Genomic DNA, 72,089 nt, shown 5'->3' with positions numbered 1-72,089 from the left:
GGGAAATATCCTGCTAGCCGACTGCCCTGAGGATGTCCCCTGGATGAACCGGAGGAGAAGGAGAACGTCGCCACCCCGGAGGAGGACATCGCCAACCCGGAGGAGGACAACGCCGCCCCCAGGAAGGACTAACAACCAGAGCCATCCTCACCAAGAGTTCGTCTGCCACCGCTGCCAGAAGGCAGGTCACACAGTGCACCAGTGTCCTTTAAACAAGCAAACCCTGGGTCCGAGGGCCAACACCCAGGAATAGACTCAGCAGGCCCCTCAGACTGGCACCACAGGTTCGTGGGAGGAAGTCCTTTCCTATCCATCATACTGGACGGCATTGCGATACCTGCCCTGCTGGACACCTGATCCCAGATAACAATCATACCTGATATCCTCTATAGCAAATACTGGTCCATGGACAGTCTCCAACTCCCAAACCCAGACTTTTCAGTATATGCCTCTAACGGCCTCCCTCTTGGCCTACTTGGGGTTAAGAATGTAGCAGTAAAAGTGGGGAGAATGGAGTTAAAGGACCAGGGGCTCATTGTAGAGAAGACTGTCAATGAGGAAAATGGACTGAATGTAGTACTAGGCACTAACATTGTGGGTAACTGTTTGGAGGAGGTTGTGTTTTTACTCCAACAGCTTGCTGACACCGCCAGACCGGGGCAGCGGAGAGCACTCCACAGGGAGATTCGAGCCCTGATGTACCAGCAGCAAGTAAAGCTAATCGGTGGTGCGGGTAACAGACCCCGTACCCATTGTGATTCCCCCAATGAGTGAAATGCTTATCTGGTGTAGAGCAGCAATAGGTCTCAAAGGACATAGCTACCAGGCGATAGTAGAACCCCTTAGCTCAGAACACAGACCTACACTCTTAACTGCCAGGGGTGTAGTAGATGTACGCAATGGGAGGGTGCCAGTCCGTCTTCTCAACTATGGGGAAGACGAGGTCAGATTAACACGTTATGCCACTGTTGCCAAACTTTACACTGTAAATAATAACTCTATTCACACGGCGGAGTCCTTAACCTCCCCAGACCAAGTGGAGGATAATGATCCTACAACACAGGTTGAGGATTGGTGTCAACAGCTCCACGTTGGGACAGACACCACTCCTGCCCACCAGAAACAGAGAGTACACCGGGTGGTTCAGGAATACGCGCAGGTATTCAGCAAACACCCACTTGACTTTGGGAGGATTAAGGGGGTACAACATCACATCCCCACAGGCAACCATCCCCCCATCAAGGAACGGTACAGGCCTATACCTCCAGCACACTACCAGAAAGCCAAGGAGATGTTGCATGACATGAAGAAGGCAGGGGTAGTAAGGGATAGTTGTAGTCCCTGAGCAGCTCCCCTAGTTCTAGTCAGGAAGAAGGATGGAAGCATGAGAATGTGTGTAGATTACAGACAAGTAAATCGCATTACACATAAAGATGCATACCCTTTACCCCGTATTGAGGAATCCCTGGCTGCCTTAAAGTCTGCAAATTACTTTTCCACCCTTGACCTTACTAGTGGGTACTGGCAAGTAGCTGTGGCTGAGGAGGATCGGGAGAAGATGGCCTTCACCACCCCAATGGGACTCTGCGAGTTCAACAGTATGCCATTTGGACTCTGCAATGCCCCTGGAACGTTCCAGAGATTGATGGAGAGCTGCCTGGGACACCGCAACTTCGAGACTGTGTTGCTATACCTGGATGACGTGATAGTGTACTCCAAGACGTATGAAGACCACTTGAAGCACCTGGCAGAGGTATTTGAGTCACTGTCCCAGTATGGGATGAAGTTGAAACCCTCAAAGTGCCACCTGCTCAAGAGAAAGGTACAATAACTGGGGCACATTGTCAGCCCAGAAGGGGTAGCACCAGACCCGGAGAAGGTCACTGCCATACAGAAATGTCCGGAGCCAAAGAACCTCAAAGAGGTGCGTCAGTTCTTGGGACTGATAGGATGCTACCGGAGGTTTGTACAAGACTACACTAAGAAAGCAGCGCCTCTGCAAGACCTCCTGTTAGCACAGTCCCCCAAGGGCAGAAATCCCCCATTCCACTGGAGTAAAGAACAGGCTGAATCATTTCAAGAAATGAAGGAGATCCTGACAGGTGATGAGATCCTAGCCTACCCTGACTACAGCCAACCGTTCCTGCTGTATACTGATGCCAGCAATGAAGGATTGGGAGCTGTCCTAAGTCAGAAGCAGAATGGCCAGGAGAAAGTCATCGCATATGCAAGCAGGAAGCACCTCTCGACTGAGAGGAACCCAGAGAACTATAGCAGCTTTAAGTTAGAGTTCCTGGCCTTGGTCTGGGCCATCACAGAAAGGTTCAAGCACTACTTAGCCTCCAGCAAGTTCACTGCCTACACTGACAATAACCCCTTAACTCATCTTGAAACAGCCAAGCTGGTAGCCATGGAAGAACGATGAATGGCTCGGCTGTCAAACTACCAATTCACAATAAAGTACTGGGCGGGCCGCAAGAACGCCAACGCCGATGCCTTGTCCAGGATGCCTCACCAGTCAGACACAGAAGAACTGGATGACCTGGAAGAGATTGAGCTACCTGCCTTTCATCGGAATGGGACGATCCACGAGCAACGAGCCTCCAGGAGGCAGCGTGGTAAGACGTTAAACTCTTTGCCTCACCACAGCTGGAAAGAGACCCAGGACAGTGACCCGGTTGTCAGCCGTATCAAAGAGCTGATAACCCAAGAAGGTTCCTCCCTGGAGAAGGATGCGTCTCTCCAAGCAAAACAGCTGTGGAATGAGAGAAGCCGGCTGTTTATCTACCGTGAGAAGCTGTGCCGGAGGTACGTCAATCCAAAAACCCATGAGATGGTATGGCAGATAGTGGTCCCAAAGACGGACATCCAGATGGTGTTGGAGGCCTACCATGATCAGGCGGGGCACTTTGGCTGGAAGAAGCTAGAGACACTGTTGAAGTGTCGATTCTACTGGGTGGGAATGCGCAGCTCCATTGAGAGGTGGTGCAGAGACTGTGGACCCTGTAGCCTCAGAAGAAAAGACTACAGCAGCCAGAAGGCACCCCTGCAGCCCATCAAGACGACTCGACCCCTGGAGATCGTGGCCCTGGACCATGTCAAGTTGTCACCCAGCCGGTCAGGATATGCCTATGCCCTTACTATGGTGTATCACTACTCCAGGTTCCTGGTGGTCGCCCCTGACAGCAGAGACAGCAGCGAAGACGTTCCAAGCGTACTTCTGCAGACCCCATGGATACCCTGAGCAGGTACTGATTGACCAAGGCCCGGCCTTTGAGGCTGAATTGTTCAAAGAGTTCTGCCATCTGTACGGGTGTAAAAAGATCAGGACTACACCGTACTACCCCCAAACTAACGGTCTCTTTGAAAAGATGAATAACATCATCATCGATCTACTGAAGACTATACCACTAGAAGACAGAAACCAGTGGCCAGACCTACTACCTGACCTAGTGGATCTGTATAATCCCATACCAGTAAGTTCCACCAATTGCACTCAGGCATATCTCATGCGGGCAAGACCAGGAAAGCTGCCCATGGACCTGGAGCTTGGTGTTGTAGAACCAGAAGCAGATGTGACCACTGAAGACTGGGACACGACCAGACAGGAGCAGTACAGAAGAGTACAAGCATGTGTCGAAGACAGTCTCACTCGGGTGAGGGATAAACAAGAAGCACAATACAACAGAAATGCACCAGCAGAACCATTCACACCAGGAGAAGTGGTATTGAAAAGGAAGCGGAGGAACCACAAGCTTGATGACCAGTGGGAGAGAGAACCCTACACTGTATTGAATTCAAGGTTTGACAACAAGAAGACATGTCTGATCAGCAAAGATGGAGGAAGAACAACTGCAACAGTATCTAGGGACCACCTGAAGTTGTGTCCAGATCTGCTAAAACCCCAAGAAGAAGTGCCTCTCATTTTCCCAGAGGAACCTGATGAAGCAGTAATACATACTGATTTAGGAGACTTCCCGGCAGATTGGCCTCAAATCGGAGGAGCAGTCATAATTCCAGTACTCCAATTCTTCCAACAGCCAGAAGACCCTCCACAGCAAGCTGAACCTGTAAGTGCTGCAGAAGAGCCTAGTGCCACAGAAAAGCCTGCTCAGGAAGAATCCCCGGAAGAAGGATCCCCAGCAGAAACAGAGCAAGAAGGCCCAGCCAATGGTGAACTTGCCAGCCCATTAGCGAGGTTAAGGCAGTTTTTCAATACCATCACTAGTAGAACAAACAGGGTAGCTGAGAGAAACACTGACACTACACAGATCACCGCACTATGCAGATCTACACGTAGCATGAAAGGTCAACTCCCTGTCAGGTACACTAAGTCACTAAGTAAAATAGTTAAACCCCGACAGATGTAGATAGTTATCCCTGGGGTATGATATTGCATTGTATAATACTGTATATTATTGCATTATCCTGTGTATGTATTGCTATGTATATATTGCCTTTTACAGGCCTTTAACTTATATTTTGCCCCTCTAATGGACAATCCAAGTGAAACGGACACTTTACTTATTTGCTTCCCATTACCCGCTTGGGTATCTAAGAACTCTGTGGCTGAGGACTATGTGCAGCCCAAAGACTTTATTTGTACATATTTGCACTCCCTGAGTGCCCCTTTGCGCAACCTCTCCGGAAGTGACTTGGACTTTCTGGTTGCTCATTGCCTACTGTTTATTGAACTGTATATGTATATTTATCCATGTTCTGGTTATGCAACGTTCAAGTGTCCTAACCTCCCATAAAGGGAAGCTTGTTATTGTTGTTGTTACAAAATGTGCTTCAGCCCGGGAGTGCTGAGTTCAACTAGGGGGGAATGTGACGCCCTGCTGTGCATGGAGCCACAGATCCTGGAGGGGTGTATTAACCCCTTCGCAACCTTCGGTTTTGTCGTTTTTGCTTTTTCGTTTTTTGCTCCCCTTGTTCCCAGAGCCATAGCGTCTTTATTTTTTGGACAATATGGCCGTGTGAGGGCTTATTTTTTGCGGGACAAGTTGTATTTTTCAACGCCATTACTAGTTTTACCATATCGTGTACGGGAAAACGGGAAAAAAATTCCAAGTGCGGTAAAATTGCAAAAAAAGTGCAATACCACAGTTGTTTTTTATTTTTTTTTTTTACCACGTTCACTGAATGCTAAAACTGACTTACTATTTTTATTCTCCAGGTCATTATGAGTTCGTAGACACCAAACATGTATAGGTTATTTTATATTTAAGTGGTGAAAAAAAATTCCAAAATTTGGTAAAAAAAAATAAAAAAAAATAGCGTCATTTTCCGAGACCTGTAGCGTCTCCATTTTTCGGGACCTGGGGCTGGGTGAGGGCTTATTTTTTGCGCGCCGGGCTGCCGTTTTTATTGATACCATTTTGGGGTAGATCCGATGTTTTGGTCGCCCGTTATTGCATTTTATTGCAATTTTGTAGCGACCAAAAAACGTAATTATGGCGTTTAGAATTTTTTTCTCGTTACACCGTTTACCGATCGGATTAATTCTTTTTTTATATTGATAGATGAGGCGATTCTGAACGCGGCGATACCAAATATGTGTATGTGGGTTTTTCTTTTTATATTTTATTTTGAATTGGGCGAAAGGGGGGTGATTTAAACTTTTAGATTTTTTTTATTTTTTTAATATTTTTAAAAACATTTTTTTTTCACTTACTGCATGCTTCAATAGTCTCCATAGGAGACTAGAAGCAGCAGTTGTCTGATCGTCTCTGCTACATACAGGGGACGAGCAGATCCCCTGCATATAGCAGAAATGGTCCTGTGCTATGAGCGCCGACCACTAGGTGGCGCTCATAGCGACGAGATCATGACAACCACAGGCGTCTGCTGCAGATCCTGGGTTGTCATGCACGCCCATCGGTGACCCGCGATCACGTGACGGGGTCGCCGGTGGGCGGGGCTTATGACGCGCAACCCGGAAGAGCGCGTTAAATGTCGCTGTCGGAGATTGAAAGCGGCATTTAACATGTTAACAGCCGCGGGTGGATCGCGATTCCACCCGCGGCTGTTGCGGGCACATGTCAGCTGTAAGAATCAGCTGACATGTGCTCGGTTCAGTGAGGGCTCAGCGCAGCAGCCCTCACTGAACGGGGGTACGCAAATGTGCGTACTAATACGGCATGGGCTCTAAAGGGGTTAAAGGATTTCTCCACAAGAGGCCCATGGAGGATACACACACCTCCACCCTACCTCAGTCCACCAGAGGGAGTCCGGATAGGGATATAAATACGGAGGGTGGAGCTAGGCAGAGGCGGTCTGTGAGTTAGTTCTCCTCAGGAAGTGAGTGGAGACAGAATAGTCTGGAGTCCACAGCCAGTTCCTGCAGAGTGAGACACAGAGAAACAGGTCAGTCTGCAGTGGAGCTCAGTCAGACTCAAGCAGCTCGAGTTAAGTGAGCTAGGAGCGTTGCTGACACTCAGAGAGCAGTAGAAGAGGCAGCCAGCTAACTGCCAGTGTGTATAGCCTAGTGAGGGCCCTAGTAGGCCGAAGGCTAGAGGAGCGAGTAGCATTGGGGGCAGAGGGGCTTTACCAGCTCACCCCAGAAACCATATACCGGACAACGGGTCCGAGTCTGCAGGGATTCTTTACACCCAGCAGAGGACAACCAGAACCCCTGGTGAACTACATGTCTCAGGAATACCAAACGCTGACTGTTATACCAGGGTCAGGAGTTACCGAGGCCCCATATACCAGGGGGTGTGTACTCTAACAGAAGGCCCTACCACAGGATCAGCCGATGCAGGACAGAAAATAAGTTAGGCCTAGCGCCAGGCAGGTCAGAAACTTACTACAGAGAGGCAAGAAACAGGAGGCCGTACACCCGCTCACTGGGGAGAATCCGGACGTGCACCCCTCACCCTACAGCGCTCCGGAGTGTTCCTGAACTATTTCTAGTAAAGGTACAGAAGTGACTTTTGTGTGTGCTTCCCCTTCTTGCTCTGACCTGGCTGGGTCCCCTCTGTCCTGCATCCCCAACTCCTACGCTGCCCTGAAGCCCCGATCCGCCTGTGGGAAGTGATTCCATCTAAGCTGCCACAACACCGGCCTCAGTGGACGGTCGCAGCGCTGGTGATCCTCACCAGACACCATAGGTGGCGTCACGAACTTTGACATTTCATTTTCCCCTTTTTAAGAGAGACCTCAGTGTACGGGCCCGGGAGCCGACCACCGCACATCCCCCAAGAACAGGCATTAAGGCCCGGGCGCCGAGTAGTCCCCATCCCCTGGGCGCCACAGGGTTCAGCACACTCCAAGTACTTCAGGTGCACTTGACAGGACCCCAAGCTCTAGTGTGTTCCTCTCTTCTCTTACTTCTCCTTCTCCCTCCTTGTGTTCCCCACTGAGTTCCATACGGGTACTGCGATGCCCTTTACGGGTGGCGTGTAGCCCCCGGACCGACTGGGTGCCCTTATTGGTGACTGGTGGTGAGAACTTGGTGTAAGGCTGGGTCCCTCTGGATAAACGCAGATTAGAGGATACAGGTGGCGACTCCGCTCCGTCTGTATCCCCGTCGGATCCACATAAGCCTCCGGACTTTTCTGACAGAGACGTGAAGTGCAAGGTCAGATAATCGGGGATCAGTACCCCCTCTTGCCGCAGGGTCTCTCTGACTAAGCCAGAATGAGGCATGCAGGTGGCGACTCCGCTCCGTCTGCACCCCCTGAGATCCTTTCGCCTGTGGAGCCTATCTCCTCTGCTCCCCTCTTTTGCCTTCTTGTATGGACTTAGACCAGGAACAGAGCTGGCTATAACTCAACTCTGCCCCAATCCCCAGTCTCGAGGCCTGAGACCGGGAATCACAGAATCCTAGAACAGCTGCAGCTTGTACTGACTAACCACTCCAGGGAACTGCGACCAAAGACCCGGTACTAAAGATGGCCTCTGTTTATATGATTCTATTAAGGTGTGTTATAAAGTGCTTCCTCCACCCTCACTCACTACTTGGTTCCCCCTTACTTTGGTTCCCCCCAACTCCTCCAATCAGACCCAGGGCTGCACTATGGTGCTTTAGATCCCCGTCCTGAACTGGAGTGGTGTAGTGTTGAGTCCGTGGCAGGGGTCCTGTGTAGTACTCCATCCTTACCTTGGAGAGGAGATACCACACCTCGGTCTGAGGTGCAGTACCCCTGTGGCGACTGAACCCTCAGGGGCGCTACATTATACTGTATGGAGCACTGTGTGGGGCCAATTATACTGTATGGAGCACTGTGTGGGGCCCATTATACTGTATGGAGGATTATGTGGGGCCATTATACTGAAGGAGCACTATGTGGGGCCAGTATACTGTATGGAGTACTATGTGGGGCCCATTATACTGTATGGAGCACTATGTGGGGCCCACTCTACTGTGTGGAACACTATGTGGGGCCCATTATACTGTATGGAGAACTATGTGGGACCCATTATTCTGATATGGAGGGCTATGTGGGGCCCATTATTCAGTATGGAGGACTATGTGGGGCCATTATTCTGTATGGAGGACTATGTGGGGCCATTATACTGTATGGAGGACTATGTGGGGCCATTATTCTGCATGGAGGCCTATGTGGGGCCATTATTCTGCATGGAGGACTATGTGGGACCCATTATACTGTATGGAGTACTATGTGGGCCATTATTCTGCATGGAGGTCTATGTGGGACACATTATACTGTATGGAGGACTATGTGGGGCCATTATACTGTATGGAGGACTATGTAGGGCCATTATACTGTATGGATGACTCTGTGGGCCATTATTCTGCATGGAGGACTATGCAGGGCCATTATACTGTATGAAGGACTATGCGGGGCCATTATACTGTATGGAGGACTATTCAATGTTATATTTGATAAGGGAAAACTTCCTCAATTGTAGACATTTTTTAAATAAATATCACGGTTGTCTTGCGACTTTGTCCAAGCTTTTCATTTTGGCCCTCCGGGTATTTGAGGTTGACAAAATATAAAGGGATGTCTGGGCATACAGTATTGCCATATCGCACTGCGTCATAATTCAGCTGTCACAGAGAGAGACTGCAGACTTTTCTTTTGAAAGCAGAAAACCCTATAAGATATAAAGGGATGTCCGGGCATACAGTATTGATGACCTATCTACATCTACAGGATAGGTCATCAATAGCAGATCAGTGGGGGTCCGACACCTGGCGCCCCCAAGAGCAGCTGTTTGCTCAGGCGGCATTACTGAGCGGCTGCTGCTGGTTCTGCAGCTCAGCTCCTGTTCATTTGAATAGTAGTGACTACAGTACCAGCAGCGACTGGCAGAGGCCACTACACTCTGGATAGAGCTGCGCTTGCTCCGGAGCTTGTAACAGCTGACCGATGGGGGCACAAGCTGTCAGACCCCGCCTATCTGCTTTTCATCACCTATCCTGTATATGTAGAGAGGTCATCAATCCCATATGCCCGGAAATATCCTTTACTCTCTTATAGTTGTTTTCTGGTCACAAGAGAAAAGTCTGCAGTTACTCTGACTGCAGACAGCTGAATTATCACACTGTCACGATTTGCGCACACTGTCTCGATTTTCCTGTATTTTAATGCGGGAGGGCTGTCACTTGACCTCATGTATGCAATTTACATACTTGCAGTCACATGCCGACTAGTCTCATCCAGATTCTTTCAATTCTCTTATATTGAGTGGAGCAAGATGAGTCTCGTCCGCACATGACTGCAAGTATGTAAATAACATACATTTAAAGGAAAATTCCTTTAAAGAGAATTTCCAACCTTCTTGAAAATTTTACAGGGGACAGGGTTTGTTTTAAGAAAAAGAAAAACAACCTTAAAGGGGTTGTCCAGCTTTAGGCTACAAGCCTGCAATTTCTCTGTGCGCACTGTGACGATTCTCATGTACGTGTCTGCGTTACGTGTGGCATCCGTTTTTTTCATGGATACCACACGTGCCCATTATAACCTACTAGCTATTCAACCCGTTCTACGCCCGGGTGGCAAGCATTTTTATTGGTATATGGTCTCCCATGCTGGTATGTGCTGCTCCCCTCCTGGTATTTGTGCTGCCCCCATCCTGTCCCCACCATCCCATCCTGGTATGCATGGCACCTCTCACCCCCAATCTTGGTATGCAAGGCTCCCCTCACCCCCAATCCTGGTATGCATGGCACCCCTCATCCCCAATCCTGGTATGCATGGCACCCCTCACCCCCAATCCTGATATGCATGGCACCCCTCACCCCCAATCTTGGTATGCATGACACCCCTCACCCCCAATCCTGGTATGTGTGGTCCCCCATCCCTCATCTCTATCCTGGTATGTATGGTATCCCAGATCCTGGTATGCATGGGCCGCTCACCCTCATCCTGGTATGCATGGCACCCCTCATCCCCATCCTGGTATGCTTGGCACTCCTCATCCCTATCCTGGTATGCATGGGCCCCTCATCCCCAATCCTGGTATACATAGTACCCCTCATCCCCAATCCTGGCATACATGGTACCCCTCATCCCTATCATGGTATGTATGGTACCCCTCTTCCTGGTATGCATGGTACCCCGCATTCCTATCCTGGTATGTATGGTACCCCTCATCCCTATTCTGGTATGCATGGCACCCCTCACATCCCTATTCTGTTATACATGGCACCCCCTCACACCCCAATCCTGGTATGCATGGTCCCCTCACCCCCCAATCCTGGTATGCATGGTCCCCTCACCCCCCAAACCTGGTATGCATGGTCCCCTCACCCCCCAATCCTGGTATGCATGGTCCCCTCACCCCCCAATCCTGGTATGCACGGTCCCCTCACCCCCCAATCCTAGTATGCATGGTCCCCTCACCCCTTAACCCTGGCATGCATGGTCCCCTCACCCCCCAATCCTGGTATGCATGGTCCCCTCACCCTCAGTCCTGGTATGCATGGTCTCCTCATCCCCCCAATCCTGGTATACATGGTCCCCTCAACCCCCAATCCTGGTATGCGTGGTCCACTCACCCCCCAATAATAGTATGTGTGGTGCCCCTCATCCTGGTATGTATGGTCCCCTCACCCCCAATCCTGGTATGCATGGTCCCCTCACCCCCCAATCCTGGCATGTGTGGTACCCCTCACCCCCCAATCCTGGTATGCATGGTCCCCTCACGCCCCAATCCTGGTATGCGTGGTACCCCTCATCCTGGTATGCTTGATCCCCTCACCCCACAATCCTGGTATGCATGGTCCCCTCACCCCACAATTCTGGTATGTGTGGCCCCCTCATCATCACACTGTACACACATACAAAAAAATAAACAGTTATACTCACCTTTCTTCTCTGTGCTCCAGCGCTGCTGCGTCCTGTTCTGCCGGAGGCGGGGGAGGAGTGTGGCGACGGAGCACCGCGCTGTCCGGCGCCATTTTGCTGAAGACACACTGCAAATGTGTCTTCAGTAAAATGGCGCAAGATAGCGCTATGTGCATGCGCCGATCCGGCGCCCCACTCCTGCCCCGGTCTCCAGCGAAGAGAGGCGCTGCGGCAACGCTCCTCCCGGTCAGGTAAGTATGTAAGTATGGCGTCGGAGATCGCGGTATGCGTTCAGTGCCTACACATACCACGATCTCCGGTGCCATACACTCCTCTTACCTGTAATGGCTGGATGGGTGATTCTGTCTGGAGCCAGACTGCGCGTCGCGCGTGCGCAGTCTATCGAGGCTTCAGACAGAGACACGCTTGCAGTGTTATATTATAGATGGTGTTTTTCCGGTAACGGTTTTATATGAATTTATGAAGGTGCCTAAGGCTTTTAATTAATGCTGGATCCTACCTGCCCTTTATATTTTTACGCTTATAGCCCGGGAGAGGCATGACTGATAAATATTAGGATTAGGATCCCATCAAAGAAAAGTCACCTTGTCACGGCTAGTGGGCTCTCCTGAATTTGCCAATTTATGTGCTAAATACTGTAATTTTTATAAGTAAATTCTATATAGCAGTAATGCGGTTCAAATGTCATATATTCAATGTTTGCAGCACTTACAGGGGCGGCTGTATTCTCCTGTATCTATCTATACTGAGGAGAGGGTGGACATGCCTTGGTGTTTGGGACCTGATCTTTTAAGACCCTAACAACGCCCCCGCTGCTATCCGTCATTGGTGACACTGTTTACCTCTTGGTATCACTTTGCAGCAGCCAACAGAATGTCTCCGCACTGTGACCCTAAACTACATTCTCACTTATCTTTTTGCAAAGGACCAGAAAAAGAGGGGAGGAGACATCACACCATGTGAGCACATCCCGCCCACTTTTACTGCAGTCTTAATGCAATCTAACACTACACCAGATTCATGGGAAATGTCTGCAGCTGCTCCCCCTAGTGTTTAAAAGTTGAAAATATCAAAACTTTTACAATTTTTATATTTTTTTACCATTAAAAGATTTTTGTTTTTTAAATTAAAACTTTAGTGCTTTACATTTTTTCAATTGTTGCTGCGAGACCTCTGAAGATGATGAGTATTATACTATCCATTTCTGAGCTTTACGTTGCTTTATTCCCTACTTCACAGTACACTGACGTTGAGTATGGTCTCATCCATATGGGGTCACAAAGGTTCAGCTAATGTTATCGCCTTTTGCAGGGCGTTTCATACTGGATACATCACCGTCCATCATATGAAAGTCCAACCATAAACAATATTCCATGGACCCTCAAGGTAAATCCCAAACTTCTCCCTGATCTTCTCTATGGGATATTCATGAAGCTGCTTTATATTTTATCCATGACTGTATAATAACAAGGGCTCTCTGGTTGATTAGATTATGTATAAGAGAATTTCTAAATGTTTTTTTTTTTATTACAGGATGACCCACTACGTGTGGTTCCCTGGAAAAATTCCTCTGAAGATTCCATCAAGCTTCCTCTTTGGATCTTCCGTGCCACAGTTTTTGTTGCGCTGATGACACTTGTGACAATACTAGAGAACTTGGCTTTAAAGCGCACCTGTCAGCAGGATTGTGCTTAGTAAACCACATACACTGACCGGTGGGCGCCATTACACTGAGTAAAATGATAGCTTTGTTGATGAAATCCGTCCAGAGGTTCTTTTATAATCTTTAGTTTCAGTTTTGCCATAATGAGATACTCGTGCTCTGGGGCGGGACTTTAGGGAGGTGCTGTAGCTGGTGCTCTCATTATGTATGCCTATCTCTGACAGGTTACTGTGCTTTCAGTCGCTGGCCTAATATTTTAAATATTGCCTTTGTAATTTCTCTGCCAATTTGAAATTTACATCCCCAAAATGGCCGCAAAGGCCCGCGCATGCGCAGTAGCATCTTTCGGTTGCCGAAAGATGCTACTGCACACGCGCGGTCGCCATTTTGCTAAAGGAAAAAGAAACTTGCCTGCAGCAATACGGCACCCAGCAACCGAAAGATGCTACTGCGCATGCGCGGGCCCCGGCGGCCATTTTGGGAGATGTAAATTTCAAATTGACAGAGAAATTACAAAGGCAATATTTAAAATAGAAGCAGAAGCACAGTGACCTGTCAGAGGTCAGAGATAGGAATACATAATGAGAGCACCACTTACAGCCCCTCCCTAAAGTCCCACCCCAGAGCAAGAGCATATCATTATGGCAGAACTGAAAATAAAGATTACAAAAAAACCTCTGGACGGATTTCATCAACAAAGGTATCATTTTACTCAGTGTAATGGCGCCCACCGGTCAGTGTATGTAGTTTACTAAGCACAGTCCTGCTCACATGTGCGCTTTAAGGCTTGTCCTGAGCAAGAAGGCAAAGTCTAAACCTGATGAAACAACTATAAAACCCACTCCTAAGAACAAAAACATTCTGGAAGAACAAAGTACTTGTAAGGAACCAATTTGTATCCCTCAGATTCAGGAACAAGTTTCCAGGAGAATAACTGTTCTGCCAAATGGCAAATGTTCTGGTCCATCCATGGCTCCTGCACCATAGGATGCGAATAAAGTTCCTAGACGCAACTATAAAGAGGGTTTCAGTGATATTGTCTGGGTCCATACTGTACCATATTACAGCAGAAGAAGAGCTCGAAGTTCTACAGAGCAAAAAGAGGTTTCTGATCTTTGAATGAAACCAATAACCAATAACCTAGAATTTCAGAGCCGAGAACGCCAGAGTTGAGCACACCAGTACCAAGAATACCAGAGCCTAGAGATTAGAGATGAGCGTTGTTCTACTCGAACTGTTCGCCAATCTCAAATTCGAGCTGTTTTGGGCGGTGTTCGAGCCGTTCGGCGAACACGAACAATTTGAGAAAAATTTGGCTGTTCGAGGTTATGTTCGATAACTGTTCGTGCACCAAAATCATAACTGGATTTTTTCTCAGTAATGATGAAAATTAATGTTAATACGCAGTTTGAGTGTACAGCGGGGTGGGGGGAGGGGCAGGGGATGGATCTCTGCAGGAACAATGAAGATCTCCATTTTTTTTTCTCTTTCCCGCATTTACAGTGGGGAGGTGCAATCTGTCAGCCTATCAGCAGCGCACACACGGAGCGAAGTGCTTTTTTTTCACACAAGCAAGGGCATGTGTCATTGGCAGTGTATGTCACATGTCCTTGCCCTATAAGACCAAGCCATTTTCCCCGTCGCCACCATTTTCTCACTGCTGCAGCTGCGTGTTAGACGGCACCGCTGTTGCTGTGTGCGCTATACCTTGTTAATTTCAAGCCAATTTTCGCACAAATCTACAGATAGCTTGGGAGTAGGGAATAGTTGTGATTGCAGTCCTTTTAAGGACTAGGTTACAGCATTTCCTAAGACTTTTATCAGGCAGGTCTGTGCTCTTAAATAGTTAGGTTGTGGGAGTAAAGACTAATTGTAATTGCAGTCCTTTTCAGGACTAGGTTACATCAGTTCCTATCAGTTTTTGCCAGGCAGGTCTGTGCCAGTGCTGTGCAAGTTTTTTTCACAGCATTTGGCTGAATCTAGCAAAGCTAATCCTTTTTGGCCTATTGCAGAGTGTGTTAGTCAGTGGAGTAGCCTATCTGTGTTGCAAGATATACCACCTGTGTATAGAATACCAATTTTTTTACTGCACCTAGTGAAGTAAAATCTTTTGGGCATAGCATCATTCTATTAGTCCATCTATACTGACCTCCATCAGGTTGCAAACTGAATCTAATTTTTTTCTGCATCTAGCTCTGAAAAAATATTGGGCTTCTAGCTGTGTGTGGGTCTTGTTCTATTAATCCATCTATACTGACCTCCATCAGGTTGCAAACTGAATATAATTTTTTTCTGCATCTAGCTCTGAAAAAATATTTGGCCTTCTAGCAGTGTGTGGGACTTGTTCTATTAGTCCACCTATACTGACCTCCATCAGGTTGCAAACTGAATATATTTTTTTCTGCATCTACCTCTGAAAAAATATTGGGCTTCTAGCTGTGTGTGGGTCTTGTTCTATTAATCCATCTATACTGACCTCCATCAGGTTGCAAACTGAATATAATTTTTTTCTGCATCTAGCTCTGAAAAAATATTGGGCTTCTAGCTGTGTGTGGGTCTTGTTCTATTAATCCATCTATACTGACCTCCATCAGGTTGCAAACTGAATATAATTTTTTTCTGCATCTAGCTCTGAAAAAATATTTGGCCTTCTAGCAGTGTGTGGGACTTGTTCTATTAGTCCACCTATACTGACCTCCATCAGGTTGCAAACTGAATATATTTTTTTCTGCATCTACCTCTGAAAAAATATTGGGCTTCTAGCTGTGTGTGGGACTTGTTGTATTAGTCCATCTATACTGACCTCCATCAGGTTGCAAACTGAATATATTTTTTTCTGCATCTACCTCTGAAAAAATATTGGGCTTCTAGCTGTGTGTGGGTCTTGTTCTATTAATCCATCTATACTGACCTCCATCAGGTTGCAAACTGAATATAATTTTTTTCTGCATCTAGCTCTGAAAAAATATTGGGCTTCTAGCTGTGTGTGGGTCTTGTTCTATTAATCCATCTATACTGACCTCCATGAGGTTGCAAACTGAATATAATTTTTTTCTGCATCTAGCTCTGAAAAAATATTGGGCTTCTAGCTGTGTGTGGGACTTGTTGTATTAGTCCATCTATACTGACCTCCATCAGGTTGCAAACTGAATATAATTTTTTTCTGCATCTAGCTCTGAAAAAATATTGGGCTTCTAGCTGTGTGTGGGTCTTGTTCTATTAATCCATCTATACTGACCTCCATCAGGTTGCAAACTGAATATAATTTTTTCTGCATCTAGCTCTGAAAAAATATTTGGCCTTCTAGCAGTGTGTGGGACTTGTTCTATTAGTCCACCTATACTGACCTCCATCAGGTTGCAAACTGAATATATTTTTTTCTGCATCTACCTCTGAAAAAATATTGGGCTTCTAGCTGTGTGTGGGACTTGTTGTATTAGTCCATCTATACTGACCTCCATCAGGTTGCAAATTGAATATAATTTTTTTCTGCATCTAACCCAGCCAATAGTTTTGGCCTAATACCACAGTTTGGCCACTCAGCTCTGCTCGGTTACCATCCATTGTTTTTTTGTGCAAACAACTCCAGAGTTGTGAATTAGTTAACCACCAAAATGAGTGGAAAAAGGCCTGCTGCTGGTGGAAAGGGGAATAGGCGTGTTGGGAAGGGGAAAAAAGGTTGTGTCCGTGGGGTAGGTGTTAAAGCAACAGTAACATCTGCAGAAGAAAGACCATCTTCCAGCCAAACTAAAATGTCTACTTCTTTTAGCGGACAATGTGATAAGATCCCTTTCTTACGGCCACGCCAATCGCTACAAATTCCAGATGAGGCACAAAAACAGCAGGTGCTTCAACGGATATCAAGTGCTCCTTTAAGTGGGCTCTCCTCCACATCAACTTCAACATCACAAATACTCCAGTCCTCAAAGGTGTCACCCAAATCGCACTTGCTTCCTCACAGCTCCCAAATCTCCAGCTGCCCGTCTGAGTATGAGGTAGAACAGATGGTTGAGTCTGCAGAGCTGTTTACTCATACTATAGCCTGGGAATCAGAGGTCGACTCCAGTGCTTCTGTGAATCCAGACGAGGAAATGATCTGCACTGATGCCCAGAATCTTTATGAGTCGGATCCAGGACCAGACGCAGAAGGTTCTGACCATAATGTAGACCCTCATTCCCAAACTGTAACTCCTGTTGGTGGAGACAATGAGGAAGACGATGATAAGACTCAAATACCTGATTGGAGCGACAACTTTAGTTTTTTGTCAGGGCAGGAACAGGTTGGCTCTGAGGACGACGGGTGTGATAACACACAGGGTGATTCAGATATAAGACCCTGCATCAGTTCATTTCCAAGAGACAAATCCATTCTCCACAAAGAGGAGAATGTGGACGAGAAGCAGGGGTATTGGTATACATTAGGATGACCGGCTCTCCAAAGAGCAATTAACCCCTTAATCCCCGAGGGTGGTTTGTGACTCGCCCCCTGGGCCGTGGGGCACTCGGATCCGGGCAATTAGGGAAACGGTGGGAGTAGTAGTGGCAACCCGGTTCCGTGGCTCAGGGTGGTCAGGCCAGTGGTAGTCCGTTATGTGCTATTGATTATGTCCGACTACGCCACCCGTGGATTTGCGGTCATTAGGTACCGCCGCTGCAAGGCAGACCGCTGGGGCTGATGAGGTGTGCAGCTGGGATGGAGCGACTCCCCACGGGAAGAGTGCGGCCCCAGGGCAGTGTAGTGGATGGTGGGAGTGATGGTGGTGAGAGTCCCAGTACCGGTAGTGCTGGAGGCGCGAAGGAGCACACAGACAATAGGTTGCGGTCCAGGGTCTTTACTGAAACAGGTAAACTGACCCATAAACAATCCCAGCTAGGAGGGGACCTGGATGTCTGAGAGCAACGGGGAAATTGGCCCTGGTCAGGGTGAGGGTGTAGGCCTACCGTGCTTCCTGCGCTCCTTCTGGCTATCTCCTCGTTATAGGGTAACAGCCCACGTTTCCGAGCTTTCCGTGTATTCTCGCCTGTATGGCCTGCGACGTGGGTTCCTTTCTGCTCCCAGCCTTGTACGGCTTTACTGGTCCCTTCGGTTGTGGCAGGGCCTCCAGGCTTCTTAGGCCAAGGAATATACAGTCCCTTGTGGACTGGTTCTCTGCTGGGGGATGTGGAATCCTTCCAGCCTCAGACACCAAAGTCTGGTAAATTAAGTCCGTGATCTGCCAAGACAGGCTCTCTTCGCCTCTTGTCTCTGGCTTGTGGCTCTCCTCCTGCCACACTTCCTCTTAGGTGCAATACAACTTTCTGTCCCTGCTCTGCTCTGGGACACGTCTCAGTCCTGAGACAGGCCTTCAAGTTCTCTCTAACCCTGCCCCCAGCACCAGTTTTATAGGAGCAGCCTGCTCCCCCTACTGGCCCGAGACAGGAGGTACTGCATGCTAATGTTCCCCTGACTAGAGAACCTCCCCCTTGCTCTCAGACACAGCTTTATTACATTTTGTGGCATCCAGGCCAGGGTGACACATTCCCCCCTAGTAAACTTTAGTACTCCGGGACTAAACAATAAACAGAGACAATATGCATGACCATAAAACATTATCAGGAAAGTGACGCACAAATTGAGTTCTTAAGGTCACAGTGTGGTCTGTGACCGGGTGTCCATATCACCAATATAACGGGGAGCCTTAACCAGGTGGGGGTCTGTCCTACCCCAAGTCCTTCACAGTCTTAGTTCATTCCTTGGTCAGGCTCCGAACGCAGTCCATACAAGGTCCCGGTTATAAAAAGTCCATAACCTGTGAGTCCTTACGGTAGCTGCAAGAAACTGAAACACAGAATTACCAAACAGGCATGTAACTTGGCAAACAATTCAACATTTGGCAACTGGGTTATTTACAATTTTAGCGCGCTCTTATATTTTCCAGCGAGCGGGTATCTGCCCCTTTGTGCTCCTGGTTGACCTACGTAGCCCACTGTCTGGTGGTGGACCAACCTGGCTATCCCCAGTAGCGTTAGGGGTACAGCTACCAGCTGGGTGTACAGGTAGGGCAGGCAGCTGTCTGCGGGTCCTTTGGCTTACCGCAGGCATGGCAGGCTCACGGTCAGCAGAGGGTTGACTCTCCTGGGCTGCTGGTACAGGCTCTTCTGCCTCTGGAACTGCTTGCTCCTCTTCACCTTCCGGCTCTGGTGTTGGTTGTTGCTGTGCCGGTTGCAGGAAATGCAGGACGGGTACCACTATGGCATCATTTATGCGAGTCCAGGACTGAGGGAACTCTCCGAGAACGGTGCTGATCATTTCTTCCTTGTCCTCTGCGGGTTCAAGGTCACTCTTATCCTCTTCTGCACTACGGAGTTGCTCGGGGCATCTTTTGAGGTGGTCTCTGGAGACTGTGCTAGTGGTTTCTCCTCCGTCCTTGGTGATCACGCACACCTTCGGGTTGTCGTGATCAGACTGCAGTACGGTGTAGGGTTCCCTTTCCCACTGGTCGTCCAACTTATGTAGCCTTCTTTTTCGCTTTAGGACTTGCTCACCAGGTTCTAGGGGACCAGCAGGGGCGTGTTGGTTGAAGAGTTTTTCTTGCCTCTCTTTCACCTGGGCCAGGCTCTTCTCCACACTCTCCTGTACCTTCTTGTACTGCAGTTGCCTTTCCGTATCCCAGTCTGCATCCGGAGAGGTGTCCTCAGGTGTTAGGACTCCCATTTCCAGGTCTACGGGCAGCTTACCTGGTCTGGCTCGCATCAGGTAAGCCGGGGTGCAGTTGGTAGCGTTCACCGGGATATGATTGTATAAGTCTATCAGGTCCGGCAGTTTTTCTGGCCACAGGCTGCGTTCCTCCAGGGGCAACGTCTTCAGGAGATCAATGACTATATTGTTCATCTTCTCGCACATCCCGTTGGTTTGTGGATGGTAAGGCGTTGTCCGAATCTTCTTACAGCCATAGAGGTTGCAGAACTCTTGGAAGATTTCAGCCTCGAACGCTGGACCCTGGTCTGTCAGGACCTGTTCCGGATACCCGTGTGGACGGCAGAAGTATTGCTGGAAGGCTCTGGCCGCTGTTTGGGCTGTCAAGTCCTTTACCGGGACCACCACTAGATAACGGGAATAGGGGTCCACGATTGTCAGGGCATAGATGTATCCTGACCGGCTGGGAGCCAATTTGACATGGTCCAGAGCTACCAGCTCAAGAGGCTGCGTGGTGACGATGGGCCTCAAGGGTGTCTTCTGGCTGGCACGGTCCTTCCTCCTTAGGTGACAAGGGCCACAGTCTCTGCACCATTTTTCTACAGCTCCTCTCATGCCGACCCAAAAGAACCTTCCTCTTAGCAGGAACTCCAGTTTCTTCCAACCGAAGTGTCCCGCTCTGTCATGGTAAGCCCCCAGGACCATAGCTGCATCCTGCCTTGGGACCACGACTTGCCAGGTCAGCTCGTGTGTCCAGTGGTTGACAATCCTTCTGCACAACTTGCCTTCGTAGAGGAACAGCTTGCTCTTCTCCTTCCATAGCTGTCTAGCTTCCTCTGGAGCATCCGGATCCATGCGGGCGTCTTCCTGGGTCAGCAGGTCTTTCACCAGGCGGATGGCCGGGTCACTATCTTGGGTCTCGGCCCAGCTGTGGTGAGGTAGGGGATTGATCATCACGGTTGTTAGATCCTCCTCCTTCACGCGGTGGGAGTATTGAGCGGCTCCATACCGGTGAAACGCGGGGAGTTCTACCTCCTCCAGCTCTTCTGGGTCTTCGTCACCTTCAGGTAAGTGAGGCATCCTCGATAGGGCGTCAGCGTTGGCATTGGTTTTGCCGGCCCGGTACTTGATCACGAAGTCATAGTTGGAGAGACGGGCCATCCACCGCTGTTCTAGGGCACCCAGTCTTGCATTGTCCAGGTGTGTCAACGGGTTGTTGTCCGTGTACACGGTGAACTTTGCGGAGGCCAGGTAATGCTTGAAGCGTTCCGTCACGGCCCACACCACCGCCAAGAATTCTAGCTTGAAGGAGCTGTAATTCTCCGGGTTCCTCTCTGTGGGCCTCAGCTTCCGGCTGGAGTATGCGATCACCTTTTCTCTGCCCTGTTGGTTTTGGGACAGTACGGCTCCCAGTCCCACATTACTTGCGTCTGTGTGGAGGATAAAAGGCAGGCCATAGTCAGGGTAGGCCAGGATCTCATCCCCCGTGAGGGCCATCTTTAACTGGCGGAAGGACTCCTCTTCCGGTTTATCCCACTTGAAGGGCGGCTTTTGGCTCCTGGACTTAGACTGTCCGATTAGGAGGTCCTGCATAGGAGCTGCCATCTTAGTGAACCCGGGGATGAACCTTCGGTAGTAGCCTACCAACCTGAGGAACTGTCTCACCTCTTTGATGTTCGAGGGGCTTGGCCAGCTCTTGATTGCCGTGACCTTGTCAGGGTCGGGGGCCACTCCTTCCGCGCTTACCACGTGCCCTAGGTACTGGACCTTTGGTTTCAACAGGTGACACTTCGATGGTTTCACCTTCAGGCCATAAGCCTGCCAGGGCTTCGAACACCTCGGCCAGGTGCTTTAGATGGTCCTCGTAGGTCTTCGAATAGACGATCACGTCGTCCAGGTAAAGGAGGACTGTCTCGAAGTTTCGGTGCCCTAGACAGCATTCCATCAGCCTCTGGAAGGTCCCTGATGCGTTGCAGAGCCCGAAGGGCATAAAGTTGAACTCACTCAGTCCCATCGGGGTGGTGAAGGCGGTCTTCTCCTTGTCAGCCTCTGCCACAGGAACCTGCCAGTACCCGCTAGTAAGGTCCAAAGTAGAAAAGAAGTTAGTTGATTTTAGTGCGGCTAAAGACTCCTCTATTCTAGGCAGCGGGTCTGCGTCTTTGTGGGTGATACGGTTGATTTGTCTATAGTCTACGCACATTCTCATGGTGCCGTCTTTCTTTTTGACCAGAACCAAGGGGGCTGCCCAGGGGCTACAGCTGTCTCTAATGACCCCAGCTTCTTTCATCTCTCTTAGCATGCCCTTTGCATTCTGATAATGTGCGGGGGGTACAGGTCTGTGTCTCTCTTTTATTGGTGGGTGGCTCCCTGTGGGGATGTGGTGTTCTATCCCTTTTACTCTGCCGAAGTCTAGCGGGTGCTTACTAAAGACTCTCTCGTACTCCTGTACCACCCGGTAGACTCCTTGTTTTTGGTGCAGGGGAGTGGAGTCAGCACCCACATGGAGTTTCTGGCACCAGTCCTCCTTTTGTTTCTGGGAGCCATTACCCTCCGCCTGTGGAGATGGAGGCAAGGGTTCCACGGCCCTGATAGCTTTGTGTTCGACAACAAACAGTTTGGCGAGTGTAGCGTACCTGGGTAAGTGTACTTCCCTCTCCCCAATGTTGAGGATGCGGACGGGCACCCTCCCATGACGGACATCAACCACCCCCCGGGCTGTCAAAATGGTGGGCCTGCTGTCTCAGTACACGGGTTCTACCATGGCTTGGTAGTCTCTACCTCTCAACCCGATTGCAGTCCGACACCAGATCATCATTTCACTTTTGGGAGGCATGGAAATGGAGAATGGGTCACTCAGTCTTACGCTACCGATCTCACCACCAGACAGTTCTACCTGCTGCCGTCTCATCAGGGCTTTTATCTCCTTGTTGAGGACTCTCTGTTGGCTGGAACTAGCATTCACCGCCACCTGTTGTAGAACCACAATTACCTCTGAAAGACAATTTTCGATCACGTTAGTACCCACAGTTATCTTAGGGTGACTTTCACGTCGGTCAATGTCCACATTAATCACTCCCTGTGCCGGTAGTTCAACTTTACCAATTTTAATGGTCATCTCCTTGAACCCCATCTGCGGCACGGGTAAGCCATTACTGGCGATGATGCTCAAGTTACTGTCTGGATACCGTGTGATATCAGCATCAGTCCAATACTGCTTAAAAAGTACATAAGGGATAGTGGTTACTTGCGACCCAGTATCCAGCAAGGCGCTCATGGGGATACCGTCCAGCACCACGGGTAAAACCGGGCGCCCCCCAACGTACTTATCATGCCAATTATAAGGGCCTGGTGATCTTATGCCTGGGGGTTGGCCCTCTGCCCCAGGTTGGACCCGTTTAAATTACAGTACCTGGAAATGTGTCCGGGCTGGTTGCATCGACAGCAAATGGGCTGTCCATCCTCTGCGTAGCGGTCTGTGGCCCTCCCTCGAAACGACTGGATCCTCCTCTGTCGACGCCACGGGACATCCTCCGGACTTGAAGTCAGCTCGATGGGTCTTGACGGGTCCACTTGCAACGCCTGGACGGTCCTGGTCAACGCCGCGACGCTCCTGGTCAGCTCCTGGACTTGGTGGTGCAGGTCTTTCGACGGGGCTTGGTTCAGGGCCTGTGCATCAGCCCCCACGGGGTCCATAGAGGAGGGCGCCGCCTCCTGGTGGTAGGTGAGAGCAGGGCGCCGGGGGTTTATAGCGCCACTGGTTGCAGATTCACGGAGCACCCTTATGGCCCTGTCCTTAAATTGGGCAAAGGTCAGGTCGGGGTTCTGAAAGAACATGAGGCGCAGTTGGGCCCTGTGGGCACTAGACAGCAGACCTTCTATGAATTGTTCTGTTAGTAGTCTATCCGTTTCCTGCACACTGCCAGGGTCAGTTTGTTGAATAGCCTTCAAGGCTTCCTGCAGATTTAGGGCATAGTCTCTGATGCTGTCCTGTGCCCGCTGCTTACATCCATAGAACCTCATTTTAATCTCAGCGGAGGTACGTGTGTCAAAGGTACCCCGCAGCCGGGCCAGAATACCCTTCACAGTCCTTTTCTCCTCAGTGGGCCATGATTTTACCTCCCTTTGGGCTGCGCCAGTTAACTGCCCTGCTAGTATGCTGACCTTCTGTTCCTCTGTCAGGGGATAAACCTGTACAGCCTTTCTTTAAAGTCAGTTAGGGCATGGGGCTCCCCTGAGTACTTGGGCAGCCAGGCCGCTCCAGGGATGTAGGGCAGGGAAAAGGGCATCACCGCTGTTGCAGCTGCGTTGGTGGTAGTGGGCGCCTCTGTGTCCGACATCTTCCTCCCCCCTAGTTAAACGTGGCCTACCTTCCGACGATCCTCTTCTGTAGGCCGCGGCTCCGCTGCTGCTGCACTGGACGAGGACCTTGTGTCGCGTCCTGATGACGTCAACGTCGCTCTCTCTCCCTTCCAGGACCTTGCGCAGCGTCGGTGCGTGGGGCGGAGCTTCGGGTCTCGCGCGCTTTCGGCGTCCACGCCCCTCTTCTTCCCGCGCGGCGTCCTGAAGATGGCGTCCGACGGCGGGAATACGACTTCGGATGGCGGGAAAACAGCTGAAGATGGCGGGAACCGACTGAAGATGGCGGGAAACGGCTCCGGATGGTGGGAACCTTCACCACGGCAGGTATGACAGTCTTTTGAAGGCACGCAGTACCCGGTGGTTGCGGGCACGAAATCCTGCCGACTACGCCAAAGCTGACTCGCCCCCTGGGCCGTGGGGCACTCGGATCCGGGCAATTAGGGAAACGGTGGGAGTAGTAGTGGCAACCCGGTTCCGTGGTTCAGGGTGGTCAGGCCAGTGGTAGTCCGTTATGTGCTATTGATTATGTCCGACTACGCCACCCGTGGATTTGCGGTCATTAGGTACCGCCGCTGCAAGGCAGACCGCTGGGGCTGATGAGGTGTGCAGCTGGGATGGTGTGACTCCCCACGGGAAGAGTGCGGCCCCAGGGCAGTGTAGTGGATGGTGGGAGTGATGGTGGTGAGAGTCCCAGTACCGGTAGTGCTGGAGGCGCGAAGGAGCACACAGACAATAGGTTGCGGTCCAGGGTCTTTACTGAAACAGGTAAACTGACCCATAAACAATCCCAGCTAGGAGGGGACCTGGATGTCTGAGAGCAACGGGGAAATTGGCCCTGGTCAGGGTGAGTGTGTAGGCCTACCGTGCTTCCTGCGCTCCTTCTGGCTATCTCCTCGTTATAGGGTAACAGCCCACGTTTCCGAGCTTTCCGTGTATTCTCGCCTGTATGGCCTGCGACGTGGGTTCCTTTCTGCTCCCAGCCTTGTACGGCTTTACTGGTCCCTTCGGTTGTGGCAGGGCCTCCAGGCTTCTTAGGCCAAGGAATATACAGTCCCTTGTGGACTGGTTCTCTGCTGGGGGATGTGGAATCCTTCCAGCCTCAGACACCAAAGTCTGGTAAATTAAGTCCGTGATCTGCCAAGACAGGCTCTCTTCGCCTCTTGTCTCTGGCTTGTGGCTCTCCTCCTGCCACACTTCCTCTTAGGTGCAATACAACTTTCTGTCCCTGCTCTGCTCTGGGACACGTCTCAGTCCTGAGACAGGCCTTCAAGTTCTCTCTAACCCTGCCCCCAGCACCAGCTTTTATAGGGGCAGCCTGCTCCCCCTACTGGCCCGAGACAGGAGGTACTGCATGCTAATGTTCCCCTGACTAGAGAACCTCCCCCTTGCTCTCAGACACAGCTTTATTACATTTTGTGGCATCCAGGCCAGGGTGACACATTTGCACATTAATGACCAGGCCAATTTTTACAATTCTGACCACTGTCACTTTATGAGGTAATTACTCTGGAACGCTTCAACGGATCCCCCTGATTCTGAGAATGTTTTTTCGTGACATATTGTACTTCATGATTGTGGTAAAATTTCTTCGATATCACTTGCGTTTATTTGTGAAAAAAATGGAAATTTGGCGAAAATTTTGAAAATTTTGCAATTTTCAAAATTTGAATTTTTATGCCCTTAAATCAGAGCACCTGGGGGTTCCAAGTACTCACTATGCATCTATATAGGTGCCTTGGGGGGTCTAGTTTCCAAAATGGGGTCACTTGTGGGGGAGCTCCAATGTTTGGGCACACAGGGACTCTCCAAATGCAACATGGTATCCGCTAACAAATTGTCGGCTCAAATTGTTAGCGGACACCATGTTGCGTTTGGAGAGCACCTGTGTGCCCAAACATTGGAGCTCCCCCACAAGTGACCCTATTGTGGAAACTAGACTCCCCAAGGCACCTATCTAGATGCATAGTGAGCACTTGGAACCTCCAGGTGCTTCACAAATTGATTCATAAAAATTAAAAAGTGAAAAAAAAACACTCCAAACGCAACATGGCGTCCGCTAACAATTTGAGCCGATTTTCCATTCAATTTGTTAGCGGACACCATGTCGCGTTTGGAGAGCCCGTGATGTGCCTAAACAGTGGAGCTCCCCCACAAGTGACCCCATTTTGGAAACTATACCCCTCAAGGATTTTGTTAAGGTGTATAGTGAACATTTTGAACCCAGAGGTACGACACAGAATTTGTTTACACTAGGTCATCATATTGAATAAGTTGTCATTAGTCTTGAGAGCAAGTGCTCGCTACTTGAGTTTGCATTGGGTACTCAGGTATGCACCATGTACAGCGTGTGCTCGAGTGACATGCTCGAGTCCCTGCTCCGCATGTTTCACGGTTATTAGACACCCAAAAAAAAACATGCGGGAATCGCTCGTGCATGGCAGGCAATCCCCGTAAAGTTTTTTTGGCCGCGAAGCATATGGGGCAGAGACTCGAGCATGTCACTCAAATACCCACGATACTCAATGCATACCAGAGCACCCGATGCAAACTCAAGTAGCGAGCACTTGCGCTCAACACTAGTCGCCATATCGTCATCTTTTTTTCTTACTTTTGAAAAAAATCCCAACCCCATCACAACCCTAACCCCAACCCTAACCCCAACCCTAACCCCAACCCCAGCCCTAACGGTAGCACAACCCTAACGGTAGCACAACCCTAACCCTAGCACAACCCTAACCCTAGCACAACCCCAACCCCAAACCCAGCCCTAACCCTAGCCCAATCCTAACCCAAGAGTTTATTTTTGACGCCGTTCCTCGTGCGGTATAAGTGATTAGACGACTTTATTCTTCGGGTCGGTGTGATTACAGCAATACTAGAATCATATGGGGTTTTTATGACTGACAGCTGTCACACACTAAAAGACACATTTTTTGTAAAATCTAGTTTTTGCATCGCCATATTTTGAGAACTATAATTTTTCCAGATTTTGGCAGACAGTCATGTGACGGCTCGTTTTTTGCGGGATGAGTTGACGTTGTTATTGGTGCCATTTTCAGGCACGTGACATTTTTTGATCGCTTTTTATTCCGATTTTTGGGAGGCAGAATAAACAAAAACCAACAATTCAGGAATTGTTTTTTTTTTTTTTTTTTTTATTCTACTCCGCGTGTGGTAAAATTGATAAGGCAGCTTTATTCTTCGGGTCAGTACGTTTACAGCGGTACCACATTTATATCGTTTTTCTATGTTTTGCACTTTTACATAATAAAAGCAATTTTATAGAAAAAAATATTTTTTAGCATAGCTTTATTCTGAGAGCTATAACTTTTTTATTTTTCGGCTGATGGAGCTGTATGGCGGCTTGTTTTTTGCGGGACGAGATGACGTTTTCAGCGGTACCATTTTTATTTATATTTGTCTTTTTGATCGCGTGTTATTCCATTTTTTGTTTGGCGGTATGGTGATAAAGCATTGTTTTTTGCTTCGTTTTTTTTTTACCGTGTTCACTGAAGGGGTTAACTAGTGGGACAGTTTTATAGGTCAGGTTGTTCCGGACGAGGCGATACCAAATATGTGTACTTCTATTGTTTGTTTGTTTTTTTTTTTTTAATAATATTTATTGATGGGTACATTATATTTTTATTTTTGGTGGATTATTTTTTTTATTTTTTTTTTAATATTTTTGCAATTTTTTTTTTTTTTTCCACTTTCTGAAAGTTTATATACTTTTTTACTTTGTCCCACTGTGGGACTTTCACTTTTTTTATTCTGATCGCCTGCATGGCACAGGAATGCAGCACCATCCCTGTGCCATGCAGGCTGTCAGCGCTGGAAAGGGAGAAGATTGTTTGGAGATGCACTGCGCATGTCCAAACAATCTTCCTGCTGTCTGGTGACCCGGATGTTGTCATGACGACATCGGGTCGTCATGGCAACACCCGGGAAGCCTTTGCAGACAGCGCTGGAAGCCGGAAGAGGAGGTGAGTATCTGCGATCACCTCCCCTTGCCCCCGCAATGCTGCGATCGACTTAGATCAACTTCGATCGCAGCATCGCGGGGGTTAATGTGCTGGGAGCGGTGCAGGACCGCTCCCTGCACATTGTCACAGCTGACACCCGATACTATCAGCTGACATCCGGCGGTGATCGCGCCCGCACAGCCTGTGTGCTCGCGCGATCGCCATGATGTACTAATACGGGTCTGGCTCTTAAGTCCCAGGGCACAGACGCGTATTAGTACGTCAGATGTTGTTAAGGGGTTAAAGATGTCTCCTTAAAGGGGTGGTGCCACCTTAGAACTTATAGATAATCCTGTAGACATCATGTAAAGAAATGCTTTTGTAAATTAAACCTAATACAAATGATGCCCCATTTAATACATATGTACCTCTGATGGTCAGTATGGCGCCCCCTAGTGATAGCATTACTGGTATCTGTCCGTCCTTTTAGCCCTCTCTAGAGCCCGGGCATGCGCGGTTCCCTCTCCAATGCAGGTTGGATCCCTCCGCCCGTCAGCCTGCCGGATCTCATCCAGTTGACTAACAGCCGCTGTAAAATGTGAAGTCCCTGCGCCTCTGCTGTCATCACTCCCATCAGGTGTTTTCTATCGATGGCGGTGGCTGGAAAACAGCTGAGTGTCTGCTCTCATTCTGATAATATATGGAGGAATGCACAGACCTCAGACATTGTCCTCCCACAGATATACAGCCCAGATCTCCAGCAATTCTGGCTCCAGCATAAGGATGTCTCAGCACTTCCCTGCAGTCAATGAGTGACGGGAATATTCATAAGCCACATGTAAAGCCAGGGCCGGGCAAAGTGCAGAATGTGAACACAGGCAGAGGACAGCACCTCTCTCAGGGACACAGATAACAATAGGAAACAACTTTACATCCTCATAGGTCCCCTAACCTGGCTCATCCAGTAATAGTGACTGCGGACACTGGATTACAATATCTTTGAGTGCATTACAAAGGACCAGTATACGAGGAGTCCTATACACCATTTATGATGAAGGAATCCATATCACCTGATAATCATATAGTGAGTTTTACTCCAATAACATTTACTGTCATTTGCCTGTGGATAAAGAAAGCGATAATTCTGAAGACACTTCCTCAGATTCTGATAAGAAAATAAAGGATGAAATCCTTGGATTTGTATAAAAAAAGTCCCGGTGAATACACCGATGTCTCATCTTATGCAAAAGACGTACGAGATAACCAGACAGAAAAAATAACTGGACTACTGGCAGGAAATATATGTCAATACAATGTAAGGAAGATTAATGTCAGTCACACATTAATTAAATTGCCCAGACCATCAATGGCTGACCATTCGGAAAGATGCAAAATACCAAAAGAGAAAAAGCCGAATAAATTGGTCGTAAAAAAGGGGGGACAGAGACAATAAATCTCAAAAATAGAAAACCTTTATTTATACGCAAACAGTGGTTCTAAATGGCTCGGCACTGAAGGGTGCACACACACAATTCAACCAAAATTGATATCTCATGTAGCATTATTTAAACACAACCGGACCAGGCCCATCACACATATAAAGAAGGATCCATGATTATAATGTAGAATAAGGGTATGTGCACACGATGCAGAAATGCTCAGGATTTTTTCCCGAGCGTTTCTGCATCTCTCTGGCAGGAAAAAACGCATGCGGATTGTACATGCGGTTTCCTGCCAGGGACATGCGGATATGAAGCGGTCTTCACTTTCATTTCCGCATGCGGGTTGACAAGCGCTTCCCAAGCGATTTTAGCATCACTTGGAAAGTGCTTGTCAACTTCACACTATATAAATCCATGCAGCCGGCATGGATTTATATAGTGTGTGAATGTCAAAAAATAAAAAATAAATATATACTTTCCCCTCTGATGGCCCTCGGTGTCCTGCTTCGCTCGGTCCCGGCTGCCGGCAGTGAAGACTTTAGGACCTTCCGACGTCAGCGTCACGTGACCCGTCACATGACTCTGACGTCAGCGAAGGTCCTTCTTCATTCAAACCCGAAGTGCCGGGAACCAAGCAGGAGCGCTGCGCGGGCCGTCAGAAGGTGAGAATATATATATTTTTTATTTTATTCTTTTTTTTTTTAATGGTACCTGGGTCTGGATGAGAGTCCTCTCATCCACACCCGGGTACCATCCGCACATTGGACCGCGTGAAAAGCGCATTAACATATACAGTGATGCGGATTCCATGCGGTCTAATGCAAGTCAATGGCGGCAAAAGAGCAGCGTTTCCGCAAAATTAATTGACATGCTGCGGATTTTTGACCGCAGCGTTTACGCTGCGGAAAAATCCGCATCATGGGCACAGCACATGCGGATTTCAATTGGGGAACATTGCTGCCCTTCTACCATGCGTTTTTACTGCGTTTCCGCGGCGTTTACGCAACTGCAAAAACGCAGCGGAAACGCATTAAAAACGCATCGTGTGAACTCAGCCTAAAGTTGTCTGAATATACAATGATGTAAACAGAGTGTAACTAATTCTACATGACCAAAATAATACACATTGTTCTTTTATAAATATGATATTTTGCCTCAGAAATAAAGCTGTTAATTAGTAAATAGCACCCATAAGGGTTGTTAAATAGGAAACAATAGGATCATATCACCATAAATATAAAATATAGATAATTAATTAGGTATGTTTATAGGTAGAAAAGGGTTTCCTATCGTGCACTAATACATCAATAAGATAAATCATTAGACATGTTTATGGGTCTCCTATATTGCACTAATATATAATAAGCTAAAGATCACATGGAGATAAGCAGGTGAACAAGAATACAATTTATGTCCCCTATTCATGTACCATAGGGAATTCTGTGGTCAGTTGTAAAGGGAGGATATATTACCTGGCCATCTGGAAGCCTGTGCGTTGCACGCCAAAACCCCCATTCCTTTTGGATGCTGCTCCTTCGTCAGGTGTTTATTTTATTTGGGCAGGGGACCAAGATTCATTGAAATTATTTTTAATAATTTAAATAAAAATATGATTTTAATCTACATTTTACATCGACTATTAGTAAAGAGTCAATTATTTTTTGGATATCACAATATTTACAGAGAATAATCAATTAATAACAAAAACGTACAACAAACCCACAGATAGCAAAGGATATATTCAGGTAGATAGCTGTCACCTGCCCATATGGCTTAAAAACATCCCAAAAGGACAATTTACACGTATCAGAAGAAACTGTACAAAAAAAGGACTACCAAACAGAAACTGAGAATGGTGGAGATATTTGAGAAAAAAGGATATAATAAAAATAAATTGAAGGAGATAAAAAAAAGAAAATAGCGAATATACGTAGAGAATCTCTATTAATTACCAATATAAAAAAATCTGTAAAATGCGCCATTTGATGTACCAATTATTACACAATACAGCCATGACCATAGGAAAATAAAACGGATTGTGGAAAAACACTGGCCACTTTTACATGGTGACAAAATAATAGGTGATTTGATTCCATCCAAACCGAGCTTTATATACAGAAAAGCTCCTAATTTAGAAAGTAAAATAGCTCCTACAATTGTAAGAAATCAACACAGGACCAATGGTACAAACAGAGAAAAAGGTTTTTTTCCATGGAAAAATTGTGTCATGTGCAGAATGATAAAAAAACGAACCAATACAAAAAGGCTTCTCCCCTGTGTGACTTCTCTGATGTTTATTAAGAGTTGCTTTCCGTGTAAAATATTTCCCACATTCTGAACATGAAAAAGGCTTCTCCTCTGTATGAGTTCTCTGGTGTATAACAAGACCGTATTTCTGTTTAAAATGTTTACCACATTCTGAACATGAAAAAGGCTTCTCCCCTGTGTGAGTTCTCTGGTGAATAACTAAATCTGATTTCTGGTAAAAACATTTCTCACATTCTGAACATGAAAAAGGCTTCTCCCCTGTGTGAGTTCCCTGGTGTCTAACAAGATCTGATTTCTTGTTAAAATATTTCCCACACTTGGAACAAGAAAATCTATTCTCGGCTGTGTGAATTTTTTGATGTTTAGGAAGAGATTTTTCGAGAGGAAAACTATTTCCATATTCTAAAAATGTCTTCTTTGCTTTAGGAGCAATTTGTTTTTTAATGCTTAATTTGTGACTATGATTTTCCTTAGTAGTTGTTAATGAATCAGAAGACAGGACCTGTTTCAAAGGATCAGGTGACAGATCTTTGCTGTGAAGGGATGATGGTATATCTGGAGTAATGGCATTCACTTCAATTGTATCCTGTGGGATCTCAAGATCATCTGATTTAAAAATTGAAGAGGTCAGCTGTCCCTCTGATCTCCAGGTACAGTCATCTGCAAAGATAAAAATCTATTATTTTTCAATAAAATATCCTTGGATTTTATATTTTTTTAAATTTCTACTTAAACTGTCTATAATAATGGCAAGTTATGTAAATATATTGAATTAATTATTCACCAAGACGCTGACATTTCACAATCTAATAGAAAACCTCATAGAATGAAGCAGTAGAGCGTGGTGTCCAACTGTTTGTTCATTCTGCCTCCCAAATATGGAATAAAAAGCCACCAAGTTATGAAGGCAACAATAATACCAATAAAAACTTCTACTCATGTCACAAACAACAAGCGCCACTCAGGTCCATCGTCTGTAAATGGAAAAAATCATAGTTACCGGTAACAGGATTTTACAGAGCCCATGACAGCACCACCTGAGAGATGGTATCCGCCCACCCAGGACAGGAAACCTGCTGAATAAAAAAGGCGGTACCTCTCCTCCGCATCAGTTTTGTTTTAGAGCACGAGAGGACCTCCAGACAGTATGTTAGTACACAACTACCACAAATAAAACATTTCTCACTATGCACCTATATATAGAGAACATATAGAGTTACTGGTAGGTAACTATGATTTTTTTCCCCTTCTCCTACAATAGCACCACCTGAGAGATTTATATAGAACAGACACCTTAGGGATGGATCACCGCTTGCAACACCTTTCTCCCAAAGGATAGATCAGCAGATGAAGAAAGATCAAGCCGGTAATGGTTATAGAAGGTAGAAGGAGATTACCATGTTGCTACCTTACATATGTTATCAATGGACACTTCCGCCTTCTCAGCCCAGGAGGCTGCACCAGCTCTGTGGAATGGCCCTTCAGGTTCTCTGAAACTGGCACATTACTAGGGGAATATGCTAAGCTAACGGCGTCCCTGAGCCATCTAGCTATAGTTCCCCTTGTAACTTTAAGTCCCTTACTAGCTCCCTGGAAGGAGACAAATAAGGCATTACTTCCCCTCCAAGGCCTTGTTACCTCCAAATACTGAACCAAAACCAGTCTAATCTAGAGTATGAAGCCTCTGTTCCTCTAAATCTTTTGGGTTAGTATACAATGAGGGGAGAATGATCTCCTGTGTTCTGTGGAATTTGGAGGCCACCTTTGGAAAATAGGCCGGGTCTGGTCTTAACTAGTGATGAGCGAACGCGCTCGCCACTACTCGGTACTCGCCCGAGCATCATGGTGCTCGACAAGCTCGGCGAGTAACTCGGGTCCCCTCCCTGCATGTTTGGCGCTCTTTAGAGAGCCAATGAACAAGCAGGGATTGCCTGCCATGCAGTGTACTGCCGTAGCCATGTTGGTTGTGGGCATTACAGTGATTGGCTGGCTGCACAGCGTCATCAGGTGTATATCAGACCTGGCGCCGCTGTGCTCATCACAGTCACTCCGGATCAGACAGTATAGGGAGAGCTGCTGCTGTGTGAGGGAGAGATTTGCTTGTGTATTAGGTGGTGTAGGGAGAAAAACGGTACATTACACATATCCATCTTAACAAACAGTTCTTTTGAGGACTAACTAATCCATCTGCAGAGATATCAGGCAGGCACTGTATATAGGCAGGCAGTGTAAATAGCAGACTGCAGTGCATATAGCACAAGAGGCTCCATTACAGCTCTGTCTCCTGCTGCTGCTGTTAGATATTTCTGGAAATAGGCCCAGGTCTCTGGGGCCAGGAATAATTTTTTTGCATCTTAATCCTCATTATTTGCTTAAAAAGCAACCCAGAGAACACCGTTTTTCTGCGCCATTTGCTTGTTGGCTCTGCAGAATACAGCGAGGTCCTTTCCATACTACAGCGCTAAAAATCCATCTATTTAAAACTGTGTTTTCTCCGTCACACGGATCACATATACGTTGTCAGAAAATACTGCCATTTCTGGCCTCCATTAAAATTTTTTTTTCAGTGTGTCAGCAAAGTTTTTGACACTGGTTTGCTGTTCAAAACAGTTACCTACAGGCCAGGTATTTAAAACTGTGTTTTCTCCGTCACACGTATCACATATACATTGTCAGAAAATACTGCCATTTCTGGCCTCCATTAAAAATTTCTTTCAGTGTGTCAGTGAAGCAATTCACAGCAGTTTGCTGGTCAAACTACTTACCTACAAGCAAGGTATTGAAAACTCTGTTTTCTCCTTCACACGGATCACATATAAATTCGCTCCAAATTCAGTCATTTGTAGTGAGCGTTGAAGATACTGTCCTCCATTTAAAATGGGCAAGGCACGTGGCAAGGGACAGGGAACTGGACGTGATGTTAATGGTGCATGCAGAGGCCAAGGACAAGGCCGTGGGCAAGCTGAAATTGTGCCACAACAAACACCCACATCTTCTCGCCTGACCTTCCTGTCCCAATTTCTAGGGGACCGCAGCACACCACTATTGAACCCAGAGCAGTGTCAAAAGGTTGTTGGTTGGATAGCGGATAATGCTTCCAGTCACTTAGCCACCACCATCGCCACCCTGTCTTCCACACGGTCAAGTCTCAGTAGCCGTGAGTCTGGACCGCATATTCCTCACCCTGATCCTCCTTCCTCCCACCATGCCGAGTACCCAGAGACAACTGATCCCACACTTGGACACTCTGAAGAGCTGTTCACTTTTCCATTTATAGATTCGGGCCTCTCGCCCGGTCCACTTGAAGCGGGGCAAGAGGAGATCACGTCTAGCGATGCCCAAATATTTGAGCAGCCACGGTCACACGAAGGTGACGGTGGGAAAGTGTCACAAGAGGTGGACGATGATGAGACACAATTGCCAGAAAGTCAGGAGGAGGACCAGGGTGCGGAAGTGGAAGACGAGGTGGTGGATGACATAGTAACTGACCCAACCTGGCAGGAGGACATGCAGAGCAAGGACAGCAGCACACAGGGGGAGAGAGGCAGAGCACCCCAACAGGCAGGAAGAAGCAGTGTGGTGGCCGCAGACAGAAGGCAGGGAACCGTTCCCCGTAACACCAACACGGAGGAAGTTGCCAGTACAACTGTTAGGTCTTCCCGAGTCTGGTTGTTTTTTAATGACTCTGCCGATAACCCCAAAAAGGCCATTTGCAACACCTGCCAGGCTAGCATCAGCAGGGGTGGCAAAACGACCAGCCTGACCACCACCAGCATGATCAGGCACATGGCAGCAAAGCACCCGACTTTGTGGGCCGAACCCCAGGGTCCAGGAACAGTGTCTGCGGGTGGCACCACTGCTTCTTCCGCTGTTGTGCATGCAAGCCAATCCCCTGTCCATGGTGCATGCGAAGATGCCTCCTGCCCTGCACCTGTCGTTGCACACTCTCAAGTAGCAGCATCAGTAAGCACGTCCAAGTCCTTGTCCCAGTGCAGCGTTCAGTTGCCCATACCCTAGTCCTTGGAATGCAAGCACAAATATGCAGCCACAGGCCACACTACTAAATTCCCACATTACACGACTGCTTGCGCTCGAAATGTTGCCTTTTATGCTCGTGGAGACGGAAGAATTCCACAACCTGATGGTGGCGGCCGTCCCTCGGTACTCGGTGCCCAGCCGCCACTATTTCTCCCGGTGTGCTGTCCCCGCATTACACAAGCACGTGTCCCAAAACATTAGCCGTGCTCTCAACAATGCCGTTACCGGTAAAGTCCACCTAACCACGGACACGTGGACAAGTGCTTGTGGGCAGGGACGGTACATCTTGCTGACGGCACACCGGGTTAATATAGTGGAAGCCGGAACTCAGTCGGACCTTGGGACGGAACACGTCCTCCCGACGCCAAGGATTGCGGGCCCTTGGTCAATCAGGGTAGCCCACACAGTCTACAGCTCCTGCACCTCATCCTCCTCCTCCTCTTCAGCCTCCATCTCCGAAATGACCACATCAGTCACAAGCTGGAAGCACTGCAGCACTGCCTCGGCCAAGCGGCAACAGGCTGTGCTGAAGCTAATATGCTTAGGTGAAAAAACACACAATGCTGAAGAGTTGTGGACAGCTCTGAAAGATCACACAGATCTGTGGCTCACACCGCTGAACCTACAGCCAGGCATGGTCGTGTGTGACAATGGCCGGAACCTGGTGGCGGCTCTGAGGCAAGGCGAGCTCACACACGTACCATGCCTGGCCCATGTGCTTAACCTCGTGGTTCAGCGGTTTCTTAAATCCTACCCGGAGCTGCCGAATCGGCTTGTTAAAGTACGTCGCCTGTGTGTCCATTTTAGAAAGTCAGCTACAGCTTCCGCCGCCCTTGCAGTGTTTCAGCAGCGTTTGCAGCTTCCGGCTCACAGACTGGTGTGTGATGTCCCCATGCGTTGGAACTCTACACTGCAGATGTTGGGAAGGATTTCTGAGCAGAAGAGGGCAGTTTTTGAGTACCAGCATCAACAAGGCCATCGGTATTCAGTTCAGACTTCACACATAAGACCTCAGGAGTGGACATGGATGTCAGACATATGTACCATCCTCCAAAACGTTGAGGACTCCACCAAGATGGTGAGCGGCGATGACGCCATAATTAGCATCACCATCCCGCTTCTCTGTCTTCTGAAACGCTCTCTGCTCACAATCAAAGAGGATGCATTGCAGGCGGAGCACAATGAGATGGAGCCAGCCCTGCCGCCAGCGTTTTATCAAAGCGGGTTTTTAGTGCTGCTGGTGGAATTATAACTGATAAGCGCATCCGCCTGTCAACTGAAAATGCTGACAGGCTGACTCTTATAAAAATTAACAAGGGCTGGATTGGGCCAGACTTCTCAACACCACCGAATGATAGCAGCGTAACATAAACTCCAATCCAGTGTCTTTTTTTGGGAGGTGTATTCCCATGCACCTTCTCACACCCACACATGGGTATACGCTTCCTGATTTTGGCTATTTGCTCTTGTCCTCCTCCTTCTCCTCATCCTCCACCACCATATCACCAGGGTGACCATGGTCCGTGATGCAACATACACATAATTTTTTTAAAGGGTGTTTATGATGCCCGTAAAAAAATTTTTTTATACAGTATGTTCATGTATACCCCCCAGGGGTAAATGTTTGTCAGCCCATACACTTAGTGCATGGGCATTACAAGTATAGGAGGCCTGCTCCTTTCTAATGGGAACATTTTTTTATGAGGCCCTCCTCCATGTCTCTTTCAAGGGGCATTGAATTGCCTCCAAATTTTTGGCAGCCCTTGCATTCACTGCATAGGCCAACACTATGGGAGACTCTTTCCTTTCTAATGGGAATTTGTCGTTACTGTGGCCCTGCTCCATGTGTCTTTAAATTCTTAGTGGTGTTTTTACTAAAATTGGTCAGCCGTTGAACTCACTGCATACCCGATAACTGTATAGCAGACCCTCTCTTTTCTAATGGGAACATGTCGTACCTTGTTATTGTGGCCCTGCTGTATGTGTCTTTAAATTCTTAGTGGGGTTTTTCCCAAATTTTGGCAGCCCTTGCAGTCACAGCATGGGCATTACCTCTATAGGAGACCCACTCCTTTATAATGGGAACATTTTTTTTACTGAGACCCTCCTCTATGTCTCTTCAAAGGAGTATTGGGTTGCGTCCAAATTTTTGGCCACCCCTGCAGTCACTGGATACGCAATAACAGTATAGGAGACCCAATTGTTAATAATGGGAACAACACAGCATAGCCGGCTGATGGCTCTCTAACAATAGCTAGGGTCGACTGCTGGCCTTTTAAGAATAGTAAGGGCCATCTGATGTCACTATAAAAATAGGCTTTATGACTTTCAGAGTCCCTCCATCATAAAGAAAACAGGATGTGTCTGATGACACCACATTGCCAGATAAGGTTGTAAAATGTTAAAATGACATTTCCCGGTGAATGCATTTGTCTTAAAAAAAAAAAAGGAAAAAAAAAAAAACAATAGGATCTTTCTTTAGTAAAAAACCGGGGTCACTAATTTAACAACAATGTAATCACATTGTTCAGCTCATGCACCTCCTCCTCCATCTCCGAAATGACCACGTCAGTCACAAGCTGACAGCATTGCAGCACTGCCTTGGCCAAGCGGCAACAGGCTGTGCTGAAGATAACATGCTTAATTGACAAACCGCCCAGCACTGCAGAGTTGTTGAAAGCTGTAACACAGCAGCCTGATCTGTGGCTCTCACCGCTGAACATACAGCCAGGCATGGTCGTGTGTGACAATGGGCGGAACCTGGTGACGGGGAAATGACAGCCGGGGTAGATACGGTTTCCCTCTATGCCAGTCCTTTCACCGAGCTAAAGAATATGGCTGTGGTGAAATACAACTCCCACTGAGAAGCTGTTTCAGATTGCAAAAACATTGTGCCCACCACAGGATTTGATTCTGAGGGCTAACCTTTCTCACCCGCTCAAGAGCCCCATAGCGGCTGCAAAGTTAGCGCTATCATGAACTCTCCTGAGGTAGAAGCCAAGGCACACCAGAGGATTCTCTGGTGGGACTGTCTAACCCTGCCAAGAAGCAGTCCTGGCTAAGAAAAGTGTGTGGGGAGGTTCCCGGACACTCTATGGCTGATTTTTTTCTGAGGAGGAAACACACGCAAACACGGGGAGAACATACAAAGTCCTTGCTGATGTTGTCCTTGCTGGGATTTGAACCCAGAATCCCAGCGCTGCAAGTCTTCAGTGCTAACCACTGATTCAATGTGCTGCCGTTCACCCTCTAATATCTAACAGGCTGGAAAAACTTGCACCTACTGCCACTCTATCTTCAGCTCCTTTGTGAGAAAATGTATTTGGGCAGCCACTCAATCTACCAAATAAAATTCCTGAGAAGGAAATTGGGGATGGATTCGCTACTGGTACTGGGGGCAGTGCTAATACCATGGCGTTGTACAATAGTTTGCTGGAAATATTCCAGGCTGGTAGGAGGCAAGCAAATTCCCACAGAAAAGTACCAGCAGTAATGTTCAGGGACCCGCGCTTGTAGAAGAAGGAGACAACACCGGGAGAAATAGTGACGGCTGGGGACCGAGTATGGACACGAGGCATGAGGCATGTGGTTGTGAAAAGCTTCTGCCTCCACGAGCCTAATAGGCCACATTTCAAGTGCAAAAAGCTGACCAGAAATCTGGCAGTTTAGTGTTGCGGCCTGTGGGTGAGTGGGTGGCTGGCTGCATACTTGCACTTGCATTCCAAGTAACAGAAAACTAAGCAGATAGTGGCCTCTATCATCATCATGGCCTCACCTCGGCACTATGAACTCTCCTGAAGGAGAAGCCAGGGCCGGCCGGAGGAGTCTCCGGTTCTCTGGTGAGCCCGTCCAACCCTGCCGAAAAGCAGCCCTGACTAAGAAAAGTGTGGGGGAAGGTTCCCGGACACTCTATGGCTGCTTTTTTAATGTGGATCGGCCATGCTTATGCATGTTATTTCTCAAACCGCATTACAGATCAGGCCATTGTCCAACTCTGTATTCAAGAAATTAAATGCGCAAAGAAAGATGTGTGTGTGTCAAAGCACCACCGACAAGTGCGAGATGAAGTTGGATGGGCTGCCATTGCTTCTGCAATAAGTTGCATTACAGAACTTCCTGGGAGAAATGACACGCAGGGTAGATATGGTTTCCCTCTATGTCAGTCCTTTCACCGAGCTAAATAAAACTCTCAGCAAAAAAAGTTGTGAACTGGCTCCGTACCGTCCCTGGCCACATTCACCTGTCCACGTGTTTGTGGTTAGGCGGTCCTTCCCAGTAAGTGCACTGGGGAGGGCACGGGTAATGTTGTGGGACCCGTGCTTGTGGAAGGCAGAGGCGATACCGGGAAATATAGTGGTGGCTGGGGACCGAGTATGGACACCCGGCCGCCGCCGGCATGAGGTTATGAAAAGCTTCCGCCTCCATGAGCCTAAAAGGCCACATTTCAAGTGCAAGCAGCTGTCAAAAATTTGGCAGTATAGTATTGCAGCCCGTGGGTGGGTGGCTGCCTGCATACTTGCGCTTCCATTCCAAGGAATGGGGTAGGGACAACTGAACGCTGCAGTGGGACAAAGACGTGGACGGTGATTGCTGCAAGTCTGCAACGACAGGAGCATGGCGGGAGGCATCTTCGCATGCTCCAAGGATCACTTATGATGGGCACACTTTTAGGCAGTGACCTGAAAGTCAAAGATGCTTCCAGAGGTCTTCCCATGTCTTTTCAGAACTGTATGCGTCTGATGATGTGTCACACACCACATGGCCAGATAAGGTTGTAAAACGTTAAAATGACATTTCCTGGTGAATGCATTTGTCTTGGTTGAAAGTAATGCAAAAGTGCAAAAACGCATCAAAAACGCTACGTGTGAACATAGCCCAAGGTGTGGAGGAGTATTTTTGGTTTTGGTTATTTATTTTGCCTTCTATACAAGTCATTACCCTGGAAAGGATGTTCCTTAACATATTTCCCAAGAAAATCCATTTTGTTTTTGTTTTTGTATGTTTTATTGTGAGTCCGTAAAAGTGCCGTAATACTCTGACAACGTTGTTGACAACAGTGACCTGGGAGTCAGAAATGCTTCCAGGGGTCTTCCCCATGCTGTTCCCATGTCATTTGAGCACTGTTCCCATCGATTTGGGCAACTTTTAGGCCCTCTGCAGACCACCAGGGGAGCCGCCTGAAAAATGCTCGAGTTTCCCATAGACTTACATTGGTCTCGTTGCTCGGGTCGAGCACCCGAGTATTCCAATTTGCTCGACCCGAGCAACGAGTACCCGAGCATTTTAGTGCTCGCTCATCACTAGCCTTAAGTGATTGGGGGGCAAAAGGGGAGTCTTCTGAGATATTATTGAACACTTTGGCTAAAAATGGTACTAACAGAGGTGCAAACATATTATAAAATCTATTATTGGATCCATCTCCCCCAGGCCTCTTTCCGATAGGGAATGATTTATTGGCCTCTCCTATCTCTTGTTCAGTGAAAGCTTTGTCTAGTATCTCCTGCTCAGGGGTCTGTAAGGAAGGAAAGTCAGTGTCCATAATATATTTGTCAATTTTTGTTTCAAGAATATTAGGTGGCATGTCGTGGTATTGTCCATGAATATTATATAGCGAACTATAAAAGAAACTAAATGCTTCCGATATGTCAATGGGGTTATGAATTTCTGGCACGGGTGCCCCTTTTATTTTGGATACGTATGTCCTTTGCATCCGTGGATGTAACCTCCTTGCCAATAAGCGACCACATTTATCTGCGAATTCGTACGAGTACCTTCATTTGTGATCTTCGAATTTTGTATACGTTTGATCTAGTAAAGACCTTCCCTCCTTTCGTTTTTCAATCAGATCGATTTTATGAAAAAAAAAAACAAAAGAATTACCAACATTTTGTTTTTTTGTTATACAAACATTGCGAGAAAAACAATAAAAAGAAAGAAAAACCAGTAAACAATACAACAACCGGTTTACAATGATATAAATCCCAATATCGCTCTATAGTACAATGTTTTGGAAAAGTAATTTTACATTTGTACATAAATATCTGAATACTTCCTGACGGCTTTTTTTCCCTATTGGGACATCAAAAGAAAAAGAATATATCTGTGTGGACTGAGACAATTATTATTTGCTGACACCTTAGGTATAAGAATATAAATTACTGGTTTACTGTAAGGAAATGAACAAATGATCCAGTATAGTATTTCTGAGGTTTTCTGAAGCAATACCTGGGGTAATTAACCATTGCTCCCATATGTGTATGAATTTCTTGAGAGCGTTCCTTTTTATATAAGATCCCCTTTCCAAGCATAGAGTGTTATTTATCCTGGATTTTAGTTCTGTTATCGTTGGGGGAGAATTGTCTATCCAATGTAGTGCCAACAACTATCTGGCTTGGAATAATTTTCTCGAGGTAGCTACTGCCATATGGGAGTCTGGGTCTACGACCTCTCCCAGGAGTCCTAGGATACAGATTTTAGGTTCCAACTGAAGTTGTATCCCAAATACAGATAGTACAAGAGCGATCACCCCCTTCCAGTAGTCACCATTATTTACACATTCCCACGTCATATGCATCAGGTGGGCGTCATTTTGACCACATCTAGGACATGTGTCATCTGTTTGTATTTCAATTTTAAGTAAAATACTTGGGGATCTATATACCCTATGAATGAGAAGAATTCGGGACAATCTTTGTGACTCTGACAATGAACGTTTCGGTGTCAAATCCAGTATTTCCCCTATTGCTCCTCAGATAATTGACCCACACCCTCCTCCCATTTTGTCTTAACTATCAATATTATCCAAATGTAGGGCAAGTAACTGCCTATAAATAAGGGATATTAGACCTTTTGTATTCAACGATGTAGTAATGGTATCTATTGGGTGATGTCTATCAATCAGTATGGCGTTTATTCTAGTTGTGTACTATATGCAAGATGTATTTGCAGATATTGATAAAACACCCTATGCAGAAGGTTAAAACCTGCCTTTATTTGTTCAAAGCTCTTGAATAATCCATCCCTCAAGAGTTGTAATACCAAACTTATACCCCTATCCTGCCACTCACTAACACTTTTTAGTTTCTGTAGCTCTGGTAAGTTATAGTTGTGCCATAAAGGAGTATAGTTTGTGTACTTTCCAATCCCCAGAATATTTTACCCCTATCCCGCGCCTTATATATTAACTTTAGTGTACAACATTTTAAGTCATTTTCTCGAGGAGGCCCCATATCTAGTACCGAGAATGGAAGCTTCCACTTGGTTCCTTTCCATAAGTAGGTGCCCTGAAATTACACAATATTTTCAAGTACCCCATCCATGAAACTACTTTAGCTCTCTTCTAGCATTAAGCAGGTCTACATATACCTGGAGGGAAGCAGATCGTTTATGTTGTTTGTCAAGGAGATCAATCCGCTCAAGCAAATGGGAGACTTTAGCTGTTCTCTCCTTTTTTTAGCATTTATCTATGTTTTATTATTATCCCTCTGAGGACACATGTGAGTGCTTCCCATTGAAATGGTAAGCTAGTTTCATCATGCTCATATATGTGAAGGAGTCTATAGTCTCAACAAGGTCTGAGACACAGATTGAGTCTTTCAGCAGATTATCATTTAGGTTCCAACATCTGAAGCCTTGGTGGAGTCTGGTAGAATCAGATTACAATATACAGGAGCATGATCTGACCATACAGCAGTTCCTATCTGAGATGTAGGTTGCTATGTAGGCAACTGACGACTAATTGAGAAAAGGACTATATGGCTATGCATATTGTGTAAAGGAGAATAATAGGTATAATCCTTTACGTCTGGATGTAGTATCCTCCATACATCGACCGGTTGAGACCAAAGCACAATTAGCAAAGCTTTTATTTGTGTTTTAGATTGGTGACTCTGGTCCAGGGACGCGTCTAAAGAAGGATCCAAGACAAAATTAAAGTCACCTCCAATGATGATAAGATCCTCCACAAAATATTTTAGTTTAAGTAATGACGGCATGTCTTAATTTGGTCACAATTAGGGAGATAGAAATTTGCCAAAGTCAAAATTTTGGAGTAGATGGAGATCTTAACAAACACATACCTCCTCTCCGTGTCAGACAGTGTTTCTACAATAGTATGCAGCAGTGATCTGTGGCGGCCTATACTCAGCACCTTAGACTTCAAAACAGCATTTTTCTGGGACGCCAAGATGAATAATATCTATTAGTAATCTGAGGAATATGATCGCCTCTAAAGTGTGACTCCTGAAGAAAGAGAAAATGTACATGCTGTTAATGCCTACGATAAAACACTTGAGCTCCTTTCTCTGGAACATTAAGTCCTCTGACATTTAATGAACAAGTTTTGAGTTGTGCCATATTATATGAAAAAAATGGGGAATGGAAGAGAGAAAGATTAAAAGAGGAAGTATAGACGGTAGATAGTAACGTCTACCTCTCAGTGTCTAAGAAGTATAGATTATGAATATATCAAAACAGTAGGAAAATGCGAAACAAGCAGATCCCAATGCAAGTCCCTAACTGGGGGTTGTCTTTACAGGCGTAAGGTCAAACTTTCAGTTCTAGGATTCCTATTAGGTGGAACCATGGAATATAAAGCAAGTAATGTAATACAGCCTGATATTACAGTAGTATCATGTGAACTCAACTTATATGCCGGTCTAAGATCTTATGTGAACTTAGACATTCTATATAGTGGAAGAGTGGCACCTAATGCTCTATTTAGATATATCTAATTATATGCTTAAAGAAATAAGTAAGCATCTGCAAACTGTCTCTCATCAGGGAAGACAAGATTCATTTCAGGAGCTCATATGATTGGCAGGTTCCTTTCCCATCTGTCGGCATCACCATCAAGTTCCTGATCCATTGAACGCCTTCTGTGACGTGCTGGTACTCTCTGGGGCAATGGTAGAACAGGTGGCCAGTCAGATATATGGAATGTCCAGGGCATCACAAATAGGTCTCATGTTGCTTGGATCTTTGAAAATATACAGCTGGAATGGGTACCCCCAGGAGTACATCAGGCCATTTTCCCGGATGGCATCAAGTAGTGGTTTCAATACCCTTCTTTTAGCAAGAGTCATTCAGGATAGATATGTGATCAATTATATGCATTTTCCATTGAAATCACCAGGACCCAACTCCTCTGCTTTCCTCACAATGGCCTCTTTTACATTGAAAAAATGTACAGTACAGACCAAACGTTTGGACACACCTTCTCATTTAAAGATTTTTCTGTATTTTCATGACTATGAAAATTGTACATTCACACTGAAAGCATCAAAACCATGAATTAACACATGTGGAATTATATACTTAACAAAAAAGTGTGAAACAACTGAAAATATGTCTTATATTCTAGGTTCTTCAAAGTAGCCACCTTTTGCTTTGATGACTGCATTGCACAATCTTGGCATTCTCTTGATGAGCTTCAAGAGGTAGTCACCGGAAATGGTCTTCCAACAATCTTGAAGGAGTTCCCAGAGATGTTTACCACTTGTTGGTCCTTTTGCCTACACTCTGCGGTCCAGCTCACCCCAAACCATCTCGATTGGGTTCAGGTCTGGGGACTGTGGAGGCCAGGTCATCTGGCGTAGCACCCCATCACTCCCCTTCTTGGTCAAATAGCCCTTACACAGCCTGGAGGTGTGTTTGGGATCAATGTCCTGTTGAAAAATAAATGATGGTCCAACTAAACGCAAACCGGATGGAATAGCATGCCGCTGCAAGATGCTGTGGTAGCCATGCTGGTTCAGTATGCCTTCAATTTTGAATACATCCAACCCAACAGTGTCACCAGCAAAGCATCCCCCACCATCACACCTCCTTCTCCATGCTTCACGGTGGGAACCAGGCATGTAGAGTCCATCCGTTCACCTTTTCTGCGTCGCACAAAGACACGGTGGTTGGAACCAAAGATCTCAAATTTGGACTCATCAGACCAAAGCACAGATTTCCACTGGTGTAATGTCCATTCCTTGTGTTCTTTAGCCCAAACAAGTCTCTTCTGCTTGTTGCCTGTCCTTAGCAGTGGTTTCCTAGCAGCTATTTTACCATGAAGGCCTGCTGCACAAAGTCTCCTCTTAACAGTTGTTGTAGAGATGTGTCTGCTGCTAGAACTCTGTGTGGCATTGACCTGGTCTCTAATCTGAGCTGCTGTTAACCTGCGATTTCTGAGGCTGGTGCCTCTGATAAACTTATCCTCAGAAGCAGAGGTGACTCTTTGTCTTCCTTTCCTGGGGCGGTCCTCATGTGAGCCAGTTTCTTTGTAGAGCTTGATGGTTTTTGCAACTGCACTTGGGGACACTTTCAAAGTTTGCCCAATTTTTTGGACTGACTGACCTTCATTTCTTAAAGTAATGATGGCCACTCGTTTTTCTTTACTTAGAATTTGTATTATGGCAAGAAAAAAGCAGCTAACAGTCTATTCAGTAGGACTATCAGTGCACAACACAACTGATGTCCCAACCCCATTTATAAGGCAAGAAATCCCACTTATTAAACCTGACAGGACACACCTATGAAGTGAAAACCATTTCCAGTGACTACCTCTTGAGGCTCATCAAGAGAATGCCAAGAGTGTGCAAAGCAGTCATCAAAGCAAAAAGTGGCTACTTTGAAGAACCTAGAATATAAGACATATTTTCAGTTGTTTCACACTTTTTTGTTAAGTATATAATTCCACATGTGTTAATTCATAGTTTTGATGCCTTCAGTGTGAATGTACAATTTTCATAGTCATGAAAATACAGAAAAATCTTTAAATGAGGTGTGTCCAAACTTTTGGTCTGTACTGTATGTGACAGATAATGTACCTTGGACGCTCAGGATCTGGGCCATGATTGCCTATTGTCCGGTGCGCCTTATAAATCTCCAGCTCCTTATCAATAGAATCACCAAGGATATTATGAATAATGATCGCAGTGTGGGCAGAATCACTTGTGCATTGATGCTTTCAGGTACACCCCTTATCCAGATATTATTGTGATTTTCTTGATCATCAACCATATTAAACAGGTGGTTTATTTACTGGCTGTGAAGATTCAGTGTTAGTTTCTGAGCATTATGATGGCCTCTAACTTGGACGACATTATCCTGTAATCCCTGTACCTTGTCAGTAAGCTGTGACAGGATAGAAGTGAGGGGACGTATTTCAGTATTGGATGTGGTCTCCAGCCTCTGAATATATTGCTCCATATCTTCTTTAGTAGGGATAGATGCAATCTGATATACAAATAAGTTATGTTGTTCCCCATATCAGAATAACCTGTGGTTGGGGGGTAAATGTCCCTGTGAAGCAAGCACTGCACAGTATGGGGGCTTTGGTGAGAGTACAGGGAGATTTGTGGAGCTATTTTCTTGTGAGGCCTACATTAAGAGAGAAGCTGGTGCAGGACATACAGCCTGGAGCTGTCTGGCATCATGAGGGTTAAGACTGCTTCTTTTTCCATGCTGAGGTGAGGCAGTAATAGCTCCGGAGCAGGAAGATAAGACCTTCCATAAGAAACACTGCATACCAGACATGCTGACAGAGGTGGAGGACCTCAGATTAACCTCTGATCTCTTCTTTCTTTCCCATATCGAAAGTCATGTTTGAGGCTGTAAATTGCTTATAATTCCCCCAAGAACACGGTCTGAAGAGAGGGCTCTCAGTGTGTGCATTCTCTTGGTGCTATGTCCAGGCCATGTCCTTCCTGTTGATGTACAATACGTCTGAAGGTGGCGATGATTGGGAGCAGGATTGTGTGATGTAACAATCTTGTGGGATGTAACAGCCTTACGGAAAAGCGAGTTGTGACACCAATGGAACGGCGCCAGAACAGGAAGTGCGTATGAGTGTTTTTATTTTAACAAGGCCAAACATGAGGAATGAGAAGGAGTTGTCCTAGTAGTGGACAACCCCTTTATGAAGATGCAATTTTCGGTTAAAAATGAAAAAGGCTTCTCCCCTGTGTGACTTCTCTGAAGTTTATTAAAGGGAAGGTGCCATCAATTTTTTTTTTCTTTTTGTGAAAATAACATTATAATATTAATTTAAGCTTTGTAATGCAGTGTTTGCATAGATTGCAAACACTGCAACATGCAAAATATCTATATATAAAAAAAAAAGATTACCTATACTTGCAGCTAGGGGGAGCATCTTCCTGTATAGACCTCAAGCAGCTACAGTAATGCTTACTTGCATTACGTTAGCTGCAAAATTGGGGCAGTGTCCTTGAGACATCAATGTTTCCCTCCCCTTTTAGGTGTTATACTACACCCAAAAGTGGGGGAGGCAGAATAAAGACTAGAGACAATGCACCGCCAGTTTCTTGGTGACGGCACTGTGATCTAATCTCAACCAGCTGCTAAACAGGCAGTGGATCTCAGTATATTTACAGAAGAGCAAGCAGAAGGAAGACAACGGACTGTGGAGCAACGTGGACCTGAGGAGAAGAGCTGCACGCAGTGGAGAAGAGAGCAGCTGAGAGGCCAGGACCGAGGAGACTAAACAGTGCAGCGGTGAGGGTCCATAGCTTTACAGCACAGGCAGTGGAGGATGGGAGAATATGAGAGCAGAGCTTGGGGAGCTTGTGTGTGTGTGTGTGTGTGTGTGTGTGTGTGTGTAAAAAGCTTCCAGTTACATGTCCTCAGTGTGGAAGCTCTGGGCCACAATGAAATGGCACCTAGACACACCTACAGCTGTGAATTGAGCAGCCCACAGAGGCGTGCCCAGTTCACAGCTAATGTGGCTACAATGTTACAGATAGGGTCGGCATCCGACCGCTGAAGCCTATGTTCAGGGCTGCCGTATTTGAAGGAGTGTGAGTGTAGTGTAGTAACTCTTACACTCCTGAAAAGCAAGATGGCAGCCCCCAGTAGCTGCAAAACAAATTAATAAAAAATAAACTATAAATACTGGGCACTTGAAAATATGTTATAACATTAAGGAATTTAACATTTCAATTTATTTTACATAATGTAAAAATGCAGCACCTTCCCTTTAAGAGTTGATTTCCGTGTAAACCATTTCCCACATTAAGAACATGAAAATGGCTTCTTGTCTGTGTGAATACTTTGGTGACTAAGAAGTGATGATTTCTTCACAAAACATTTCCCACATTCTGAACAGGAAAAAGGCTTCTCCCCTGTGTGAGTTCTCTTGTGCTTAACCAAATCTGATTTCTGGATGAAACATTTCCCACATTCTGAACAGGAAAAAGACTTCTCCCCTGTGTGAATTCTCTTGTGCTTAAGCAAACCTGAGTTCCGGCTAAAATATTTCCCACATTCTGAACAGGAAAAAGGCTTCTCCCCTGTGTGAGTTCTCTTGTGCTTAACCAAATCTGATTTCTGCATGAAACATTTCCCACATTCTGAACAGGAAAAAGGCTTCTCCCCTGTGTGAGTTCTCTGGTGATTAACCAAATATGATTTCTGGTTAAAATATTTCCCACATTCTGAACAGGAAAAAGGCTTCTCCCCTGTGTGAGTTCTCTGGTGATTAACCAAATCTGATTTCTGCATGAAACATTTCCCACATTCTGAACAGGAAAAAGGCTTCTCCTCTGTGTGAGTTCTCTTGTGCTTAACCAAATCTGATTTCTGCATGAAACATTTCCCACATTCTGAACAGGAAAAAGGCTTCTCCTCTGTGTGAGTTCTCTTGTGCTTAACCAAATCTGATTTCTGCATGAAACATTTCCCACATTCTAAACAGTAAAAAGGCTTTTCCCCTGTGTGAGTTCTCTGGTGATTAACCAAATATGATTTCTGGTTAAAATATTTCCCACATTCTGAACAGGAAAAAGGCTTCTCCCCTGTGTGAATTCTCTTGTGCTTAAGCAAACCTGAGTTCCGGCTAAAATATTTCCCACATTCTGAACAGGAAAAAGGCTTCTCTCCTGTGTGAATCCTCTTGTGCTTAACCAAAACTGATTTTCGGCTAAAACATTTTCCACATTCTGAACAGGAAAAAGGCTTCTCCCCTGTGTGAGTTCTCTGGTGATTAACCAAAGTTGATTTGCGGCTAAAACATTTTCCACATTCTGAACAGGAAAAAGGCTTCTCTGCTGTGTGAGTTCTCTGATGTCTGATTAAAATTGATTTCTCTGTAAAACATTTTACACATTCTGAACAAGAAAATGGCTTCTCCTCTGTGTGACTTCTCTGGTGATTAACAAGATTTGACTTCTGGTTAAAAAATTTCCCACACTTGAAACAAAAAAATCTATTCTCTGCTGTGTGAATGCTTTGATGTTTAAGAAAAGACTTTTCGAGGGAAAAACTATTTCCATATTCTGAACATGAAAATGGCTTCTTTGAATTAGGAGCAGTTTGTTTTTTAATGATTATTTTGTGACTTTGACTTTCCTTAGTAGTCAGTAATGATTCAGATGACAGATCTTTGCTGTGAAGGGATGATGGTATATCTGGAATAATGGCATTCAATTCAATTGTATCTTGCGGATTCTCAAGATCATCTGATTTAAAAATTGAAGATGTCAGCTGTTCCTCTGATCTCCTGGTACAGTCATCTGCCAAGAATAAAACCAATTATTATTTATGAATAACATATCCTTAAAATTTATATTGATGAACATTTCTATTTAAACTCTCTGTAAAAATGTACTTTATGTAAAAGTATCATTATTTACCAAGAAAACGTCACAGATAAATCAGCCTTACCAACACCAAATCAGATAACAAATGCACTAGCATTTTAGTGTTGGTTGGGTGTACTGGGGTGTCTGTCCATGTGGGGTGCACTTATATAGTGCTGGGCAGCCCTCCTGATCTAATAGTATAGACATCATCACTATCCTAAGCCAGACACTGTGCATCACACCTACCTGTGTGACTGGCGTCCTATGCAAGCTTCATCTGTGTGCATCTTTAATACTAGGCAACCACCCCCTCCATGAATTGGTAGGTTTGTGAGTGGTTGCGCCATCAGTATTTTGCACCTGCGCTGCCCCCACCTTTATCATGGGCATCTTCTGCATCCTGCTAGTGCATTTGTTATATGATTTGGGGTTAGTAAGGCTGTATCTTTTTCTGTGATTTTTTTTTAAAGTTTGCCTTATGTTATCCGACTTTATTCACCAGGACAATAATGTAACATACCTGGCGGCGTCCTTGCATAGTGGTCCATCTCCCACTGTGCAAGAGCGCGCACTTGATCTCCAGTCCAGTCTGCTAGCCTGGCTTCCCTCCATGCTGTTTGCTTGCCTCTGTTTCTGCTGCTTAAGGGCGGCGCCCGATCACTTCCTGTTTCTTGTACCTGCTGCGGGCACACCTCTTGTGCGTCCTCAGCCTATTGCTGTCTGTCACCTGGTATTTAACCCAGCTCCTCCCAGGAAACCCTGCCTGAGCATTGTGTTTCATTCAGTGTGCTCTTGCACTCTGAATGTGCCAGGTCCCTTTCTGTGTTTGCTTGCCTGCCTTTCCTGGAGGCTGTATTTCCAGGCCTGTCTGAACACGCTCCTAGCCTGTTCCTTCCGCCTTCTAGGGGCTGCATACCTCGACCCGCTCCTGTATCTCGTCTGTCCTGTCTGAACACGCTCCTAGCCTGTTCCTTCCGCCTTCTAGGGGCTGCATACCTAGACGCGCTCCTGTATCTTGCTACTGTGTCTGTTCTTGTCTGAATACTCTTCTAGCCTGTTTCCTGTTTTTCTCTATGTCCGTACCTTTCCTTTTTCTGCAGAGTCCGAACTCGTACCTAACTCCTGTTCGCTGTCACTGTACTCCCGTTTGTGAGTTTGTGGTCCACTCGCTACTTCACTGCAAGTACCCTGTGGGTATCTGGTTCTGCCTTTCCCTTCCTGTCTGTTCCGTGTGAACAGAGCCCTGTCCCTCTGCCCAGCCTCGCTCTCCGCTCCTGCGGTTCTCGTCCCGCTCTGACCCTTTGCTCGCTGCTCCGGCAGTCTCGCTCTGCTCTGACCCTTTGCTCGCTGCTCCGGCAGTCTCGCTCTGCTCTGACCCTTTGCTCGCCGCTCTGGCAGTCTCGCTCTGCTCTGACCCTTTGTTCGCCGCTCCGGCAGTCTCGCTCTGCTCTGACCCTTTGCTCGCCGCTCCGGCAGTCTAGCTCTGCTCTGACCCTTTGCTCGCTGCTCCGGCAGTCTAGCTCTGCTCTGACCCTTTGCTCGCTGCTCCGGCAGTCTCGCTCTGCTCTGACCCTTTGCTCACCGCTCCAGGCGGTCTCGTCCTGCTCTACTCTTGCTCACCGCTCCAGGCGGCCTCGTCCTGCTCTACTCTTGCTCAACGACCCTTTGCTCGCCTCGTCCTGCTCTACTCTCGCTCACCGCTCCAGGCGGCCTCGTCCTGCTCTACTCTCGCTCACCGCTCCAGGCGGCCTCGTCCTGCTCTACTCTCGCTCACCGCTCCAGGCGGCCTCGTCCTGCTCTACTCTCGCTCACCGCTCCAGGCGGCCTCGTCCTGCTCTACTCTCGCTCACCGCTCCAGGCGGCCTCGTCCTGCTCTACTCTCGCTCACCGCTCCAGGCGGCCTCGTCCTGCTCTACTCTCGCTCACCGCTCCAGGCGGCCTTGTCCTGCTCTACTCTCGCTCACCGCTCCAGGCGGCCTCGTCCTGCTCTACTCTCGCTCACCGCTCCAGGCGGCCTCGTCCTGCTCTACTCTCGCTCACCGCTCCAGGCGGCCTCGTCCTGCTCTACTCTCGCTCACCGCTCCAGGCGGCCTCGTCCTGCTCTACTCTCGCTCACCGCTCCAGGCGGCCTCGTCCTGCTCTTCTCTCGCTCACCACTCTAGGCGGTCTCGTCCTGCTCTTCTCTCGCTCACCACTCTAGGCGGTCTCGTCTTGCCCTGCTCTCGCTCACCACTCTGGGCGGCCTCACTCTGCTGTGTTTGTCCGCCACGTCTGTGGTTCTGTTCCTGAGTCCCAGTGTGTACTGGGTCCTATCCCGCCTGTGTTCCTACCTTCTAGTGCCTCCCTGTCTGCACTCTAGCCGTGCTTGCCTGTACCCCCCTGCCTGCATACCCGCCTGCCGGCATACCAGTCGTGCCTGCCTATACCCACCAGTCTGTGTGCCAGCCTAGCCTGTCTGTTCCTGTGTTCCCCGGTGTGGGTCAACAGCAGTGTCTGGGGTCTGTCCTGGAGTAGCACCTGGTCCCTCTGCTCGGTTCCCCCTTGGTGCACTGGCGTCGTATGCCGTCGTGCGACCCTGGTCGGATCGGGTGAATATTTAGTAACGCCCCTCCAGGCATTCACTCTCCGGCACGGTCCAGTGGAATCACTACATATACACGCACAAGCCGCTCAGCCCGGGCGTGTGCATTACAAATAACATTTCACAGACTAATAGAAGTCCCCTCTCAGGTCTATCATCTCTCAATGGAAAACCAGGTTTCCACATTATTAGTGGCTCAAAGACTCTTGAAAATCAACATGGCTTCCATAAACCGATCCAGCAAAATCCACTCTCCCAAAGTCAGATCTCCCCCTCGCTTCTGAGCCTTGCAGTGTGCCCAAACGACATTTAGCATCCATGTATTTGACATTACTATAGTGAGAAGAACCCACTTAATTGATGGTGTGTGTCTCCTGGAGAACAATCTGGGCACAATGTGTTGGGTAATGAAATTATATATTTGTAATTTTCAATCTCCAACATTTCCAGAAAGTGCCTGTGGAGTCAAAATAGTCACTACTCCTATAGATTATTTCACTGAGGGTTATAATTTCCAAAATGGAGTCACTTTATGGTGATTTCTACTGCTCTGGTTTTCTGCAATTTGGTCACATTAGGGCTTGTGCAAATGGTGGGTCCCATCTCCCCTGGGATCTGCTCCTTCAATGTCTGCTTCTGTCACCAGGAGCTGCCTTAATCATTCTGCAGGCGGCGCTGGTGATGGAAGAGACGTCAGAACCAGAAGCTCTGGGCGCACAGGCTCTGTCCAGCCACTAAGATTAGGGTTGCTGGGACCAGTAGTACCATCCAGTCAGGCAGTATGGGTGTGTGTGCTGTCCAGCCGGAGTAATCTGCTTCCTGCTTCAGCCAACTGGAAAGCACCGCACCCTACTAAAGCTGGAAGCATATTGCCGGAAGCTGCCAGATACAGCCTTGTTCTCCTCTGGTTCAGTCCTCTGTGCTCAGCTCCCGACTTGTGTATTTGTTTCCTGTTATGACCCTGGTAAGTTTACTGACTACTCTTGTGTGATTTTGTATTTTCTCTGACCTCCATGTTCTGATCTGACTACTTGACTATTCTTCTTGCCATCTCACACCACAGACCATTAGGTAACACTGCGGCCCAAGCTCAGGGGGTCTCTGTCTATGTCCAAATCCATGTAGAGGGGTTAAAGTGTGATGAGCAAGGCAAACCCTGAGATCTGGAAAATGGAGTAGATAGCGCCAAGCCTATTCGTGGTAGCCATCTTTTGAGCTGCCAGGTGACCACGAACAGTGTCCCCAATACATTGTGTCTGCAATCTATTAGCTAAGTGTCGCTCCTCCCCTTCTCAACCTGCCATGTGCCCAGACAGTAGTGTGCAACTGTATATAGGGTATTGTTGGATTCAAGAGAAGTTGGAATATAATTTGTAAGGTCCATTTGTTACTATTATCCTTTGTGAAGAATTCCAAAGTTATCAGCAAAGTGGCACACGTCAGATTTGAAAAATGGGCCCTGATAGGAACAAAAAACTGACTGCAGGAAGGGGTTAAATCAGAGTATTTTGGGAACCAACTACTGTAGTCAAAACTGTGAGTATAGACAAAAACACATCTACTGAAATGATCAAACTCATCAGTCTCCATCAGTAAGTAGTGAGTAACTAATGGTGAAATCTCTCTGGGGTTATTGGAGTATGGGGCTCGGTGGCTCTTGGGAATCTAAACTATAGTAAGGAACAATATTTTCTGTCGGATGAGTTTCAAGAAGAAATATTAGACGTTCAAACAGAACTTTTTATAATACTGCAGAGCTGAGGTGTCTTAAATTTAGCTTAGAGATATATCATGGCACAGGTGTAATGTTTTCTGTATAGTTTATCACAGTCCTGTTTGAAGTTAGTCGGTTTTAAAAGAAATTGAAAACTCAGGATAAAGGGAAACTCTGTTGTTATTGTACAGAAATTCACACTTGGCCCTCACTCCACATTTAATGTTATAGATCATAAAAGTAAAGTTTGCCAAGAAAGACTGGACCTGGTCTTGTAGGGACCATATGAGAACATTAAATAGCACAGAAGGGAGAGAAGGTAGATTCATCCAATAAGATATCAGGGTTCTAGGAAGCCAACAGCATCATTACCCTCCGCTTTCTCTTACAGGCCCATCATAATATTTTTCTTCAAGCGATTTTCTAACTTGTCAGCACTTTCTATGTACGCTGTCATTTGGCTTTGTGGTTTACAAATCGGGGCAGGTAACGGTCAGCGTCTCCTAATCCCAGGGGGTAGGTGGATCCTCCAGGTTGTAAGTTCTATGGAAAAGGGCTTTCAAGGCCCAAAATCATTTGAACAGTTTTGGGTGGAGAATGTTTTGGTCTAGTGGCAAAATGGTGATCACACGATTGTGATACAGCCGGACTACACCACTGATAAAGCAGCCACAGCCGCTGACTGAGAAGAATCTGTGACTTCTCTGCATTTAGTGGTCACTACTCACCTGGGTAGTCATATGTAGGAATCTCCTCTTTACACCGCTCATCATCCCTCACATATGTCTCTGTAGTATCAATATGGGTCAGATCTTCACCCTGAAACAAATATTATAAAAGTCACAAATAGATGAGAAGTTATATCTATGATCAGCTCTAATCCTGCCATCTCCACCGTTCTCATTACACAAGTATAAAACATATAATACTGGTGGATAAATCACCACCGAACACAAGACCTTCACAGCCGTCTACACATCATAGGGGAGATCTCATGACACCTTCTCTCCATCTACCTGATGATCCTGAGGAACATTGGGATCTTCTTCTTTACAGTCATGTGGAAGAAGAGGATGGGAACATCTGTCTCGTGTTGTCCTCTTACTGGATATATCTGGAGGAAACACGTATAGGGACTGAATTCATTCTTTACATACAGATAATTATAGGCTGTGTGTATTTAGTCCTCTCTATTACCTGATGATATGAGGGTTTGGGGAACCTCCATCATGATGTCTTTGTACAAATCTTTATGTTCTTCTAAATACTCCCACTCCTCCATGGAGAAATAGACAGCAACATCCTGACATCTTATAGCAACCTGACACATACAATGATACAGTCATCCCCCCGATCCTTTCATAGTGTTACTGTATAATGTCCCAGTATTCCTAGCAGTGTCACCTCTCCAGTCAGCAGCTCGATCATCTTGTAGGCGAGTTCTAGGATCTTCTGGTCATTGATGTCCTCATGTATCAAGGGGTGAGATGGAGGCCCTGTGATTGGGCTCAGGGGTCTTTCCCATCCCTCAGACACAGGGGCCTGACAGCGTACACTAGAGGTCTTCTTCACTAATGTGTAATCCTGGTTATGGAGAGACACATTAATAAATCTCACTACAGACATTTCCAGAGTCCTCACCTCTCCAGTTCTGTCCATCTGTTATTCCCATAGATAAGAATGATGTAATGTGACGTCATCAGAATCTCTCACCTCTCCAGTAAGCCGGAAGAGGATCTCTAGGTTGAGGTGTAATATCCTCTCCACCATCTTGTCTCTGTCCATATCCATCTTTGATGAGTCCATAAGGAAAATTCTCTTAAATAGAAGATCTTCACTGAGAGGATCTGATATTGTAGGGACCTGAATGAGAAGATGATGAGCCTATGTAACATCATAAAAATCCTGTGTAATAATACAATTACTGGAGATAATAAAAGGAAACATATGAGGAGATATATTATTTTACAGTATTTAGTTTTCTTCTTTACATCTAGTAATAAAACCTATATATTTTAGGCCACAGACAGCAAGCAGTTTCTTTCTTGGAGTCTGTAGCTGAACACGTTTCTCAAAGACTCATCTGCCATAAAGCTAATTCTCGCCTCATTTACCAACACTGCAATCGGCATTAGCAATACTGCAGGAGACATTCAATACACATAATATGAGAAATAACTACTTCATGATGAGGACGACATTCATCTTCTACTACGGCTCTAGAAACATATTTAGCCAGAGTCCATCACTGACTACATCTTCACCGGTCGTCTATATGAATGTTTCCCGTCTTCCCCGGACTATAATCTTCTATCACGTTAGATCTCATGTCTGATTCACACACAGAAGTTTGAGGCCGACACATGGTAAGGTTTTTGTTATACATAGCAGGCCTATCCCAAATGGGTTCACCTTGCCATGGTGGGATAGCTTTCATGCTATTTTTGATCAAAAACAGTGTTGCTAAGAACCCTATTTTATTTAAATGCACTTTTGCTTTTAATTTATTTATTTACAGCATGCTTTATGACTATTTTTCTTCTTATAGGTTTTATTTCTGATTAATGGCCCTAGTAAACATACATTTATGTGCTGCATGGATACCAACTAAAACCAAGCTCAAATTCTGTGTTTTTTCATGGACACCATAGTGGCCGTGTGGGCTGCTACTATGGATGGTACGCCTCTAACTATCCAACTATCATGTGTTAAAAATCTCATAGGTCCTGGATTCATTAGTATCTGCACGAAGAATGGGGCTTAGTGAGTATTTATTAAAGGGAATCCACTCTACCGACTACCCCATGGCTGATTAAAGGGAATCTGTCACCCGCTGGGACTTATCTGACCTCTAATATGGACATACAGGTGATAGAAATGTGAATCTATACATCTATGTCTCATATTGGAGGTCTCGTGCAGAGGTTCTATTGTCCCGGATGTCCCCATGAAATATTTAAGTATTGCAGGTCTTGCCCTACGTGCCAGTTAACCACTCCTACATCTCACTTTCGAAGTCACCTCGTGCCATTTGCCCATTATTGAAGTGCCGTTCGAGAGAATTGATATAGACTTGGTCGGTCCCCTGGTTGAATCTGCTCGTGGGCATAAATATATATTGGTTATCCTGGACTATGCCACACGCTATCCTGAAAAGATTCCACTGAGAAACTCCTCTGCAAAGAGTATAGCCTGCAAGTTGGTCCACGTGTTTTCCCAAACAGGCTTACCAAAGGGAGATACTCACCGACCAGGTAACTCCCTTTATGAGTAAGGTGATGAGGGAGTTATGCAAAGTCCTGCAAATCTCCCAACTGAGGATTTCAGTATACCATCCTCAGACAGATGGCCTTGTCGAACGGTTTAACAAGACTCTGAAGAGTATGCTGAGGAAGGTCATAGAAAGGGACGGTAGAAACTGGGACTGTCTCCTACCATATCTGTTCTCCATCCGAGAGGTTCCACAGGCCTCTACAGGGTTCTCGCCATTCGAACTCCTGCATGGCCGACATCCGCGGGGTCTCCTGGATGTCGCAAAGGAAACCTGGGAAGCAGAGGTCACGCCCCACAGGAGCGTTATCGAGCACGTCGCTCTGATGTAGGAGATGATTGCAAAAGGTGATGCCCATCGTAAAAGAACATCTCCTCCAGACACAAGAAGTTCATGCCAGAGTCAACAACTGGTCAGCCAGAGTGAGGCAACTCAATCCGGGAGACCAAGTCCTCGTGCTAATTCCTACGGTGGAAAGTAAGTTCTTGGCTAAGTGGCAAGGGACATATGAGGTGTTGGAAAAAGTGGGTGAAGTGAACTACAAGGTTCATCAACCGGGACGACGTAAGCCATACCAGATATACCACATCAACCTCATCAAGCCGTGGCAAGACAGAGAAGCTGTGGAAGCTCCATGCTTGCTGGGCAACCCAGAAGGTGACGTTGGCGCAATAGCGGAAACGCTAATGAAGGCTGAGAAACAGCAGTGTCGGGAGTTGCTGCAGAAGAACCAGGATCTATTCTCGGAATTGTCGGGCTGCACAAGGTTCATAGAACACGAGATTCTGACGGAGCCACATGTGCGGGTGAACTTGAAGCCCTATCGGATACCGGAGGAGCAACGAGAGTTGATCTCCAAAAGAGGTGGCTCGTATGCTGAAGCTCGGTATCATTGAAGAATCCAAGAACGGTTGTCGAGCCCGATCGTCTAGGTCCCAAAGCCCGATGGTGAGTGGAGATTCTGCAACGACTATCGGAAGTTGAAAGAGGGCTCCAAATTTGACGCATATCCCATGCCATGCGTCAATGAGCTGATCGAGAGGCTTGGGCCAGCAAGGTAAATAACCACCTTGGATCTGACGAAGGGATATTGGCAGATCCCCATGGCACAGGGAGCCAAAGAGAAGACTGCGTTTTCTACGCCGGACGGATGCTTCCAGTATATCTAGATGCCGTTTGGACTGCAGGGGGCCACTGCAACCTTCCAGAGAGCCATGGATCGCATGCTTGCATCCCATAAGAAATATGCCGCAGCATACCTGGACGATATTATTATCTTTAGACCAGACTGGGAGAGTCATCTGGAAGAAGTCCAGGCTGTGTTTGATGCTCTGAGAAAGGCAGGGTTTTCAATAAACCCGAAGAAATGTGCCATGGGGAAATAAGAAGCCAAGTACCTCGGATATGTAGTGGGTAGAGGCAAGATAAAACCCCAAATTACTAAAGTGGACCGCTGTAGAAAAAGCAAGTCAGAGCCTTCCTGGGAATCGTGGGATACTACAGAATTCATCCCAAACTTCGCCATGATGGCCGCAACCCTGACTGACCTCCTTTAAAGGGACAAAATCAGCCATGGACAAGTGGACTGCAGAGGCGGAGATGGCCTTTCAAGAGATGAAACTGGCTCTGTGTAGGCAACCGATCCTGGTTGCCCCGGACTTCAAGAAGGAGTTTATACTCCAGACAGATGCCTCAGATGTCGGTTTAGGAGCAGTCCTTTCCCAGGAGATACACAGGGAGGAGCACCCTGTCCTCTACCTGAGTAGAAAGCTGTCCTCCTGCAAGAAAAATTATTCAGTCATAGAGTAGGAGTGCTTGGCCATAAAATGGGCAGTGGACACCTTACGGTACTATCTGTTAGGTCGAAAATTTAAATTAGTATCCAACTATGCCCTACTCAGATGGATAACGGAAACAAAGGGAAAAATGCCAGGGTCACCCGCTGGTTTATAGCCCTACAGGACTTCCACTTCCATGTAGAACATAGAGCAGGGAAGCTACATGGTAAAGCCGATGCCCTCTCCAGAATCCCTTGTCTGGTAGAAGAAGGTCCCAAGCCCCATGGCTTAAGGCAGAGGGGGGATGCATGTAAGGTGGCTAATGGTCGCGTAGTCGATGGGAGTTATCACAGAGATGGATAGTCTCTGTGATGTAACCCGGAGTGTTTCTCTAGGGCACATAAGCACTAAGAGGATCGTTTGGTGCACCTGGGAGCCGGGTTAAGGGTAGCTAAAAGAGAATGGGCGGGTCCAGCTACCCACATACCTCACCTCTGGGTGTGGTTAGCAGCCTATAAAATGGAGGCTGCTGTTTGGCACATGGTCTGTGTGTTTGGAGGGAGAAGACCTCCTGTGTATGTTTGTCTTCAGACCAAGCCAGGACACTGGACGCTACCCCAGCTTGTGTGCCACACAAGCCTGGCTGAGCAGAGACCTGCTAAGAACATTTACTTTGTTTGCCTGATCTAAAGGCTATTTGCTTTTCTGTTTGGCTTCTGGGTTTATGAAGCAATAAACCCACATGAACTTTTAAAGGAACATGCCTCATGTTTTCCTCCCGTCGCACCCAAGTGAGAAAAACCCCTACGATATGTATAAAGGAAAGGGTATGGTACTCAGAGAATGTTTCAATAATCCGCCTCAATGCGTTTCCCCAATAGGTTCATCAGGAGGCTTGATACAGTGATGATAATTCATGATGTTCAGCATAGTGTGCCTAATACTGTATCAAGAAAACTTCGGCACACCAGTAATTATGCTTGAAAAAGTTTTAAATTTTTATTCACATGTGCCCCTTGTTTCACAAAACAGGGCGTAAGAGGTGGCAATCGGATTAGAAGGTTGAAGGAGCGTGAATCCTTCTGGATTCACACCCTTCAGACCTTATATCCCAAAGGTCTCAATAGGGAATATGAAACACTGTTTTGATCATTAGTATTAAAATGCATGTACTTTACAATAAGTAGGTTCTATTATTGTTTTCCTATATTGTCTATTTGTCCACACTGTATATAATTTGTCTTATTCAAGGTTCATAAACTATATTTCTCATCTGTTTTCTCCTCTCTTTCATATTTAGGTCACCCATTAATATTACCAGTGTCCCATCTCACTGCATTCCAGGGTGCCTGGCTAATAACGGATTTTCACTCCCTCATTCATAAAGGACCGCACTTTCTCCGTTTATTAATGGATAACTACTATTTTCTGTGCACCTTGATGGTGGGTTTCCTTCCCCTTTAATCACTGTGCACGCACCTGCACACTACATTGGTGACTCAGTTCCTCCCCCTTGCAGTATAACGCTACGATGTAGCGGAGGCTATGGAACACATATGTGTTCCCCCGCTCCCGGAAGTCACGAGTCATGTGACAGGAAGTCGCGATACACGTGACTTGAAGGACCTGTAGGTCCTCAAGGCATTAGTACATAGCGCGCTCTGTTCATGCAGAACGCGCCTCCACCAGAACCACCAATGAGACTGCGGGACTGAATATAAAAGGAATTAGTATTCCACACTTCCCCACAGCACGTGCAGCCTTATCCACCCTCACCCCAGGCACAGGTATGATACCACTAATGAATAAATGGGACCGTGAGTGTTTTTTTTATATATATACTAGCCACTGCTGACCTTGTATGCTATCTTGAGAATATAATCCATATTTTTGTGTTACATAGGACACTTCCAGCTCTCTAACTCTGAGTGAGACAGCATTCTCAAACTGGTAATATGAACCTCATTTTGTGTACAACTAGTTCCAGTTAATGTATTGGTAGACCCTTTGGCCTCCCATGAGGTATAGATCCACTAGCATATAATTTGACCCATATAGAGTTTTTCCTATAAAACTTAGCTTCTTCTGTTTTTTTCTATTCTATGGAATAATAGACCCGAATTTTGGTGCATACTATATATAGACTTTACCATATCCATGTATTTTTGCTTTCCTGTTGTTCACACATTATATAATGGAATTCAATGTATATGGATTTCCGCATTAATTATTCGTTTGTTTATGTCTAGTGATGACCCTGAGAAAGACCGTCCTAAAGGTCGAAACGTTGGTCTGCTTTACTATTATTTTGGGCTGACGCCCTGTTTTGTGAAACAAGGGGCACATGTAAATAAAAATTTAAAACTTTTTCAAGCATAATTACTGGTGTGCCAAAGTTTTCTTGATACAGTATATACATTTTTTCTTCTGAGCACCCACCACAAACAGTGAGCGACCCCTCATTCTTCTGCTACTTAGTGTGCCTAATAGCCAGGTGTCCATGTTTAAATAGCCCACTTCATCCAAAACCCCTCCCAGACTAGGAGGCCCATTCCCATTCCTAGAGGAGAATTGTCACAGGATATACAGAATGGAGTCTGTCTACAATAATGTACTGCACCTAAGCTACTTCTCATGAGCTAGAGGTCTGATAATGTCCATCCCCTAGTGTGCATGTCGGGAAGTGACGTGCTTTACACTGAAACGCCAGATAAACCGATTGCCGCCGCGCCACTCATACATGTGACTGTGCATGCCCATAGTTATCATTCCACGCAGGAGCGCCTCTAGGATCATTGTCCACAAATGCGCATGCCCAGATGTCTGCATTCCACGCCGGAGCACACATGGTATAGGATTGCATTCCACCAACAGAAAAGTCCTCTCTCTGAGATCAGTGTCATGGGAGACTAAAAACAAGTATTGCACATCCTCCCATCATGCAACAGGCATGTAGATCTACTTTATCGCTACAAAAAATATGGGACGGTGGCCCACAGTATATTCCTAAATGGTCATATTTGACCCCTATTGCATAATTAGAGATTAACAAGTGTGGTGATCCTTGTGTATTACTAAACAGTGTTATGCACACGCCATGGCTGACTGGCGTGTGCGTGATTTAGTGATTCCACTGTGCCATGAACCGGAAAGTGCCTGGAGGGCCGTAACTAAGCGTCAACCCGATCCGACCAAGGTGGCACGAAGGGCTAACGACGCCGTGCACCAGGGTGGAACCGAGCAGAGGGACCAGGTGCTACTCCAGGCCAGACCCCGGACACGGCTGTTGACCCACACCGGGGAATACAGGAACAGGCAGGTTAGGCTGGCACACAGACAGGTGGGAATTGGCAGGCACGGCTGGCATGCAGACAGGTGGGCACTGGCAGGCACGGCTGGAGTGCAGACAGGAGGATACTGGCAGGCACGGCTGGTATGCAGACAGGAGGGTACTGACAAGTACGGTTGGCGTGCAGACGGGGAGGTACTAGCAGGTTGGAGCACAGGCTGGATAGGGTCCAGTACAAACTGGGATTCAGGAACAGAACCGCAGATGAGGTAGACAAGCAGAGCAGAGAGGAACCGCTGGAGCGGTGGGCAAGGCGGAGCAGAGAGGTACCGCGGGAGCGGTGAGCAAGCAGGGCAGGGAGAAACCGCCGGAGCGGTGAGCAAGGCAGAGCAGGCAGGAACCGCCGGGGCGGTGAGCAAGGCAGAGCAGGCAGGAACCGCCGTAGCGGTGAGCAAGGCAGAGCAGGCAGGAACCGCCGTAGCGGTGAGCAAGGCAGAGCAGGCAGGAACCGCCGGAGCGGTGAGCAAGGCAGAGCAGGAAGGAACCGCCGGAGCGGTGAGCAAGGCAGAGCAGGAAGGAACCGCCGGAGCGGTGAAGAAGAAGGAACCGCCTGAGCGGTGAGCAAGGCAGAGCAGAGAGGACAGGGCTCTGTTCACACTGAACAGACTGGAAGGGAAAAGCAGAACCAGATACACACAAGGTACTTGCAATGAAGTAGCGAGTGGACTCCAAACTCACAACAGAAGTACAGAGACAACGAGTAGGAGTTAGGTGCAGGTTCAGAGACTGCAGGAAAAGGGAAGATACGGACACAGAGACAAACAGGCTAGGAGAGTGTTCAGACAGGAACTGACACTGCAACAAGATACAGGAGCGAGTCTGGGTATATAGCCCCCAGAGAGGCGGACAAACAGGCTAGGAGTGTTCAGACAGGCCTGGGAATACAGCCCCCAGGTTGGTGGACAGGCAAGAGCAGAACGGGACGGGACGGGACCTGGCACATCAGAGGCAAGGAGCCCTCTGAAGGTAAGAGTTTCTCAGGCACCAGCTTCAGGGTGGAGCTGGTTTAAATATCCAGTGACAGACAGCAATAGGCGTGTGCCGACAGCAGCTACAAGAAACAGGAAGTAACCGGGCCGCCGCCCTAAGCAGTCAGGACAGGGACAAGCAGACAGCAAGAACAGAAACCAGGCTGGCAGACTGAACTGAAGATTAAGTTTGCGATCTTGCATAGTGGGAGATGGTGCACTATGCAAGTACGCCGCCAGGTATGTTACAAATAGTATGTGGGATATAACTGATAAGAAATAATTCTGATATAGAAGCTCAGATATCTTGATGAAGTAAAACAATATGTGAACCTCATTCACAGGGAACTGAGTAGCAATGGGTAGAGTATAAAACCCAAAAATGTAATCCAGAATGGGGCTGTATTCATACAAAACAGGCATAGGAAATTTGCTCATTCAGTCCCTTAGGGGTGCCTGAATCCAGTTTGGAAATCCACTCAATTTCTTTTTTGAGGATACATCTATTGTGATCACCTCCTCTCACATTGGGTTTAACCACCTGAATGATACAAAAGGAGAGGTCTCCGGTTTCACCTCAGTGTACACTGTTCACGTGTCTCACTAATGGGGTGACCTGACCATGGCGTATTTCGCCCAAATGCTCCTCCACCCGCCATATAGACTCCCTCTTAGTCGTGCATACATAATCTAGGGGGCAGGTGCATGTGGCCATATATACAAGTCCTGAAGTTTTACAGTTGGAATAATCCCTCTGGAAAAAGGTTTCACCTATAGAGGAACTCGAGAAAGATTTACATGGTCTCATCCAATTACATGTACAACTTTCTCCACATCTAAAGAAACCACAGATTCTTCTATCTAGCCAAGTCCACTTGGGTGCAGGTTTTTATAGAAACTATGCACTAAACGGTCCATAATAGACCAACCCTTTCTGAAAGTTATTGTGGGAGTAGATCCCACAGCACCCTCAGGTCCAGGTCGGTCAGGGCTTTCTGAGGATATTAAAGCTAAGGTCACTTTGATTGTCACAAGTTCCTATTACTGGTGTTATCCCATATTTTTCTTGGTGTCTTGGTTAGGTATGGAGGAGTGTCTGTCTCTCCTTTGTTTCTGCAAACGATCGTGTGGAATCCAAAATGTACTGTGGGTACCTTTTTCCATGAATTTGGTGTTCATGTCTATTGCCTGTATATTAATATCTGTGACATTAGAGCAGTTTCATCTCAACTGTAAAAATTGGCCCGTGGATATTGCTTTTTTTTTTTTTTTAAAGGATGATGGGGTGGTGACTCTCCCACTTCAATAGTTTATTAGTGCTTGTAGGTTTATGGTAGTGGAGTGTCCTTAGGGTCCCATCCCGTTCTTTCTTGATTAGTACATCCAGGAAAGAGAACTGGTAATAATTAAACTCTGATGTAAATCTAAGATCGACTCTATGGATATTGAGTTCTCTAACAAATTCAAGAAATTCTTCACTCGTCTCTGACTAGATGATAAAAATAGTGCCAATATATCTATACCATACCCCAATATATGGATGCCATCACATAGGATCATCCCAGAATATTGTGATTTCCTCCCACCAGCCCAGGAATAAGTTAGCATACGAGGGGGCACAGAGGCTCCCCATCGCAGTACCCCTGAGCTGGAGGAAGTACTTCCTGTCAAAAAGAAAGAAATTATGAGTAAGAGTGAATTTTAGAAGATCCTCCATGAAGTAATTATGTCTGCTACACTCTATTGACCTCGATTTCAAGATATATCTTACTCCTCTGATACCATCCTCATGCGGTATATTACTGTACAAAGCCTCCATATCTAGTAAGGCCTGATCCCCTACATGCATGTATACATGCTCGAGGGTATACATGTAGGGGAGCAGGCAAAGGTAAAACCAACTCCAGAGGGATTATTCCATCTGCAGGACTTCAGGCGATACTGGGGGAACATTATACTGCATAAGGAGCATAATGGGGGCATTACACTGTGTGGGGGCATAATACATACTGCATAAGGGGCATAATGGGGGCATTACACTGTGTGGGGGCATCATACATACTACATAAGGGGCATAAGGGGGCATTACACTGTGTGGGGGGCATCATACATCTTGCATAAGGGGCATAATGGGGGCATTACACTGTGTGGGGGGCATCATACATCTTGCATAAGGGGCATAATGGGGGCATTACACTGTGGGGGGCATCATACACACTGCATAAGGGGCATAATGGGGGCATTACACTGTGTGGGGGCATCATACATCCTGCATAAGGGGCATAATGGGGGCATTACACTGTGTAGGGGCATCATACATCCTGCATAAGGGGAATAATGGAGGCATTACACTGTGGGGGGCATCATACATCCTGAATAAGGGGCATAATGGGGGCATTACACTGTGGGGCATCATACATACTGCATAAGGGGCATAATGGGGGCATTACACTGTGTGGGGGCATCATACATCCTGCATAAGGGGCATAATGGAGGCATTACACTGTGGGGGGCATCATACATACTGTATAAGTCCTGTACTATGAGAACAATACGTTTCCTCCCTTCCTGTCTCCATAGTTGGGTCGTATGTATCTATTACAGGAAACAGAACAGAAACCTTATGATTCTTATAAAGGGGCAACACAAGACCCCAAAAGAGTCTCGGTGCTGAAGGGGTTAATGCCCCCGCGCCCAGTAATGGGGTCTCCACATACCTCCACCTGCAGAGCCGCCACCACATATATGGCTGCTCTGTGCGCACAGGAGCTGTGATGAGGTCACAGGAGGGGAGGAGTCAGGGGTCACATGATCAGGGGCCTCAGTGGATGCAGGACTCTGCTGTGCTGGTTGTCATGGTGCTGGATGAGCTGAAGTTTATGTGTGGGGTCAGGAGGGGTTTACAGTGTGGATGTAGCAGAGCCGCGTGTGTACGAGGTGTACGGAGCAGAGCCGCGCGTGTACGAGGTGTACGGAGCAGAGCCGCGTGTGTACGAGGTGTACGGAGCGGAGCCGCGTGTGTACGAGGTGTACGGAGCGGAGCCGCGTGTGCACGAGGTGTACGGAGCGGAGCCGCGTGTGCACGAGGTGTACGGAGCGGAGCCGCGTGTGCACGAGGTGTACGGAGCGGAGCCGCGTGTGTACGAGGTGTACGGAGCGGAGCCGCGTGTGTACGAGGTGTACGGAGCGGAGCCGCGTGTGTACGAGGTGTACGGAGCGGAGCCGCGTGTGTACGAGGTGTACGGAGCGGAGCCGCGTGTGTACGAGGTGTACGGAGCGGAGCCGCGTGTGTACGAGGTGTACGGAGCGGAGCCGCGTGTTTACGAGGTGTACGGAGCGGAGCCGCGTGTGTACGAGGTGTACGGAGCGGAGCCGCGTGTGTACGAGGTGTACGGAGCGGAGCCGCGTGTGTACGAGGTGTACGGAGCGGAGCCGCGTGTGTACGAGGTGTACGGAGCGGAGCCGCGTGTGTACGAGGTGTACGGAGCGGAGCCGCGTGTGTACGAGGTGTACGGAGCGGAGCCGCGTGTGTACGAGGTGTACGGAGCAGAGCCGCGTGTGTACGAGGTGTACGGAGCAGAGCCGCGTGTGTACGAGGTGTACGGAGCAGAGCCGTGTGTGTACGGAGCGGAGCCGCGCGTGTACGAGGTGTACGGAGCAGAGCCGCGCGTGTACGAGGTGTACGGAGCAGAGCCGCGCGTGTACGAGGTGTACGGAGCAGAGCCGCGTGTGTACGAGGTGTACGGAGCGTAGCCGTGTGTACGAGGTGTACGGAGCGTAGCCGTGTGTGTACGAGGTGTACGGAGCGGAGCCTCGGGTGTACGAGGTGTACGGAGCAGAGCCGTGTGTGTACGAGGTGTACGGAGAGGAGCCGCGCGTGTACGAAGTGTACGGAGCGGAGCCGCGCGTGTACGAGGTGTACGGAGCGGAGCCGCGCGTATACGAGGTGTACGGAGCGGAGCCGCGCGTGTACGAGGAGTACGGAGCGGAGCCGCGCGTGTACGAGGTGTACGGAGCGGAGCCGCGCGTGTACGAGGTGTACGGAGCGGAGCCGCGCGTGTACGGAGCGGAGCCACGCGTGTACGAGGTGTACGGAGCGGAGCCGTGTGTACGAGGTGTACGGAGCAGAGCCGCGTGTGTACGAGGTGTACGGAGCGGAGCCGCGTGTGTACGAGGTGTACGGAGCGGAGCCGCGCGTGTACGAGGTGTACGGAGCGGAGCCGCGCGTGTACGAGGTGTACGGAGCGGAACCGCGCGTGTACGAGGTGTACGGAGCGGAGCCGCGCGTGTACGAGGTGTACGGAGCGGAGCCGTGTGTACGAGGTGTACGGAGCAGAGCCGCGCGTGTACGAGGTGTACGGAGCGGAGCCGCGCGTGTACGAGGTGTACGGAGCGGAGCCGCGCGTGTACGAGGTGTACGGAGCGGAGACGTGTGTACGAGGTGTACGGAGCAGAGCCGCGTGTGTACGAGGTGTACGGAGCGGAGCCGCGCGTGTACGAGGTGTACGGAGCGGAGCCGCGCGTGTACGAGGTGTACGGAGCGGAGCCGCGCGTGTACGAGGTGTACGGAGCGGAGCCGTGTGTACGAGGTGTACGGAGCAGAGCCGCGTGTGTACGAGGTGTACGGAGCGGAGCCGTGTGTGTACGAGGTGTACGGAGCCGCGTGTGTATGAGGTGTACGGAGCGGAGCCGCGCGTGTACGAGGTGTACGGAGCGGAGCCGCGCGTGTACGAGGTGTACGGAGCGGAGCCGTGTGTACGAGGTGTACGGAGCGGAGCCGCGTGTGTACGAGGTGTACGGAGCGGAGCCGCGTGTGTACGAGGTGTACGGAGCGGAGCCGCGCGTGTACGAGGTGTACGGAGCGGAGCCGTGTGTACGAGGTGTGCGGAACAGAGCCGCGTGTCTACAAGGTGTACGGAGCGGAGCTGTGTGTGTACGAGGTGTACGGAGCGGAGCCGCCTGTGTACGAGGTGTGCGGAGCCGTGCGTGTACGAGGTGTACGGAGCGGAGCCGCGCGTGTACGAGGTGTACGGAGCGGAGCCGCGCGTGTACGAGGCGTACGGAGCGGATCCGCGCGTGTACGAGGCGTACGGAGCGGAGCTGCGCGTGTATTTGGTGTATGGAGCGGAGCCGCGTGTGTACCAAGTCATGTGTGTACGGAGCCGTGTGTATGCTGTATACAGCTGTATTCCCCCCAGGTTCGGTCGCAGACACCGCGGCTCTTTATCAGACTGTAGAAGAACTGACACTGGACACTCGGTAAAACTGCGCTCGGACGTTTCCTGTTTCTCGCACAGATATTGATAACATAAGATGGAGTCAGACGAACCCTCCTACAAAACCTGATAACAAAGTCATTACTACAGGACTGGATGAGAAAGGGATTTATTCTACAAGAAACGCTGGGGCCACAAATGAGAGAATCCGGGCCCCGTGGCTGGATACTCCGGGCCCCCAGCGTGTTAGGAGCAGACGGGGTCTTTGTCCCTGGAGCTTCTCTGCTCGGTATAATGAGACTCTGATCTTGTTCTTATAAAGAGGGTTGGAGTAAAATAGAAGCTGCCTGAATATGAGGACCTTGTCTGATCTCTATGTCCTTGTGTACAGAGCTATGGAGATAGCGCTATGCTCTGTATAATAGATGTGATGTCGCTGGAGCCCTAATATTCCTGTACAGGGGTCTCTGTAGAGATAATCTTACCCCAGCATTATGGATCGGGGGAAGGGAAAAGGGATTGGGGGCATTTTATTGTAATTTCCCTGTAATAAAAACTGTAATAAAATATAACGGATTAATAAAAAGTGTTTTGTTTTCCCACCATTTTGTCTGTAGGAGGTAAAGAGCCGAGGCTGAAGATGCTTTATCTACAAAAGGCCGCGGCCCCACTATCAGTATTCGGTCAGTATTTTTTCTCAGGAGTGGGAGCCAAAACCAGGAGTGGGGGATAAATGCAGAATTGGTGCACTTGTTTCTATTATACCTTTTCTGTGATTGTTCCTCACATGGTTTTGTCTCCCACTCCTGAGAAAAAATACTGACCGAATAATGACCAAATACTGATAGTGGGGCGGTGGCCAAAGAGGGAGGATTGGAAACTCCGAATGTCCTTGTCTATTTGGGGATTGGGAGTTAGGAAAAGGGGCAGGAGAATATTTTGGGTTTTGTTTTGGGGGTAAGAGATGCAATATTTGTCCATATAGTGTAAATATATGAATACAGTTCGGTCCAGAAATATTTGGACAGTGAATCTTCGTGATTTCAGCTCTGCAGGCCACTAATCTGGATTTAAAATGAAACAACTGAGATGTAATTGAAGTGGAGACTTTCAGGTTTAATTAAAAGGATTAAACAAAAATCTCCTATGAAACGTTTAGAAATTACAACCATTTTTCTATGAAGTCTCCTCATTCCAGGGGCTGAAAAGTAATTGGACAAATTAACTTTCCCATAAATAAAATGCTCATTAATACTTTGCAGAGAATCCTTTGCAGCAATGACGGCCTGAAGTCTGGAAGCCATGGACGTCACCAAACGCTGGGTCTCCTCCTTTGTGAGGCTTTGCCGCCTTTACTGCAGTGACTTCAGTTGTTGCTTGTTTGTGGGTCTTTCTCCCTTATGTTTTGTCTTCAGTCTGTGAAATGTAGTTCGATGGGGATGAGATCTGGTGACTGACGCCGCCATTGAAGAATATTTCACTTCTTTACAGTAAAAAACTCCTGGGTTCCTTTCGCACTATGTTTTGGGTCATTGTCCATCTGTATTGTGAAGAACTGATTATGTGACTGCTGTCCATGTGATCTTCTCTGCCCAGCCACATGACCGTGACTATAATGATGTGATCGTACATCACTTCCCATTCTGCCACCACATTATTCATTATCATGTGATTTTTTTATGTGCCGATTACGTCAGCACTTTCGGTATTGGCGCGTCACCGGTGAGATGACTGCTTCCTCTCACGTGTTGGTCGCATCACATGAAAACAGCACCATCAATCATGCGCACAGGCACCTTGTTTTCAGAGGGCGGGCCATCTGAAGATAGTGTCTGAAGTCACTACTGCTTCTTGGATGATGTTCCATTCATTTTGTATGTGCAGGAATCCACATGCACTACAACTTTTTTGATTGGGTCCTACATGTAAATAGCCTGGTTGTTCAGTCCACCATCTCCCCATGACGAAGCCAGGTGCAAAACATGCGTTGGGTGTGTTTTTCCCTTTTGACTGGTGAGGCTACTTTATGCCACTGTGCATTTCTTACACTTTAATATTAATATAATAGAATGATGGTCTGTTTCACTTCCATGAGAGCTGTTTTCCGCATTATGGGTTCACAGCAACAGTTTCCAAATACAAATGCCACACCTGGAATCAGCTCCAGACCTTTTACCTGCTTAATTGATGATGGATTAATGAGGGAAGAGCCCATGCAGTCAATGAAAGAGCTTTTGAGATAATTGTCCAATTACTTTGGTCCCATGAAAAAGATACTGCTCCATATTAAAGAGCTGTAATTCCTAAACCCTTCAATTAGGATGTGAATACCCTCAAATTAAGGCTATGGCCCCACTATCAGTTTTTGGTCAGTATTTTTTCTCAGGAATGGGAGCCAAAACCAGGTCACATGACCGTGAATCGCCAATGGGTTGGCATGACAACCTGGGGTCTGCAGGAGACCCCTGCGGTTGTCATTGCCAGGATGCTATGAACGCCGCCTAGCGGTCGGCGCTTATAGCCAGTGAGCATTTCTGCTACACACAGGTGATCTGATGATCGCAGCTTCTACTCTCCCATAGAGACTATTGAAGGAAGTAAAAAAAAAATGTTTTTAAAAATATTAAAAAAATATAAAAGTTTAAATTGCCCCCTTTCACCACATTCAAAATAAAACAATAACAAAAAAATAAAATATACAGATATTTGGTGTCGCTGCATTTAGAATCATCCAATCTATCAATATATGGGCAGCTGACCAGTGCTCAACGGCCAGTGGCGGCTGCCCCATAGTTAGCCCGGCTCCTGAAGTAACAAAGAGGGGTGGAAAGGTAGAGTAGCACGGTGGCTCAGTGGTTAGCACTGCAGCCTTGCAGCGCTGGGGTCCTGGGTTTAAATCCCACCAAGGATAACATCTGCAAAGAGTTTGTATGT

General features: G+C 47.2%; 1 pseudogene; it reads right to left on the bottom strand.

The window, feature by feature from the left end:
• Positions 1-31,446: 31,446 nt before the first annotated feature.
• Positions 31,447-66,717, bottom strand: LOC141201450 (uncharacterized; annotated as a pseudogene).
• Between the last annotated feature and the right edge of the window lie 5,372 nt (positions 66,718-72,089).

The sequence above is a fragment of the Phyllobates terribilis genome, unplaced genomic scaffold, assembly GCF_046119375.1.
Source record: "Phyllobates terribilis strain yellow unplaced genomic scaffold, ASM4611937v1 Scaffold_116__1_contigs__length_5312468, whole genome shotgun sequence".
NCBI lineage: Eukaryota > Metazoa > Chordata > Amphibia > Anura > Dendrobatidae > Phyllobates > Phyllobates terribilis.
This window is presented reverse-complemented; position numbering and strand designations above follow the sequence as displayed.